The sequence below is a fragment of the Chelon labrosus genome (assembly GCF_963514085.1).
Source record: "Chelon labrosus genome assembly, chromosome: 1".
NCBI classification, from domain to species: domain Eukaryota; kingdom Metazoa; phylum Chordata; class Actinopteri; order Mugiliformes; family Mugilidae; genus Chelon; species Chelon labrosus.
In genome coordinates this window covers 31545294-31617382 of record NC_140337.1, presented here as the reverse complement: position 1 = coordinate 31617382, position 72089 = coordinate 31545294, and the positions used below count along the sequence as shown (strand labels likewise).

The 72089-nt window shown below is 42.8% G+C and overlaps 3 protein-coding genes across 3 annotated transcripts; all 3 read left to right on the top strand.

Moving 5' to 3' along the window:
- Window positions 1-38649: 38649 nt before the first annotated feature.
- Window positions 38650-42478, top strand: LOC311493144 (uncharacterized protein). The gene is made up of 3 exons (XM_084551704.1): window positions 38650-38786; window positions 39617-39997; window positions 40132-42478. The coding sequence occupies exons 1-3, from the start codon at window positions 38669-38671 to the stop codon at window positions 41427-41429; spliced, it is 1797 nt and encodes a 598-aa protein (XP_084407830.1). The 5' UTR covers window positions 38650-38668; the 3' UTR covers window positions 41430-42478.
- A 1541-nt stretch (window positions 42479-44019) lies between these two features.
- On the top strand, window positions 44020-49176 carry fga (fibrinogen alpha chain; the record flags this gene model as incomplete). Its single annotated transcript, XM_084564141.1, has 8 exons — window positions 44020-44073; window positions 44716-44817; window positions 45547-45730; window positions 45842-45987; window positions 46189-46287; window positions 46813-46965; window positions 47377-48025; window positions 48479-49176. 8 exons carry the CDS (start codon window positions 44020-44022, stop codon window positions 49174-49176), a joined length of 2085 nt encoding a protein of 694 aa, XP_084420267.1.
- Window positions 49177-52665: 3489 nt separating this feature from the next.
- Window positions 52666-54493, top strand: LOC311502126 (fibrinogen alpha chain). The gene is made up of 2 exons (XM_084564260.1): window positions 52666-52835; window positions 54122-54493. Exons 1-2 carry the CDS (start codon window positions 52674-52676, stop codon window positions 54440-54442), a joined length of 483 nt encoding a protein of 160 aa, XP_084420386.1. The 5' UTR covers window positions 52666-52673; the 3' UTR covers window positions 54443-54493.
- Window positions 54494-72089: the final 17596 nt, after the last annotated feature.

Sequence of the window (72089 nt, the reverse complement as noted above, 5' to 3'; positions counted from 1 at the left end):
CACAGCATCAGTGACACTGATAGAATTGACACAGCATAAGAGGAGAAGCTGGGGTGGAGATGGGTTTACTAAATGCTTGCTAAGAAAAATTAAAGGTAGGATATGGACTGGCTCATACAAGGATTATGACCACCTTCCTAATATGGTGACTGATCAGATAATGGGCATGGGCTTTCTGAGGGTGTCCTGTGGTGTCTGGCAACAGAATGTTGTTAGTGGGGGGGCTTTGAGGAGAGGGGCCTCTGTGGATCATCCCACAGAAACTTGATCAGTTTGGGATCTAGTGAATTTGGAGGCCAGACGCCAAAAGTTTCCCAGCAGAACATTGAATTGTCACAAGATGGTCTATGTTGTACACTTCTACTGCTCATAATGTTGTGGCTGATCGGTGTAGATAATGTTTGTAGTCCAGCTGAGACTACAAAACCACATTTATTGTATTTATGTTTAACTGAAAAACTTCTGAATATCTAAAGCTGGCACCAGGTAAACCCCAACCATGTGGACGTCTTCGTTCCTGCGTCGGCACCCAGGGCCCCAGCTGCATCATCTTTCAATTGATAACCAGCAGGTAGCGGCAGCCTTTTTAAATTGGTCATGGACACCGTGAAGCCGTGCAATAACAGCCATGACGCTCAGTCATCACGTAGAACACATATAATGGGTTCTTACGCTACGTAATGAGGGAGCCAGAGGTGTGGAAGTCTTTCAAGTCAAGAATAAATCCTGTTTTTCTCACATGTAAGAGGCATTTTTAACAGCAGCTAATTTTGCATTAATTCTATATTTAGATTAAAAGGCCGGCTCTCGAAGTGTCCTTTAAAATGATCCCCCAACACACACTGAATGACTTTGCTGCGTATAAGAATAAATATTAATGAGCAGCGCCTTGTTTCTCATAAAGGTTAATAAATATGGGGGAAAAAAGCTGAAATAAGGGTTGCTCCTCTCCTGATTGTTTTCCACCGCTGGGAATTCCCTGCAGAATAAGCACAGTATATAGAGTGCGTTATATATTCACCATCGGATGTGATTCAGGTAAATTGGAGAAAGGTTTAATCCCATGGGCTTAACCGTGAGCCGAACCTCCCCTCGCGCCTCTTCACGTGGCTCAGCTCGACACGCATCCACAGCCACGTTTTAAAATGCAAAGACACTCATGCATGAAATATGTTTCACAAAAAATTAAAAAGGAGTTTGACTCTGGAGCAGCGTGAGTTTGAGAAGATGTTTTTGATGACTGGAATTATCTGCGTCTTCTTACGGGTCAATACTTTGGACTCCAATTACTAGGTCATTAAAGGAGAAAGCAAACAAAAATGAATGTTCACGTTGTATTATTCTCCAAATAACATCACTGCTCATGTTATATTCACAATGAAAGCTGATTGGTGCGCTCTGCTTCCATTCATCTACGAGCGCTTCAGGTGTTGGTGAGTGCGGCCCAAAGGTCAAAGTCAGGGCTCTGTGGAGGCTAGTTGAGACGTGTCTTTGGCTGGAGTTACCTTCAAAATGTGGGAAAACACATCAACCACAGTGAGACACGCAGCAGTCACTCTAAAATAGCTCCGTCTCCGACAACGGAAAGCGCTCTTCATTACCTCTCATTACCCCTGACTTCTGCTGACAATTATCATCCAGAAGAGAACGAGTGTGATCCTGTCTGAGAGGTAGTGGGAGGTTGATTGCAGGTGTCAACGTTTTCAGCCGATTTAGCAAAGTAGAGAAAATTATGCAGATTAAACGGTCACGTTGATCGGTTAACTGACGAGCTTCTGCCTGTAATTATGCTCCATCCACTCCCTAAGAGGGAAACCAATCGAACACGAGGTGATGACATGCTTTAAAGTTAGGGTCAGCCATTTTGAGAATTTAGTTCTTGGTCTCTACCATCTCCTGAATGAAATATTTTGTCTCTTTAGTGGGTAAACCATCCAATATGTATGGTTAACACGATTGTTTAGGGGTTTTTTTTGTCTTCCTGCTGTAGTTAACAAAAACTTTAAAGCAACCATTTACTGGGCAGATTGTTTTGGTTTTTTTTTTCAAAAAAGGTTCCATGATTGGTAGACAAAAATCAAACTGTAGCTAACATGTGTTGGTGTAGATCAATGAAAAAACAACAACAACAATTACAATAACAATTAAATCATAGAAATATAAAAAAAAAACATCTACAGCATCACCGCTGAGTTGCATTCAGGTGCAGGTGTAGGAATGACGACTGTCGCAAAGAATCAACTCGGCTTGTTGTCGTTCCGAGGAGGAGGTTGAGGCAGATGGACGGGTCATGATGATATGTTAAAAAGGATGATGTCTCATGACCTCGACTGTGTTTTTACTCCAGTAGTATCATTTTAGCTATGACGTAGACGTGATGAACTGCTTTCCAGGAGTGATTTGTTTGTTTTAAAAGAAGCCAACACTTTAGAGAACATGGACCCATGTCAGATGTCCAAGTTGAGGGGCGTTCATCTTTGGAGGTCTATAGGTTTGATGCATCTCGTTGTTTAAGGGGATGTCTGTGCTCTACATGTAGAAGCTGATTAACTGAAAATGTTTGAGAAAATCACAGTCGTTTAAATATACCCTTCACAGAATCCTCAAAGACTCCATCTGGGTAAAGGAATGTGTTGGTGATTGTAAACTGGCTGTAGGTGTGAGTGTGAATGGTTGTCTGTCTCTCTGTGTTAGCCCTGTGATAGACTGGAGACCTGTCCAGGGTGGACCCCGCCTCTCGCCCCAATGACAGCTGGGATAGGCTCCAGAACCCCTGCAACCCTTCAGAGGACAAGCGGTTATAGACAATGAATGAATGAATGTGAAGGTTCTCAGTCATCCAGGTCATGGTATAGCCAAAAAAGGTTCAAAAAAGGCAACTGGACTTGTAGAGTTTTTTGAGAAGACGTTTCACCACTCATCCGAGTAGCTTCTTCAGTTCTAGGGGACTGGTGGGAAGTCTGAGGTTCAAATAGGAACTCCTCCTGAAAAAACTTGCTTGTTATGAAGAAACGTCTTTGTAGACCGTTGAAGATGTTTCAGAATGTTGTCACTATCTCAGATGGCTGTGAGTTGTTTTAATAGATAAAGGGAAGTGAAAAGAGTGAGTGTTGGACTTTAGAAATATTTAAAAACTGCTCAGCTTCTTGGGGTTGTGTCCGATCCATCAATTCTAACATGTTTATGCAACAAAACCAACAAATTAATACGAGAAGTTACTGCAGAACCAAGAGAGTCATTTTTATTAATGGCTCCAGCAGCTGATTAATCAATGAACAGCTGGAAACTAATCGGCGTCTGTCATTAGCACGTCCTCTTGCCCGGAAAGCTGAACATTACTCTGAGTCACCGGGGCCTGACTTGTGCCGTTTCATCAAGGGAAAGCACATTTGACGATGCAGAACGGTCCGTCGTGCTCAGTCACAGCGACGGTACCTGCAGGTGTTTTGTTTTTCACTCTAACAGAAGGCGGCAGCGCCCCGGCGTCGCTGCTCTGAAGCCTTGTCCTTTCTTTGAGCTCCGCCAAGTCCCCCCCGTCCAACGCCTCGGTCCCACGCTGCTCCTCTGATTGCCTAATGAGAGGATTTTTGCTGGCCGTCGCTTCGCTCGGGCCGCTCTCCCCGCGGAGCCCCGGAGATGCTTTGGCACCGGTGCCACTTGGATTTCATTTTAAAAACTCCCTCTCTGCGAGCGCCATCAACACGGGGCTACGCTGCCGTCTCTGAGGCTTAATCCGCCTTTACTCTCCTCTACGGGCCACAGTTTGCTCGTTTTGTGACTTTGTGCAAAACATTTTCCACAAGACAAATCATATTGCTGGTTTTAGTCCATTTAAAGCAAACTGCATCGGCTAGAGTCCACTTCCCAGAAGCATCTTTTATGATTTTTTATATTTCAGGCAGCAGCTGCTGGTCTCACTTCATTTCAGTTGGCAATGAAAAAATACTCCAAGGTAATAATGATAAGAACAAGGTATCTACAGTGGGCTAAAACATGGAGAACTAATCAGTTACAGAGTGATTTGACGGCGTTCCAGCGGGAAGCGGGATGCTGGCGCAGGACGCGGAGTGACGCTTCAGAGGTGGGTGTTTTGGATTAGAGCTGAGAGAAAAAAAATCGCTTTTCATTGTGAAGCAACCCACTGTGAAGGCTTTGTTCATTGAGCGGGCTGCCAAAAGCCGGGTTTTAAAAATAAACCGCAGATGCAAATGCTCTTACACGTGTTGCACATTGTCAAAATAACGTTCGGGCAGCAACTGAGCGACGAGACCCGAGGGAAGGCAACGGTGGCAGACGGTGAGTCGGTCGGTCGCTTTGGTTCAGGCTGAACCGTCCCTGTTCATGTTGGATTAATCGGCACACAGTTTGGCTCATACGCCCGTGTCCCCCTTCAGGATGGGATGCAGCAATTGTGAGGATTCCTCTAGTTCCATTGACTGTTCCAGCGTATCACCAAACAGCTGCAAAATCAATGACTTCTGATGTCACTTGATGCAAAGTTTGACGTCAAACTACAATAGAAAACACTGTCAATACAACATGCTATGAAATGAATAAAAGAAATTCAGAAGCTGACGTTATAGTTCCCAACTTAAAAGACACAATTCTACATCTATACTGAGTCTGAACTGAGCATGTTACTAAAAAGACACGTTTGGAGCTAACAATCTTGGCGACGTAGTTGCGTAGAGCTCCAAATCTAATCTAAAACTGTGGTTTGTTGCTAAAAATCCTCATTCAGAGATACAAACGTTTGTACGATTCGTCTTACAAGTTTCATTTTTAAAGATGAAGCAGGAAGTAGAAACAAAAAGAAGCAAAAAAAGACACAGCGCTGACTAGTGTTTGGGAGGTGTTGTTACAGAGTGAGATTTTACAAGTATTAATGACTGGCACCGGGGTAGGCTACTGGGTCTTTGTTCTGCAGTACCTTAAATGAGCCTTAAAGCTTGTTACGTACTCCGCGAGAAGCAAGAAATTGGTTTTAGCGTCTAGGGCTGCAAGGAACAGGTCAGATCACGCACTAAGCATTGTGGGAGACTTGTATGTCTGGCGGTCGTTTTGACGACCGCGTCCGTCGGATCACGCCGTTCATTCAGCGTGCACCCACACACAGTATGACGATCTCCACCCAGGAGAGAACGGTCTGGGGACGCACGGAGCAGCCGCTAGCATTTCCACATTAACCACATTTCCGCATTTCCAATTTCTGACCAATCATAGAATAATTGCCGGACACCACACAAGAAACAAGTTCTGCCCAGTTGATGTGTCGAGAAGAAGCTGCGAGAACTGCCCAAAGCAGGATTGTGTTCTCGCAGTCTGAGAAGTGACAACAAACTTCTCATGGACTATGTAACAGCCTTTAGCTCACGCAAGACAACTGTGAACGAAGAAAAGACAAGGGTGAGCAAAAAGCAGCAGGAAATAACTCAGAAAAGTGTAAGACAGCTCAGAGGCTCTGTCGAATGATCACCAGACAGAAAGGAACTGGTGAAGCTGGATCCAGAGCTCTGGAGCCTCATGTACTAACAGTTGCGTAGATTTCCTTCTAAATTGTGACGTAAGTTCAGATTTAGAAGCATTTCGAAGCACATTTCCTTTGTACATCCCGATTGAACGTACCCGACTCCTCCCTGTCCACGCCCCTTTTAAATATGCAAATCCCTGTCCACGCCCCTTTTAAATATGGAAATTATATTTAAATTGACTCTGCACCTGAGATTCCCATCTCTGCGCGATCAGAAAACGAAAACATAAGAATGAGTAAGACGGGAAAGAAGAAGAACTTCACAGAAATAGAATTGGAGACGCTACTCACTGGAGGGGGGATGCGTAAAATGTGTTCTTTGGCACGCTGCCACAATGTTTACTTGCATTTGCGCATCACGTATGATCTGCACACTGATCGAATGAAAATGTTTCCTGTTGACATTTACAAATTCATGCGATGGCGCTTTTATATCAATGTGTGTGCAGTCGATAGCTCTGATTACAGTCAGAAAACCGTCTCTTGCTGAAAATTGCTCTTTAATGTTGACCTGTTCAGATGCATTGTATGGGAATCTGATATACCTGGCTGACATGCGGATAATTCCGTCCCACGTGGCTTGCATGGATCTGCTCAGGGTCGACCAGCACAGTCCCGATCGGTTGGAGTAATAGTTTTCACATTGATGACAGTTTCCCGGCATCACCTCTAAGTGTCGCCAAACGATCGATATCTGTAGAATCCTACTTACGCCAGCCACGTCGTTGGCGTAGCCACGTACAAAATTCCCGGACATTTCACTCTTGATACATCTGAACTTTTACGTGAGCGAGTACTTACGTAACGTTTTTGTACTTAAGCAACGTTCGTACATGAGGCCCCTGGTCTTTTATGGAGGAGTAGATGAGGAGATGAGATGCAGGTGAGTTCAATCAGTCAGAGAGAAAACTCAAGGAGGTGGAGCAGAATACTGAACCCTGATATAACGACTAATGGGACCGCATCATTCTCATGGACACTCTTCATATCTGAATAAATTCTCCCAACTACTGTTATTTTTTGAACTGAAATGATATTCGTAGCTGTGTCTGTGTGTTCTGTTTTTTCTACATCCTGAATATTCTCCAAGTGTTCATTTAAAACTAATAAAATAAAAAATAAATTCAGCTCAATTATGAACGTCCACCGCCCTATCTCATAAACTATATATCTTGGAATATATTTTATATATTGAATATGTCACTTTTTTTTTTTGTTAAAAAAAACATTCTTCACATGCTCCTGCTGTATAAACATGTGAGACTCTTTATATATACAGTTAGGCCCAGAAATATTTGGACAGTGACACAATCTTCATGATTTGGGCTCTGCATGCCACCACATTGGGTTTGAAATGAAACAACTACAACGGAAATGAAGTGCAGACTTTAAGGTTTAATTCAAGGCGTTGAACAAAAATATGTGATTAAACATGTAGAAATTGTAGCTATTTTTATACAAACGCTCCTCATTTCAGGGGCTCAAAAGTAATTGGACAAATAAACATAACCCTAAGTAAAATGTTGCTTTTCAATATTTTGCTGAGAATCCTTTGCAGGCAATGATTGCCTAAAGTCTGGAACCCATGGACATCACCAAACGTTGGGTTTCCTCCTTTGTGATGCTTTGCCAGGCCTTTACTGCAGCTGTCTTCAGTTGTTGCTTGTTTGTGGGTCTTTCTGCCTTACGTTTTGTCTTGAGCAAGTGAAATGCATGCTCGATTGGGTTGAGATCTACTGATTGACTCGGCCATTGCAGAATATTCCACTTCTTTGCTTTAAAAAACTCCTGGGTTGCTTTTGTGGTATGTTTTGGATCATTGTCCATCTGTACTGTGAAACGCCGTCCAATCAACTTTGCTGCATTTGGCTGAATCGGAGCAGAAAGTATATCCCTATACACTTCAGAATTCATCCGGCTGCTTCTGTCTTTTGTCACATCATCAATAAACACAAGTGACCCAGTGCCATTGGAAGCCATGCATGCCCATGCCATCACACTGCCTCCACCATGTTTTACGGAAGATGTGGTGTGCTTTGGATCATGAGCTGTTCCAATTCTTCTCCAAACTTTCTTCTTCCCATCATTCTGGTACAGGTTGATCTTAGTCTTATCTGTCCAACGAATGCTGTTCCAGAACTGGGCTGGCTTCTTCAGGTGTTTTTTGTTAAGTCAATTCTGGCCTTTCTATTTTTGAGGCTGATCAATGGTTTGCACCTTGTGGTGAATCCTTTGTATTTACTCTCATGAAGTCTTCTCTTTATTGTAGACTTAGATACTGATACACCTACTCCCTGGAGAGTGTTCTTCACTTGAGTGGATGTTGTGAAGGGGTTTTTCTTCACCATGGAAAGGATTCTGCAATCATCCACCACTGTTGTCTTCCGTGGACGTCCAGGCCTTTTGGAGTTACCAAGCTCACCAGAGCACTCTTTTTTTCTCAGAATGTACCAAACTGTTGATTTGGCTACTCCTAACATTTCTGCTATCTCTCTGATGGATTTCTTCTCTTTTTTTCAGCCTCAGGAATGGTCTGTTTCACCTCCATTGAGAGCTCCTTTGACCACATGTTGTGTGTTCACAGCAACAGCTTCCAAATGCAAACACCACACCTGGAATCAGCTCTAGACCTTTTAACTGCTTAATTGATGACAGATTAAAGAGGGAAGAGCCCATGCAGCCTTGTTATTTTTATTTTGCAGCCTTCTGAGTCAATTGTCCAATTACTTTTGGTCCCTTGAAAAAGAGAAGGCTATGTATTAAAGAGCTGTAATTCCTAAACCCTTGCTCCAATTTGGATGTGAATACTCTCACATTACAGCTGAGAGTCTGCACTTTAAGCCCATATTGATTATATAATTGTATCCTGAATATGTTTTTGTAAACAGCTAAAATAACAAAACTTGTGTCACTGTCCAAATATTTTTGGGCCTAACTGTACATGTATATGTATTTTATATTCTCATTTCCTTATACGCTGTATACGCCCAATTTTTTTTCACCGCTTCTCATGAATGAAAATACGAACTGCATATTCATATATTTTTTATATTTCTACCAATTTATACGTTTTATTTTAACTATAGATTGTCTATCTATCTCTAGGACTGATGAATGAATGTTTAAACCACATTTTAATCTTGTTCTTGGTGGAACTGAAGTTACAGGACTAACATCTAATCACTATTTTCACTATAGGTCGGTCTAATTCATATATTTTTCCTTAATCTATTGGTGTCTGTGATGATGTCCTCAACCTGTTGCGTCGTCTTCACCAAACCGACAGTCCAAAACAGATAAAATGAACAGAGCTCAGCCTCTCGCAGCCTCAGTCACGACTCATAAATCTTTATTCTCCATAAACAGGCCCTCGCAGCGTCCGCTGAGTTTTTGCGACTTTAATAAATGGAAATCAAACTATTCTCTCGAGCTGAACCTTCACACTCACACCTGCTGGAATCCTGCCCCCTTCACATTTAGATGGAGATGGAATGAGCAGATATATATATATATATATATCTGCTCATTCCTTGTGTCCACACGTTCTCATCAGCACAGAGGAGACGCTGATTCCTCTGTTTGCCTTTTCAAGCTGAGACGGAGTTATCTTCGAGTCTCCGTGTCTCCAGGTGGCCCAGAGGAAAAGATGAATCATTCCTCCTCGGCTGTTTTTTTTTTTTTTAATTACCTTTTTTACATTCAGACACACAAACAGCAGCTTTCATAGTTCTGGTGCAAACAGGAAAACCGTTCTCTGAGTGCAGCATGCATCCACAGCTAGGGCTAGGGCTAGGGCTAGAGGGTTAGAGGGTTAGAGTTAGGGCTAGGGTTAGGGCTAGGGCTAGGGCTAGGGCTAGAGGGTTAGAGGGTTAGAGTTAGGGCTAGGGTTAGCGCTAGAGGGTTAGAGGGTTAGGGTTGGAGGTAAAGATGTTAAGGGGTTAGAGTAGTGTTTTAGTCTACCAGAGTGTTTTGCAGCGTCTGTCTTTTTCCACACTTTGCTCAGTCCCTTGTATTGTTCTTAGTCTTTCTTCTTCATGTCGCTCCACTGCCCTGGAAGAACTTCCTCTCATCTCACTATGGACTCCACCATATGACAATAAAACACCTCTTTTCCACTGTCTTCATGTGTTCTGTTCTTCCAGTTGCTTTAAACACAGAGAATTCCTGTTTCCGAAACAGATGGGAGTGGCAGATTTGAGCAGCACGAGATTAATCAAAGATCATCTCCCGGAACATGTTTGTCTGTACGTCTGAAGCCTTCGCCGCTGGACGTAAATGAATCCTAATTTCTTTCCCAAGCTTCAGAGGTTTTGTATCGCGCCACCAGTTTTAGTTGCAGAGCGCCAAATGCCAGAAAATTTCTGGACGCAACTGTTCCTCCTCGAGAAGCGATCCGTGACAGTGTGGTTTCTCCAACGTGAAGAAACATCCAGGGGGATCAGACTGCAGGTGGACTGCCATCTGCCTTGACTGGCTGCAAAGAAAGGAGGAAAACAATAAGAGCCCCGAGAAGCACAAACATAGAGCCAGCCAGCGTTGTTGGCAGCAACATATCAGAATCATAGTTCTGTTGTAAACTCCTGATTGCATCCACTGCTAGTGTCAGCGTTAGGGAGAGGGTATAAAAGTTCAAAATTTTGCTAACTCATTTTCAACAAAAAGGAAAGTTTTCAGTCTAACTATAAAAATACAGAGTCTGTCTTCCTCCTGTTCTACTATTTGCCTCTTGGAACCAGAAGTAACCCTGAACCTTGAGAGCAAAGCAGTCTGTCAGTGTGACATGGTTCTTTAAGGTCTTTGAGATATAACAGAGCCAGGCCTTTAAGGGCCTCGTATGTAAGGAAAAGGATTTTAAATTCTATTCTGGATTGTTACAGGGAGCCAATGAAGTGAAGCTAAACCTGGAGTAATATCTCTCTGGTTAATTCCTGTCACTGCAGCATTTTGGATCAGCTGGAGGCATTTATTTTTTTAGAGTGGTTTAAACAACCTCGTAATAATGGATTACATTAATCCAGCCTTGAAGTAGCAAATGCATGAACTCATTTTTCCGAATCACTTTTGAGACGGGATGTTCCTGAAAGCCTCAGCCGCCCAAACACAGTCGGTAAGGTTTTAAAAAACTTATGAACCAGCCCGTGCCTCCAGTCTGACAATCTGAGTTTGTCCTAAAACGGCCGCGACACGGCAACACTTGAGCAAAACCGCCTCCGGTTTCATCTGTCAACAGTTTTCTGGTGGTTGAGGAGTTTCCCGGCGTCATGCGAGTGAGCCAGCGGTTCACTAATCCCTTTACCAGACATAATAGTCAATCAGTGCTTATGCTTTTAAACAATAAAACCATGCTTTCCCTGGCAATTTGTTGTGTTAATCTTCTTCTGCGCAGTTGTGTCGGTGTCAGTGGGGAGGGCGTCTGTGAAAAGCTCCTCATTAAAAGGCATGTGAGAGTGTTTTCACCAGGAGCTGTGACGGTGCTTTCCTTCTCATTTTAATATAAATTGGACAATTTTACAAAACAGGAGCCCGTGTGTTGAACAGTTGAGAAAATCCTTGTTATATAATACTTTATATATTTACCATGCAAAGCTGTACCGCAAATCATCTTGAATTTAAATGTGATTATTGATACATACAGTATATATATATATATATATATATATATATATATGAAGTTCAAGCTTAGCGGCCCAAATGTTCTGACACATCAAATTCGCCTGCAGACGTTTACAGAGAAGGAAGACAGGGAACCTGAAAGTCTGCAAATGAATTCACCCTGGCATGACGTTACTGTGACATGATAGGGGGAAAAGAGAAAAATGTTATGTTGCACACTTTTAATTGCGTCTCACGTTTTATTAGGCTGCTGAAACTGAAGAGCGACGTGAGGAAAATCTGAAAGCATCTCTCTTCTGTTTCTGAATGCTCAGACGACACTCTACAGGGGGGAAAAAAAAACATCCAGGCAAGTGAAGAACCCTCTAGGGGATGTAGGCATTTCATTAGAGAAGTCGACTGCAGAGAGGACAAAAAGAGGAGGCAAACCATTCATAAGTTTTAAGACCAGAAAGGCTGACTAGACTATGGAGCATCTGTGGTCAGATCAACCTGTCAGGAATTAGAATGACCATCTTCCAAATATTGTGTAAGTCTCCCTTGTGGTGACTCATCAGAGAATGGACATGGGTCTTCTGAGGGTGTCCTGTGGTGTCTGGCAACAGAATATTGTTAGTAGGGGGGCCTTTGAGGGGAGGGGCCTCTGTGGATCATCTCACAGATACTTGATCAGTTTGGGATCTAGTGAATTTGGAGGCCAGGTCAACACCTTGTGCTGTTCTTCATGTTTTTTTTTAGTTGTTCCTAAAGTGTTTTGTGGCTGCATCCTGCTGGGGATGGCTGCTGCCATCAAGGAGTGTCATTGCTATGGGGTGGGGGTGTCTGGTCTGGTCTAGGTGGGTGCTACATGTCTAAGTAACATCCACACCAATGAATGCCAGGTCCAGAAGTTTCCCAGCAGAACATTGAACTGTCACAAGATGGTTGATGTTATTTACTTCTCCTGTCAGTGGTTGACTAAAGACAGGTCCTTTTTTCCTGTGAGACCACTGATCATCTAGATCAAATCTAACTCTGAAGTTAACCAAATTCACAATAGTCTGGACAAAGTCCCCGTAGCACTGGTTCTTCTTGGGAGATGGGAAAAGGTTGTGTTTTATGCTGTGTACTGCTTTCCTCTGGGCCACAGGTGTCAAACTCATTTTAGTTCAGGGACAACTTGACAACTCCAGATTTTTCACTTTGTTTTAGTGCAGAAAAGAACACGATGAGAAAGTTTACATTTAATAAACTATTCCTTTTACAAAACATTTTTTCGAACAACCTCAAATTTCTTAAGAAAACTAAGTACAATTTCAGCTCACTGCTGCCACCTGCTGTTTAGTTCTATTAGCTCTGCAACTCTGACTAAAACAGTGCAACCCCCTAGTGGACAAATCAGGACTAGCAGTTACCTTTAGTTAAACGATTGCAATTAATGCCTTTAATGTCATTTCCTGACTTTGCAAATGAATTTACATGGACCAGATTGGACCCTCTGGCGGGCCGTATATTTGACACCCTTGCCCGAGGCCGTTTCGTTCCACCGTAAGGTTCCAGATTTCAGGGAGACGTTGTGTGCCAAGCATTTTCAGTAACGTGTTAGAAATGAACATTTATTCATGATTATGTTAATTTGACTAATTGCAAAATCCTCCAGTTTGGACGTTAATACCCTCAAAACAAAGCTGAGCGTCCAAACATAACCTGGATGTGTCTGTATCTGTACACGCTGACTTGGATTAAATTAAGCATTTCATTTTAAGCATTAAGCTAATGAAAGCCCAGAGGTTCCCTGGTCGTGTCTGGAGTTTTAACTCTGGAGTTTTTTTAAATTGTCAAAAAGGCCCAGGTCTGGAGGTGAAATGCATTCTGGGAAGTGGGTTGTTAGCCTCGTTGTCGGGACATGTCAAACTCCTGCCACTGCTCTGTTCCCTCTGTGTTGATTCCATCGATCTGGTGCTCGATAAAAAGCTGCGCTGACTTCTGCCTCAGAACTCTGAAAGGTCGTTCCAGTCAGCCCAGGCTTTTCAAAACCAAAATGGATTTTCAATCTGCGAATCAATTTCCTGAACTTAATGGCTTGTTGTCGTCGGTGATCGTTTCCGTGGTGATTGTGAGCGGCCTGTGTTCCCATCTGGCTGCCGATCGAGCAGAGAAACAACTGTTCTGATGTGGAAACAAATGAGATCTGAGTTATTGGTTTTCAGTCCAGAGGAAAGCAGCAGACTGTTCCTTCACGGATGAGTTGACCCGGGACGGCTCGTCAGGAAAATGTTTTGGCATTTTTAGATATTTGATCAGGCCGACTCATGTTTGCCTCAGTCAAATAACAAATGTGAACTAAAATCATTCACTCAGAGCAAAGAAGACTGAAAATAATCCAACGACAGGAGGACAAGAAGCAGGATACATAGACTCAGGCTGCAGAGAGTGAAGTGGACTGATAGAGGGATGAATAGATGCTGGAGGGACTGATGGAGGGATGAATGGATGGATGGTTTGACAGATAATAGGAGGGTAGGATGAAGTGATGGATAGACGGAAGGATAGATCATTAAAGGTGATCTGATGATGGCAAATGGGAGGATTAAATAACGGGTGGATGGATGGATTTATAAAAGAATGAACAAATTCACAGCTTGTTAGATGCTGACTGGATGGACTGATTAAGAGAGATGGATGAATGGATGAATTCATAGAGGAATGGGTTGTCAAAAGTGGACGATGGCAAGTTGTAAGGATGGATGAATGGACAAATACGGTGATCAAGGGATGAAAAGAATTGGATGAATCAATAGTTGGTTGGATTAAATTGTTGACGAAAAGATCGATAAATGGACGGACTGATTGACAGATGTATAGACAGTCAAAGGTGATTTGGTGATGCCTGATTGGAGGATCGAGGATAGATGAATGAATGGATGGATAAATAGACAGTCAAAAATGGATGATGTCGAGCTGTAAGGATGGATGGATTGAATGGATGAATACACTGAGGGGTGGATGATGGATGGATGGATGACTGACAGATTGATGGATTGACAGTTGGAGATGGATGATGGTGGATTGAATGGATGAGGTATTAATGGATGAATTAAAGGATTGGTTTATGAATGAATGGGTGGTCGGCGTGTTGAGAGTGTGAGGGGAACAGATTAAAGGATGAATGAATACATGAACATCTGGATGGACGATGGATGGATGGTTGGATTGGTGAATAAATGGATGACGGATGGATGGATGGATGGATGGATGGATAATAGACAGTAAAGTGGATGATGGTGAGTTGTGGATGAACGGATTGGTTTGTTGGTTGAACGGATGAATACACTGAGGGATGGACGATGGATGGATGGTTGGATTGGTGAATAAATGGAAGATGGATGGATGGGTGGATGGATGGATGGATGGATAACAGACAGTAAAGTGGATGATGGTGAGTTGTGGATGAACGGATTGGTTTGTTGGTTGAACGGATGAATACACTGAGGGATGGACAATGGATGGATGGATTGGTGAATTGATGGACAAACAGTTGAAGATGGATGATGGCGGGTTGAATGGATGGCATATGGATGGATGGATTAAATGACTGACTTATGGATGGGTTATTGGAGTGTTGGAGGAATGAAATAAAAGGATGAATGGATACATGAACATCTCGATGGAGGGGTGAATGAATGGATGACAAGAAGATGAATTCATTCGATGATTGGTGAATCACTGGATGGGTGTGGAGAAGTTGGGACAAATGGAAAGAACTAATAGAAAGATGGACTGACAGATGGAAGGATGAATTGATGGATGGATGGAAATGGACTGACGGAAGTAAAGAAGAACAAACATGAAAGGACAGCAAAGCAGAACATGAAAAGAACGAGATGATGAATGATGAATTAATGAGTGAAGGACACATCAAGTTAGTGTGGATGGATGGATGAATGAACGACAGGACATCAGAAAGCATGCCCCCAGATCACTCATCTTTCCTCATTTACTTTATCATCCATCTCTCTCCACAAGCCTTTTTAAATCATCCCTCTTTTCCGTCCCTCAGCTACGAGTTGAAAAGTTCACCCTCATTTCTTTCACGCCGGGACGAACTCGAGTTTCAAATTAAAATAAACCCAGAGACCCAGAGAGACGGCGCCGGCGGCGCTTTATGATAATCGACATTAACAAATGAACTAATCTTTATTTCACACTCGTTAATCGTCGGCCTGGCTGGTTCCCTTTTGTGTCTTCAGTCGAATTCACCCCGGGAGATTCCAGTGTTATTATTTATTTAAAAGTAAAGTGAATGTCTCGAAAGATTTAAAGAAAGATAAACGTTGATTACTCGAATGCACGTTTAAGAAGCCATGACAGGAAGTCACTTGTTGAATCTGGTTTATCTGAAGTTAAACTGCTGAGAACAGTGAAAAGAGAGGAAGTTAATGGAAAGATTTTAGGAAAGCGAGGACCGCCTGGACACTTAACTCGTCTTTTGTGTAAAATTTCCTACAGATCACAGGCAATCCCATAATAAGACATTAAGTTACACAGTGGATGAATTTTGATATATAAAATCAATTTAGGAACAAACTTGTCAGGAAAGCGGTGCCAATGGAATGTTGGGTTTGTGGGAAGTTGTGAAGTTTCGAAAGTTATGCAAAAATCAGAGGTGGCAAGTAACGAAGTATAAATACTTCGTTACTGTACTTAAGTAGATTTTTCAGGTATCTGTACTTTACTTGAGTATTTCTTTTTCTGACGACTTTTTACTTTTACTCCCTACATTTGTACACAAATATCTATACTTTCTACTCCTTACATTAAAAAAAAAAACAGGCTCGTTACTTTTTTAACCTCCACGGATGACAAGACGTAAAAGACATGACATGATCGGACATGACTAGAGCATCGGACTCGAGAAGGAAAGTTGACGATGCGCTGCCTGTGTTCTTCTTCTACTGTTTTGAACAGGCAGCCTGTTGATTAGTTTGAGCTCTGCTGCCACCTAGTGACTGGAGGCTTGTTTATCGTTCAAGCATCAATAAAGACTTTAATACTGAAAGTCCACCTGACCCCACTATTTGAGAACTACTGGTCTAATGTGAAAAAAAAAACAACAACAACAAAAAAAACCAAATTCAGGTATGGTGTGGTTTCTGTTGCTATCATTAGCTTTTTGAGGTTTTTTTTGGAAGCTAGTTTACAACGTTGGCAATGCTATGGGAACACATCGTTTTGATAGTTTATAGCTAACACTAGCTAGCGGTTTAAAAACAACAACCCAGTAACCCTCAATTTATTATTAAAAATTATCCAGATGCTCATGCAGGACATCTGGTCAATTCAGTCTAGATTATTCTGATAGAACTTTTTCATTTTGCAAAATTATCTACGGATGAATTGTTTCACTAATGGCAAAATCATTTTTACTTTTTACTTAAGAACATTTCAGAGCCTGTACTTTCTTACTTTTACTTGAGTAAAGGAGTTGAATCAGTACTTTTACTTTTACCAGAGTATTTTTTTACACAAGTATCCATACTTTTACTTAAGTACAGAATGTGAATACTTTTGCCACCTCTGGCAAAAATATAAACCTATAGGAAAGTGTGAATGTGTCAGAGTGAAGACATTTGGGGCAAATGTTGGAAACTTGGACTTAGACTTGAACTCGACACCTTCCATCGACCAAAGGCGAATTATCCGAATGAAGCAACCCTGTGACCCTGGATTCTCTCAAAGTAGACGCATCTGTCTCATTCAACACCCTCCCCTCTCTCTTTTTTATTCTATATTGGACATATTTCTGTCACCACCTGTGTAAACAGTAATCATCTTTTCCTTTCCCTGTCAGAGTTGTTCCACCCTCTGATGTGACTCACTGTTTCCCCCGCCCTTAAGTTATTAATACTCTTACTTTCCTTGTCTTTTCACTTGTGTTCTCGAGCAGCAATCTTCACCAACCTCCCCTTGAGTTTGTGTCAGACTTTAAAGCCTCATCTCCAGGTGAAATGAGCATCTTTGAGGGATTTCTCAAACCTGACCAACATGCCTCAGGTGGAAAAGGGTTTGACTGGCGGGGCAGAGGTCACCGAAGCTGTCGAAAGGCTGTGCCCCGGGGGTGGATGAGGGTTGTCCTGAGAGTCTAAAGGATGTGGACTGTCAGCGTTACATGGAAGTAGGGTCTTCAGGCTGGCAGACAGGGTTCAGTGGTTCCCTTACAGGGAATAGCGGTGCTCATGTTCTCTTGCAGAGCTGTCTTACATTGGAAAAGACAAGGCTCACGTTCTTTACCCTGTGACCCTGGATTCTCTCAAGCTTGTCAGGCTTCAAGTCTTGTTTTGTGTCTCATCTACAGAGGTGAGGACTACTGAAGCCACCCTGTTCAGACCTGGTTATCAGTAATCCAATCACACCTAGGACTCGTCTGTTCATTAGTAATGAGAGCCTTTTAAAAGATTCTGGCCTTGGAGCTGAGAACCAAACTAAACTAGAAACAAATCTGAACTAGAATCAACTCAGGAAATGACTGAATCTTCCTTCCTTCCTTCCTTCCTTCTCTAAAATAACTAACGCCAGAAATAAAGAAGAACTTAACGTGTGAGAGACTTTCCAGCTTGTTCCAAAATCTAGATCATCTCCCCAACTCAACAAACAGCTCTTCATGGTTCTGATCCAACGGGAAGCAGAGATCCATTAGAGACAGCACCAACGTAGAACATGCAGAGCATCCAGGAGGGTCAGACATGTCCAAAAAAACTTTAATTAGCAGAAGAGACATCCAGATCAGAAGCCCGAGCTCAGACATCGTGTGAAAGCTCTTAATTTCAGTTGCTGGTACCTGCAGTCTTTCAACCCAAACATCGGGACCGTTGTTCCTAATGTCCTATTGTTTCTTGGTTCTTCAAGTCTTTGGAATACTTTTTTGAGGGGGTTACCAGTTCATAGTCATTGCTCCTTCTCATCATTCTACGTTTAAAGTTCCCTTTTTGTTTCCTCATCCTGTTTTATCCAATCTTTCTCTGCTATACTTCGCTCTTTCATCACAGCTTCTTCTCCATCACAATCCATCTCCGTCTACTTCCAGATGTTACATGGTGCCCAGGGTACTGTCATCCTTGTTGATATCAGAACCTCCTACAAGCAAATCCTGCAACCAGTCCTTCATCTGTGCTGAAACTATACTTGGTTGAACATGCTGATAGGAAGTTCAAATAATAAAAACCAGACTTTAACACAGGCTCCCCCATGAAAAAACAGATAATTACCTACTAGGATTTTGGGAGCCTTCATGGTCATTTGTCCCCTTTAGGTGGTCCTTCATAGCCATTCAAGTTGTAGTAGTGCTGCAATGGGATGTTTACATCTGAAATAACACACTACAGACTGTGATGTATAGAAGAGAAAGTTTAAGGGTCACAGCAGCAGTTAATTCTCAGTAATGTGACATTATGTCACAGCGGGAAGCTCAGTCCTACACCACAGTTAATCTCACACACGGGCGTCATCATCCGTGCCGCTGGTTAATTTCTCATTCAATATAGATGCTGACCTTCTGGTCTCATGGTGGAACTAATTACCTCCCAGAGGCAGAAAACAATCTTGAGGCATTCAGAGGCCCGACGACGACCGGACGCCGCACGCATGTGTTCCCCTCCGCCAATTAGAACCCTCACAGTCGGCCTCCAAACATCACGGCCTCGGTAACGAGCAGGAAACGAACATTTAGGAAGATTCGCTGAGACAACGAGGCGTCACTCCTCTGCTAATTGAGACCCTGAAGACTACACTAGCATTTCAATTTATTTTCTCTTTCACCTCCCTGATCGTTTGCATTTGAAGAGAAAATCAAAGAAAAAACACAAAGACATCATTCATATAGATGCAATACAATAACGCATTCAATTTTGAGGAAAGTGTAAATCTAACTGATGAAACGTCTTCAGCAACCCTGCAATTCCAGTTTCCTTGGTTCAGATTAGTTTGTTTTTTGGTTTCTCTTTTTGGGGATGAATTTTCACTTAAACATCTTTATGGACTCATGCAGGGTTGCTAATGTAGCTGGGATGGATGTACTGCTGAGGGAAATGAAAACGGTATCAGATTTGGTCTTTTCACAATGAATCTGAAATTGCCCCAAGCGCCAATAACAATAACTGCTGCTGGTTGTAAATGTTGTAAATGTTCACTAAGGTATAAAAGAGCTAAATATCAGTGAAGAGCAGTTAACACAAATCAAGAATGGCTTAATGTGAAATGGAAAGATAATAAAACCTTGATTAAATTAAAGTGATTTCTGTGTAAACGGCACACATTTGCTACCATCCAGGGTAAATACTCATGTATTTACACATACTTTTCTAGGTAGAAAAATGCTAAATATAAGTGCAGCGCTTTTTAACACTCGTGCAGAATGGCTTTATGTGAAAGAAAAAGACAATATAAGAAGTGTTTTGTTTATTTGTACAAATGAAAAAACCCAGATTTATAAAACATTTGCTACTGTCCAAGGCCAAAAGTTTCCCATTTACCAGGCTTTGTCCTAAACCAGTGATTCCCAATCTGGGGAACGCGTAACCCCAGGGGTATGCAAAGTGACGTAGGGGGTACGCAAAAGAGTTGATTCTGAACTCAGCCTGATTACATTTTTAAACTGAAAAAAACGGATAACGTTTTCTCATTTTGTGATTCTCCACCTAAATGAAAAATCAAAAGACTGTTTTTCATGCGAGTTGTTGTGACCCCGTGCTACAGGGGATGAGGGGAGTAACAAAAGATAATGTTCCTAGGATTGATCACGTAAAGATAAGACAAAGAGACAGGATTCTGGGCAAACAAAAATAAGGCGTTTATTAGAAAATGGTAAAATCAGGGTGAATCCAAAACCGCTGGCCTGCAAAAGGAACTGCACTGTTAAACAAACTGAAAACGCTGGCCTTCCACAGGAACCAGGACGGTTGAATAAACTGAAAACACTATGCTAACAGCTTAGCAACCAGGATGGGTGAACAAACCAAAAATACAATGCTAACAGTTTAGCACACACCTTTCCAAAGAAGGGTACTCAAAAAAACCAGGCTCAACCTCACCACCGCAGCCATGCCACACTGTGTCCCAACCAACCAGAGTGCTGTTCTCCTCTCCTTTTAAACTCTGGCTGCTGATTAGGGGATTGGAAACTACTGTGAGCCAGGGGAGTGGCATCCACCTAGAGAGAGACAGAACGGCACCGCAGCAACACACACACAAATTAAAGAAATCGGCCCACAGGCCGTAACATGAGTCAATTATGTTAATAGCTAGATTGTAGGACAACTGGCTTTGAAGCTATGTATCCATTTGCTGCTAATGTAGCTAGCACTACGTCACCTAAATAAGAGTCGTTCGGGTGGCATTGTTACAGAGTGAGCCAGACTGACTATAAATGGCTCGCACCGGCATAGGCTACGTATGTAGGTTACAGCGTCTATATCCTGCCGTAATTTAAATGAGCCTTAAGCTAACGATGGCTATTTAATATAACGACATACTATACAAATATAATTAGACTGCGAGAGTGCCAGCACCAGCGATCAAAACAGGTGACGTACGAATGATGAAATCAAACCAGAACACGGTCAGATTGTAGTACGAGAATGATCTCTGTAATTTGCTGCCACACTGAAAGGGTTGGACAGCAGTAGTCCATGGGACGTGACTTGAACATGTCTGTGAAGGTTCTTAGTCATCAAGGTCATGGCATAGCCAAAGAACAAGCTGTTGGTAGACTTTCTTGTAGACGTTTCATCCACGTCTTCAGTTCCTAAAGACAGGTGGGCAGATAGAGCTTAAATAAGAACATCTGTGGGTGTTGTACATTCTAGAAACCCAACAAGTCCGGGTTGTCGTTGCTTTAGCTTGTTTCTTGGATGAGTTGAACATGCTGATGTTCAGAGGGACAAAGACAAAGACGTCTACGTCGGCCCTTTTAATGGAGCTTGTGATCTTCTCTCAGCCGCGGGAGATGATTCACTCTCTCATTCATTAAAACACGTTCTGATATTCATCTTGAGGGGAGATGCTAGATCACTGTGACGTTAATGCTGCGGCTTCTTATTCGAGCCCCATCCCGACGTCGATTTAAACGGACGACTAAATTAATGGAGATATCTATAAAAAGACGGACTGATGCAACTTTGCTTCGATGCGCTTCATTCGTCTCGGCGGACTGTACGTTCATTCAGTCGGCAAATCGGTTTATAGATAAAATTCCTGACAGACGGAGGGTTTGTGAATACTAGATGCGTCTCGGAGCTAAATCGTCAAAGAAATGTATTACGAGCCGCTAACTGGAAGCGACGCTATGAGACTTTTACATTTATTCATCCATCTTTGACTTAATAATTCAGTTTTTTTTTTTGGTTGACAAACATATTTATAAGGTTTCGTCTCTTTGTCGTCATTTGAAAATGTTAACGTTTGTCACCATTACCGCTTGAAGCTGGTCACAGCGTGCGTGTATGATCCCAAAAGCTGCCGACAACAAGAAGTTATGTAAAACCGAAGCATGAGTTAGTGGATGAAGATGGCGTGGGAGCATGTTTTCCAATGCGTCGCTGCAGTTTAAACTCTGTTGCCACTTGTCTTCGGGGAATCCACTTGAAATATATCAGCAATCACGACGCTGATTTGAAGTGTAGTCGGTTTTTCATCAACGACTATTTAATCTGTGAATAAGACGTTGATGAGCTAATATCTGATACAAAATAAAATGTTACATAATCTGTGCTGTTTATTTGTTGCTGTGGTCTAAAATGTTGTTTGTGCCGTTATTTGAATGACTTTCAACATGTGCATCCTGCTACAGTTTGCTGAGGAAGCTACTCGGATGAGTGGTGAAATGTCTTCTCAAAAACTCTACAAGTCCAGTTTTTTGGACTTACCATGACCTGGATGACTGAGAACCCTCACAGACATTGTGGAAGATAAGATTTTCTCAGAGGACCAATACAATCTGACAGCTGTGATGAACAACATCCGTGCTCAAGCTGCTTCCCCCCTACATCGAGCCCAAGAAACGCGACAAATTACCCCACAACTGAAGTAACTTTTACGTATTAGAAATTCAGACTCTCTGCCAGACCGCTTGTTCAAAAGGTCATGTAGAGTCACGCACATGTTTGGCCTTTCCTGATTTCAAAGCATCTGCAAAAAGCTGCAGCGTCAGTAGCCTCAGTCAGACTGAAATAAAACAACACATTTACCGAGTAACCGTGATGAAAAATTCAGCACTTGTCAAACACACTCGGGCAGGAGACGGCAGATACTGTACTCTCCCATCTCAGTATGAATTATTAATCTCACATTTTCACTCTTTCCTCCTCATTTGGCGCATTAGCCACACATGCCGACGCTTGAGAGCGGCTTGGGAGCGTCGTCCTGTTCAGCTGAGATCCCCAGAGCTAATCCAGCCCGGAGGCAGAGGGTTTACCGAGGAGGGTTTGTACCCGCACCCTCGGGCGACGTCCATTAAAGGATGAGGCGACGGCTCATCTGCACTCGTTTTGTTCTCGACAAATCCCACGCACAGGACGCCGGGAATTGTTTCAGTACGTCAATTACGGTTTTTAGCGTGGTTGTGCTGTAAGAAAATAACCAGCGAATCGCTGACCGTGTAGAACGACAGCTGAAACCTCCGTACGGTTCCTGAAGGGCAGTTTTGTCTGACTCCTCCCAACTCAGAGCGCGAGTGGAGCTGACGCTAAAGACAGCTAGCAACCTGTCAAAGTAGTCGCGCCCTTAATTCTGCACAGCTTTAAGGTTTGATATCATTTAAACTGATGAGTTCTACAGAATCTCTTCCCCTACAGTTGTCATGAATGATGAAATTACCTCTAGAGACCAAAAATGTTTTAGTACCAGTCTGGAAAGTTGGATGTTGATTTGACATGGATGGGGGTCAGCTCGTTGTTGGAGCAAGACTCTAGTGATCTAATCTAGATCTTGGCTTCACTGGTCCCAACAAGAGTCAAGTATTTGGTTCGTTATTGTGTTGACTTTTCTCGGAAATGCTAAAATTGGATCTGTCATCCTTTTTATAAGCAAACGGGTAGAAGAAGAAGAAGTGCTTGGTTTTAAGTGTCTTGTCTAGAGGACAAGGACGGGACTGAGGAACAAATACAGATCTCATGAGCACACATCCAGAAGCGAGTGTCCATTTTACTGTCTTTGGACTCTGAGCAGGCTGCTGTTGAGGGGACGGGCTGCGGTTTAGACATGGGCGTCTCTCCCAGACGTCCACGTGGACGGTTATGAACATGGACAGATGACGAAACGCATTTGTCCCTTCAGGATAACGTCCAGCTGCATCAGACGAACTGCAGCTGGCTCGCTGAATGAAAGGCAGACGGCCCAGGAGCCAGATCCCTTCAAGAGTCACACGGTTGACTCAGCCATTGCTTGTTGGGATATTAGCTTGTTAGCCTTCGAATATTACTCCTGACTTCGTTGCCGTGAAGCAAGCTGCAAACACTTCTTAGTGCTTTTTATTTGCAGTTTGATTGAAATGCTGTTATTGTTTCCAGTAATTCTGCAAACGTCTTTTTGGAATATGAGTCTGGTAACTACATCTGGGTTTCATTACGGGGCATGTTTCAACTGAGAGATTGAAGTACACATATACGTCTTTGTCAACTGACTTCATATTGGACTCTAAACAGCTCACTTCTCTGCAAACAGAGCCAACTCGACTACTGCTCTGTCCATCACCACATAAAGCCCTGCCCACAGTGATCTGATTGGCCCGGCAGAAACACTTCCCAGTGGAGAGACTCTGGACCAACTTTGCACAAAAATTTCGCAGGCTAGAAAGTTGCGCTACATTTAACCAACAGCAAACTATTATTGGTTCCTGAATCTTACACATAATCCTTATATATATATATATATATATATATGTAAGGTACTGCAGGACCAGACGCCGTAACCTACGTACGTAGCCCACGCCGGTGCGGATCATTTATACTTGTACGCTAGTCGGCGCTGTGTCTTTTTTTGCCAGTTGGGTAAGTTTTTGCTTCTACTTCTTGCTTCACTTTCAACAATGGCGACTTTCGCCGAAGACGACTCGTACAAATGTTTGTATCTCTGGACCTCCTCAGTTAACCTTTCCTAGATGTGTTCCATCCTAACATTGCGGAGACGGAGAAGCATCCGGAAATACTAAAGCTGAAACACGCTGCTACCGAGCGGACCAATCACAGCTCTTAAGGGTCTGGCACGTAGCTACATTTCTGGGGAGGTGTACGTCAGGCTACGGCGTTAGGGTCTGGGCTCAAATTGACGCAGAAGATTAAACAGGCTGTTAGGGTAAATAGTTTTACTTGTGCTGAATGCCATGCTAGTTTCAATACAACTCAGAATACATTCAGTGTAACACAACTCTGCAGCAATGGAGACGTGAACGTTTAAATTGGCTGACAAATGCACTATGTCACTATTTCAGTCATTTCCAAAAACATCTGGCCTTTTCTTCCAGCGGATTCTTTTGTGCAGAGGATTAATCCACAAGTAGCGTTTGTTTATGAGTCAGATGAAACTGCAGCGTATGTCTTTGTGTGTAGTGTGTGGCTTTTAATAGTTTCTACACAACAATGGGGCTTTTTTGGCACAGAGGAATAAGACATCAGGGTTTGATACGCACGGAACTGTTTGGTCTTTTCATGGGATTTGTTGAGAACAAGGAAAAATGGATCCATCCAAAGCCAAAAAGGATAAGTAGGAGTTTCATTCGCTGAGGTCTGAGAGAGGATTCGGTCTGGGACAGGCTTATAGCGAGACCTGGAGATCACCGATAAAGGCTTGAATGACCTTCTGGAGGGCGCGAGGCGATAAGGAAATCCTAAATGAAAACATTCTTATCAGCTCAAGTAAACAAACAAAATAAATAAATGGTTATATTAAACCAAGTTGCATCACCTTCACATCCCAGTCCCGTCCAGAGCAGACCGGGGCGCCTGAGGAGACGCAGTTTAAAAGTTTTAACAAAAGAATCTTTGACTCCGGAACTAAAACATTTCTAAATCTCGCCTTGGTAAAACCAAGCTGCAATGTCAGTTGATTCTTCAATGCATTGATCTTTAATCAATAAATCTGTGAGTAGTTTATTAATCATTTGGTTCAATTTAAATGAAGAAACCATTTCAAACTTGTTCCTCATGACACTATTCAATAAAAGTACAGATTTATTAAGTGTAATTAGGTAATAGTATGTTCAGCCATTAATTAGTAATGATTAATATTTAACCCCAGTGACATGTACTGACTGTAACGTGAAAGTCAGAAGTATTATTCAATTCGCTAATTCAAATCTACCCAGTTCAGTTTTAGAGGTCTGTATGTGCAGAGACGAACTGCTGGGAAGCAGCGCTGGCTTGCTAGACATTAGCATCACCATTAGCGTCACCATTAGCATCACCATTAGTGTCACCATTAGCATCACAATTAGCGTCACCATTAGCGTCTGCTCTAGAGAGTCTTTGTTGTTTCTGACACACCATGCCGACCCCCAACTGGACAAAACTCACTGTTAAAGTCCAGATACGTTTCATTTTTACAAACCTACACACAAGTCAACCAGTTTGCAACTTTTTGTTGCCTTCTCTGATTTTTGTGATTTCACAAAATTCTCCCCAGCTCACCACCTTCATCTAAGTAGTTTTTAACACGCATAGCCGGGAAACGATTAGCTTAGCTTAGTTTAACATGGCGGGAAAGAGTTAGCTATACTCTGGCTAGGCTAATCAGACAGTGGCTTTAGCACCACACTTAATGCAAAATTGGGTGACCTGTGTTTATGTGTACGAACACGTTCATTTATTCTTTCATTTTCTGTAGCTGTTTGTCTTCTGGAGGGTTGCGGGGGGGCTGGAGCCTATCCTAGCTGTCATCAGGCGAGAGGCGGAATACACCCTGGACAGGTTGCCGGTCTATCGCAGGGCGCCCAGCATTTAGCAGCATGCAAATGTGAGTGACTTGTGTTTATGTGCGTGAACATCCGACTATTTGGGACCAGAAGTGACACTAAAACCTCAGTAATGTCACTTTAAAGGGCCGTAAATCCGTGATCGCTGCTCCGTTTACTTCACACGGTTTTTTAACAGCTTATCACTTGTGCTGATCTTTTATGGGCTGTCATGACTGTCACTTTGACACAGTAAAAATATTGGTTCTAGGCGTATTTGAGAAGAAATCTGAGATGTGGATAATGGATTCAGACGCCTGGAGCCGCTTCGTCTGAAACTGTGTTACGTTCGTCCCTGTCAGAGAGGCTGCATTTTACTGTAGATTCTAATGATCTTTTTGTCCATTTGAGGTTTGGTTCCCTCGGTGAGATCATTAATATTCTCCTCTCATCTTGATTTTATTTCCCTGCAGCTCCCTGTGTGTTTGTCTAAATTACTTTGAGAGGTTGGTAGAGGCAGTCCAACCGCCCACCCCCGTGTGTGTGTGTGTGTGTTTTGATCCCAGATTAGTGAGATCCTTCAGGTGAGTCATTTCCTGTTCCCATATTATCTGGTGTGACTGTCAACAACAGACTGTAAAGAAGATAAAAAGTTTCTTTGGTTTGTTCTCCACTTATGGACTCCAACAAAAAAGAAACAATTAAGATAAAGCATAATTAGCTTTTCAAAGCATCTGACTATAATCAAAGGAAGTCCCGTCTTAGCCCGAGACGACGGAGCCTCAATCTGGATGTGTCGACTAATACAGGAATAAAAAAAATGCATCAACTGCATCAACTGGACAGTCCTACATCCAATCAATCAGAGCTATTTAGTTCTAAACTAATTCAGCTCCATGTGTAAAGCTTGTTACATACTCCGCAAGAAGCGAGAAATTTGTTCTCGTTCTCCAAGTGAACAAGAACAAGAACAAAGTTCGTTCTGGTCAGGTCATTTATACTTCACGAGAAACTCAAGTGCCAAACTCCAGGGAAGTCCTCATAGGCCCCTCCCACTGCAGCATATGTCACACGTGCTAAGCATTGTGGGAGATGGATGAGGAGAGGCGTCAAGTCGGATTACGTTGTTCATTCAGCATGCTGCCACACACAGTATGCCGATCTCTACCCAGGGGAGATCTGTAGTCATACGACGAATATTAGCATCTAGGAGCTCACATAGTGGTCGTTCGCATTTTCCCTTTTCCGCATTAATCATGTCCACTTCCAATTTCTGACCAGTCACAGAATAGTTGCTGGACACCACATGAGAAAAAAGTTCTGCCCGGTTGACGTGTCAAGAACAAGCTGCGAGAACTCCCAAACGAGGACTGCGAGAACAACATATTGAGAATACATATTGAGAAGCCAGAAGTTTGTAACAGCTTTTAGACTACTGTTACTATTCTGTCCATCTCCACACAAAGCCCCGCCCCCAAACTATTTTAATGGCCCGGCAGATCGTTGCAAGAGTATAATCAGCTCCCGACAGAGGGACTTCAGAACAACTTTCCACCTCAACAATAAATTGTTGGGCGTTGGGACGTTATTGGCGAAGGAAATAACCAGAAATAAGAGATTGTTCTTCATGGTTACAAATGTTTCTTTAAAAAGGATGGATTGGACATTCTTCTGGTGTTATTTATAAAGGATGTACATAATAATGTAGCTTTCTATTGTTTTGATCTCATCTGTTGGCCTTTCAGCAACAAGGATTAAAATCTGGATGTTGCTCATTCCAGGATGAATTGATTTGCTAAAAATGTGGTTTAAAATCGGTTACGTCTCACTGCTGTCAGCTTGTCTCGGAGTTAATCTCAACCCCTCGTAAAGACCAACTAGTGCTTTTTGCCTACGTGTTAGAAACGATTCAGCGTACGCAATTGTCTGCAGATTCAGACAAAAGCACATTTCCACGGGGCACAGTCCTCAAACAGAAGCCTGTCAGAGCAGAATACGAGCGGAGGGAAGCAGCAGACGGAGCTGAGGCCATGGCCTTGTAAAACCTCAGGATGCTGGGATAATGTAAAGAGACAGGCTGTGTTTTTCCTGCTGAACTCAGGACCTCTGTTCTCCTTGGGGAAGCTGTTCTACTTATTAAACACACAACATCGGAACAATCGAGCCACGGTGCTCGGAAATTTAAACCAACCCCGCTGAAATGGAAGAAATGCATTTTTCATGTTGTATTCTTGTGTCCTGGGGTGTGTTGTTGAATCAGAAATGTAATTTTCTCTCCTTCTGCGCTGTTCAATCCACCACTTTAATCCAGAATTAAAGACACACCCAGAGGTGGCACCATGCAATGGACATTTGTAGTTTTGGGAGAAATGTTGTGAAATTAGTTTCAGGCGTTCATGTTCCTGTAAAAGCTTTGATGATCCTTTTACTTTTCATGTGGTACCGTCATCAGGTCAGGATTTCAAACATTGTTGTTCATCGTCAAACTACTTTTAAGCAATGACTCACCAATTAGCTGTACTTTGTCTATGCTAATTGCCAAATATCAACATTGCTGCTGTCGACGACTGATCAGCAGTTACCAGAAACATTTAGCTGCAAGGAGGTCACAGCAGATACTGGAAACAAGGCTTCAACTATTTCTGAAACTCACAGATATGAACAAATTATTAATTTTCTGAAATAAATCTGTGAAGGTTCTCAGCCATCCAGGTCATGGTATATCCAACAAAGGTTAAAAAAGGCAACTGGACTTGTAGAGTTTTTTTGAGAAGACGTTTCACCACTCAAGTCCAGTTGCCTTTTTTAACCTTTGTTGGATATTTCTGAAATAAACAAATCCACCAGTATAACATTTCTGTTTCATTCGTTTTATTGGGCTTCTTTTCAGGACTTGCATCAAAATCCACTGACGTTTTGAGTCATCTTTATGCAGAAATGTAGAAATCCTGAAACGTGCAAAGACTTTTAAACAGCACTGTAGATGGAGAACTGTCAAACCTCATACACTATGCTGAATGGTTTTTAGTTTTTTTTCAATATCCTGCTGTGGAAAATGGAAAAAAATGACATGAAAATAGGGATCCGAGCTTCTAAAACAAATGATGGTGACATTTCCTGATGACAGAACAGAATACATCTTTTCGGACGTGTCTGCGCGAAGCTTCTGGGATGTCAGGGTCGTATTTCTGTTGGTGCACACATCCTCCCGTGATGTTTATGTTCATGAACAGTGTCTCTTTCCTTCAGCCCCCTTCATAATTGATGAGCTCCGCAAATTTCAATCTTTATACAGATCCACAATGTCTCCTCAAACGTGCCCGTAGACTGCAGCCATCGAGGACGTCATGGCAACGCGAGAGGGGGCGTTTTTGTTTCTTGACCTCGCAACTGTTTTGCCAGGAAACGAGCTCTTGTGAATGTGGCTCAGTGCATTAAGCTCGGTACAGTGTAAAAGAAAACGCATTGTTCGTTGACTATGCAAGATTAATCCGTGAACTTTGCCAACTTTACTACTCTTACAATTTTGTCCTTGGACCATGTTCAACCTTTTTCTCCTCCTACGGTCCTCCTATGCCTGAACAGTGGTGCTTCTCAGTATAATGAAACCTTTCTGAATACAGTTCACAGCATTTTCTATTTTAGTCAGAAAAGAGTTCTTCACGTATTTCCAACAGATGGAATTTGTCATTTTTCATATATAAAGATAATAGGTCAGATAAAGTGTTAAATACAGGTTGAACTCAAGGGTAATGTCGACCTTGAAACCATTTTGGAAAGTGGTTTTAGAAAGGTTCTCAGTCATGGTTTCTCAGAGGCGTTTCATTTAGTAAGCTTCATCCCCCAACGATCTGATTGGCCCCTGCAGATCTTTGCTGGAGTAGAATCAGCTCCCAACAGAGAGACTCCAGATCAACTTTCCTCCTGGCTTCCAGGATTAAAGCTGAGGTTAGTCCTAGGGGTTGAACAATTTTTTAAAGTCGACTAATATGTGGTGAACGTCGAGTCGACTTTCACATAAACACATGAGCTTGTCAGTACTGTGAGCTGCAGATATGTATAGCCTGTATAAAAACAGGCAGGACCTCAGCACCATCAGTAGCATTTAATAGTACTCCACAGCGTGTTGTTAGATGGGATAGTGTAGCAGCTAAAGGTCTAATAACTTTATCAAATAGTTGATGTGCAGCCTCCTTCTCTCTGTTACCACAGGACGTTTGGTCAAGTTGTTAACTGACTGCTGTCCAGAGGATTTGGACCGTTCCTCTGCTAGCATTAGCGTTAGCATGTCTTTTTTGCAGTAGTACTTTAGTTGTATTTCCGGACTGACATGTCACAGTACTATGGGATTCATCTTGAGTGAAGTATTTCCACACCCATTGGGCTCCTCACCTGTCTCCTTGGAGGCGTCCGTTGTTATTCAACATCAGTGACTCGTCCACATGACGCTTAAAGCGTCCTGGTACAGAGGTGAAGTTGGCTAGTCCACTAGTCGGTTCAACCCCTAGTTAGTCCTGGAGGGAACACTGTGCACAAGTTGTTTTAAAAAGTGAGGATCTCTTAAAAGGTGGGAGTGTGTTTTGAATAGGGTGGATATTTCTAGCGTAGTTTCAAGTTCAGCCTAGGTGGAGGTATCAGTCAACGCCCAGGGAATGTGTTCAAAGCACGAGTACTCTCTTGTACGGGGATGAGTGTGTGAGCCGCCTCGTCTCCGTCCATCGGTTCGTATCGAGTGAAGCCATGTGTTAAGTCAGGAACATGAACGATCGCCTCGGTTATCTCGGGGAAGCCTTTCATCTCATTACGTGCTCACACGCCTATTTAATGCACGGGAATAAAGAAAGGTTAGTCACGCAAAGAGCAGAGTCAAACTGTTTCTGAAAAGCCTGCCGGTTACAAACGTCTGTGAGGAGCCCCGGCTCTTTCCACTCAGGTGTGACCCACATTTTTTTATTTTTTTTTGTGTTGGACACATTTTCCTAAACGTGTGTTATATTGCAAACGATTGCCTGTCACAAATGTTATCTTCTCAAAATGCATTAAACTCTTTCGGCGCTTTTCTCCTTGGTTCGTTTACTGTTATCATTTAATGGAAGTTTTTATATTTGAGGACCCTACAATCACACGTTCACAAGGTTCAGTATTATTTCTGAACGCAGAGAGAGAGCACAGTCTTCCACGGAGAGTGTTGCATTCTGGGTCGCCTCGACAGTGTTTGTCGGCCCGGTTTAACCTGCAGGAGTTTCAGAAGCCTCTTGTCTAATGGTAATGATGATGGCTGCCAGATACTGGAAGCTTCACGAGCCTTTGAGGTTTACCTCTTATCTCTTTATTGCTAGTAAACTTTGACAGCATAGTGAATGTCAGAGGGTTTACTTTCCTCAATAAATAAGTGGTTTGCTCATAAATAATGAATATTCTTTACAGCTTAAACTTGAACTGTGCTGTAAAAAAAACCCAAAAAACTGAGAGCTGTTATGAAGTCATCATTAAATGGCTCACGCTATGTGGTCACCTATACGGTAGCATCTCGATCAGCTCATCCTGCACTCGGTGGGCGCGTACTAGCTGTGCATCCAATGAAAAGCCTCCTCAAGTTTCCATGGCTCGAACGCGTGTGGGCGGAGCCATCTCAGGCCAATGGAGTTGACCAGTCACAGCAGACAGGATGTTTTTGAGAGGGCGTGTCCTCTCAAAAACATCCTGTCTGCTGTGACTGGTCAACTAATATTTGAAAGACGCAGGTTAGCGTGACGATTGAAAAAACAAGACGTTTAAAGTAATATTTGGATGTATTACAACACTTATTAACATAGGAGCTGGATGAGATCAATATCAATCAGGTCTGCGTGCTAGACATAGCTTAGCTTAGCATATATATTGGAAAGAGGGGGAAACAGATAAAGATAAGAGAAAAAATAAAAAAAGGTACAGGCTTAGCAATCCAACACCGAAGAACTACCAGCAACAAAAGCCAACTGTGACGTTGTCTCATGTCTCCTGTGGCTGGAGGCAAAAAGTTGCACTTGAACGCACCACAAAGACTACAGCCAACAACCAGCCGGTATATATGTTCTACACCTGAGAGGAAGTAGCTAACTCTAACCAAGAGCTGCTATTAGCTGGGAGGCTAGGAAGCTAGGAAGAGCTGCAAAGCTTAGTCGTTCTGTTTCCTTTCATCACTTCCTGTTTTTCTTCTGGTTCTCTGAGCTGAACAGCCAATCAGAGTGATCTCGCTCTCTCCGACCATCTTGATCCAGCGTTGATCCAACGTGCCGAATCAGCTGAAAAGTTGTCCGACTAACTACCACGACTGGGACAAAAGGTTCCCACGACTGCCAACCATGTTAGCGACGGTGGAAGCACTTGCAACAAAAAATATTTGAAAATCAATATTTTGTCATAAACAAACCATCTGACAATGTGAAAGTAAATACGTAAGAAGCAATCAAGAATCAAGAATCCAAGGCCAGGTCAGCCCGGCTCCGTGCAGATTTAACAAAACTGAAGGATACCCAGTTCAATAATGTGTAAAAAATGCTTCATGGACACAAGCTGAGGTCAGCTGCCTGTAATTTATCTCCCTCCTCTTTCTTCTCTGCGCACACAGAAGTCAACCATGTGCGAGAAAACTGTTCAAGTTTAATTAAAAGAAAGTTCACGCCGCCTCGTTCATCTTCTGACGCTCCGTTTACAGTCAGCTTCATTAACGTCCTCTGAGGAACTGTTTTCCAGCTTTCATCACGCGTCCACCCTTTGGTAATGAGCTGCAGTTCTTCTCACACGTTCACAGTTACTAGCCGCTTGTGTAATCCATATGCGGTACATCATCTCAGACCTGATACTTGCTTGTAGCTGCAGTGTTGTAACAAGACCAAAGTGCCTTTGGATTTAATCTATTCCTCTCGTGAAGGTGGAATTTAGCACCATCTGCTCTGGTCAGTGGTTTTTATACAGATGGCTCTTTATGTTTTAGCACCAAGCCACAAACACGTCTGTGAAGGTTCTCAGTCATCCAGGTCAAAGTAAAACTCCAAAGCCCAAAACCCTTTTTTCACATTTAAAGCAAAATGTTCTCTTCATGTTCTGACCATTTTAAGGATAATTTGGACTCTGGGGTATGAAAACACACAAACACACACACACACCCAGAATGACCCAGTTTGCCGGCAGCATCACACGAGCGTGGTGAGTTCACATAATGAACTTAGCTTGAGCGAAAAGCTGTTAACCAGAAACTTTGAGCGGCGGCAGAAAGAGAAACTCTCCCGCCGCTCTGCTTCCCGCCACTCGACTCTCCTCGTTTCTCCATTAGGGGCGTCCGCGGGGACTGAGGCAAGAAGAGGAGACGCAAACGCGACACAGGGACGGACGGACTGAATATTAAAAACACATCAGGAGCCGGTTAGCGTCAGAGGGAGGGGGTGGGGGAGGACGTCGAGATGGGAGTGAAATGAAGACTAATAGTGGGGCAAAGAAAGAATGAAAGAGTGGAGGATAAAAAAATGGAAATAGTAAGAAATAAGTTGGTTTAGATGAAGACTTGAGTTTATTTAGTTCTATTCCAGTTTTAGTTCAAGTGATCTATTCAATTCAAGCACTTCATTTACCCCTGAGGGGCAATTTAAAATGCATATGACAGACCAAAAACCCCCAAAAATACAGACAAGCGAGATTAAAGTGCAAAATGACCGTGAGTGGTGTCCACATTAACAACGACCATAACATCTGCCCTTCCAGAGACAAAGCATCAGTTCGAGGTTGAAGCAAGGAGGAGGTCAGAGTTCAGGAGCTGGACTGCTGTGATGACAAAAGTGGTCCTCCTCCTGCAGTATGATGGAAGCCACTCAAACACAGGATGTAATATGTGTGAAGAGGTCTCGTAGGATCCTGCGAGCGGTTCTGATCGGTTCACAAAAAGTGGACAGAGCTCTAACAGGGTGTCCAGTGATTTTACCACAGACTCTTGTGACGCTATGATGCCGTGACCGGTTTTGCAGGCTGACGGAAACAGATAAAAGAGAAAGTGAGCACGCTCTCAATAAAAGAATGATAAGAGGTCATAAGAGTATGTGGGCTCACTTCAAGTAATCTCAGCTTCCTGAGCGGATATAGCCTCTGATGACATTTTCTAAGGATCTCCTCGACGTTGGGGGAGAACCTCAGAGAGCTACCGTCCACAATGTCCACCAGCTGCCCTTGTATGGTGGTGGTGACTGCCTCTGTTTTGTTTGCATGGAGCAGAAGACGGGCGTCCTCACACCAGGTCCTGCAAAACAGTGCTGTGATGTAATGTCGGGGCAGAGAGCAGGGAAAGAAGGACTGTGTAGGCCTACAGTCATCGGTGTAAAGGATATAAAGCAGAGGTGATAAGACCTGAGGAGAGCCGGCGAGGTATAAAGAATATCTGACATGATGATATTCACCAACGCCCTCTGAGACCGGTTGGTTGAAAAGTCCATAATCCACAAGACGAGCTGGTGGTCCAGATGGAAGCGGGTTATTAATTTCTCAGCGAGGACATGTGGCTGCATGGTGTTAAACTCCGAAGAGAAGTCTGCAAACAGGAGCCTTGCGATGGTGTTGGGGGGTCTCGAGATGTTTATGTATGGTGTCCAAGATGAATCCCTCCCCAGCCAGCTCTATATGCTAAAACTGCACTGCTCTGTTCCATGGCTTTACCACCAGCGAGGTCAGAGCAACAGGCCTCAAAACTTCTTCTGGATGGGAATAATTGTGGAATGAAGGAGGAGAAGAAGAAGTGGATAATAATAGATGGAAAAAGATGAAGGAGGAGGAGGAGGAGCATCTGTTTAACTTGTTTCTGGGTTAAAATAAAATGTGGCTCTTCCTCTAAAGGAGAAAAACTTCCAGCTTGAAGAATCGATCTTCTCCCTCCTCCCCCCTGACTTTCTCACACATGAGGTGGGAGGAGGCGTGAAGGAAGTTGAGAGGGATGAAGATGCTCTGTAGTGGCCTCTTCACGGTACACCCCCCCCCCCCCCCGTCTCCTGGGTTTCACCAAAACATACAAAACCCACCTCCAGGCGATATGCACGCAAACGCCGGCTTGTCCACTTTGCCGTGGACGCATGCAGAAGAGTGTACGTCACCCGACGAAGGGAGGCGGGGGAGTGAAGCTCTGAGATCCTGCAGGGCGTCAGGTGGAGTGTTTGCGCGGATTAGCTTGTGTGCGCTAAAAGCTCACTGGAGGGGTGGTGGGGGGTGGGGGGGTGCTAAGGTCAAAAAGGAGCCACTGCTTCACGCTCCCAGTTCCACGGCCTGAATACCGATGAGTGGATTTAAACGTTGCCCACGCCGAGGGACTGAGACGCCTGTGGGCTCGTCGACGGAGAGACGCTGCTCCACGCTGAATATGCATCCGACACTTGATGAGTGGAAGGAGTGAATAAGTCTCTCATCTTCAATCAGAACGGGAGCGTGTCTTGTTTCTATTGGAGGATTTTTTTAAATTTTTTTTACAGCGCATTGATGCATGAACCAAATAAAGTCATTTTGTCAGCTGTGGTTGATCGAGGCAGTTTAAACTAAATGTCATAATGTAATGGCAGCATTTTGGAATCCAAATGTTTAAGAATCAGAGTCTGCTGAAATTTCCACCTCTAAGAAACCCATTTAGTTTACTTCAAACTAGTCTTACGGTGGGAAAGGTTTGCGTTTCACTAGTTTTTTACAGCGCATGATTGTATAAACCAAGCAAAGACATTGGGTGCATCCGAATACCCATACTAACGTACTGTTCAGTAGGCGAGACGCAGTACGTCACAGTAGTAGTACGTCCGAATTCTTAGTAGACATCGACTAGTAGGCGAAAAATCCCCGGATGGCCTACTACCTCCACAGTATACAACGGTAGCTCACTACGCTATCCCACAATTCAGCGGGAGCCCGCTAAGCGTAGAAGAAGACGAGCCGCCGGGAAAATCAAATCAGACAAAATGGCTGAGACCGTTGTGACAGCTACAGCTACGACAACCGAAGTTTATAAATGTAAGTATATTAGGATAAATGTTGAGTTTAAAATGTTGGTTGTTTCGAAAATACTTCTCCGAGGCGGCTTGAAAATTTCGCGGCATCCGTCGGTGTGCGTCATATGTGTCGGCGTCACATGTAAACATCCGGGGTCAAATGACAGGCAAGATGGCTGCCCAGTACGTCCGAATTGTATGCCTACTACTCGCTCGCATACATAAATAACGTACTAAATTGACGGTTGAGTAGTACGTTCTAACCGACGTTAGTATGTACTGACTATTCGGATGCACCCATTGTTTTTACTGTGATTGGTCGAGGCTGTTCAAACTAAATGTCTGTGTTCGTCATACTACAGGAGGACGTGCTGTTTGCTGATAAAACATGGCAGATTTAAGGAAAGAACTCCCTCAGAATTACCGCCATCACTCTACTGTCTACGTTGCTGCGTCTTTGTTCTGTTCCTATGTCTGATTAATTAGTGATAAACTAAAATGTTTTCTAGATTAGATAGTAGAAAACACCCTGATAGCAATGTAGACACAATTCCACCGTTGGCCATTTTATCTGGAGTGGACATCATCACATTCTACCATTGTGCACATTATAGAATCCATAAAAATATCAGTATTTCCTCCATGTGGCTGTTGTACACTCATGTAACGTTTTCGGATTTGATGAAATATTGAAACATAAGAAGAAATTCTGACACGCTGAATTCTCTAGTTTTAAATTCCACCCAGGATGTCAGAACACATTTTTATTATCAGCATCCCCAAACAAACCCCTTATGGTTAAAAGTTGTTCTGGAGTCTCCTCATTAGGAACTGATTCTGCTCCATGAAAGATCTGCCGGGGCCAATCAGATCATTTGGGTTTCACGTGGTGATGAACAGAAGAGAAACAGTAGTCATGCACGTGGAGCTGGATTAGTTTACAACTAAGTGTCTCAGATTATTAATTTGTTTTTATCTGTATGAATTGAATTATGCCCCATGATGAAACCAGATTTAGAGTTATCAGATATAATAGCTGGCAGCATTGTTCTCCTTTAGAGATACACAGGAAATCCATTTATTATTATTATTATATTTTTTCTTTGCAACCTCACAGTCGACACTAAACATTTAATGGACGTCTGTTCACAGCAGACAAATGGTACATGTATATTCCAGTGACTCTGCATCACATATTGATCAATTACACACAAGGAGCGTTTGAAATGACCGGGTCGGTTAATCGAGGCTCACAGAGCAGCAGCAGCGTCAGTAGAAGTCACTTCACAGAGGGACTGGAGCAAATTCTCAAAGGACCCTGGACTCATCGACTTTTTACTCTTATATCAGCTGATCGCATAGATCCATCTGAGTGCAGAACACGTCCACCTGCAAACAGGTTTTAATTTCATCTCAGGAAGATAAACCTTCCAAAACCACGTCCCGCTCCTGACAGCTGTAAACTGATCATGTGTCTCCATCTAGAGGTGTGTTGGAGAAGTCGCAGGTGCTCTGTGGCATGCTTCACTCTGAGTTTATTATATATATATATTTATATATTTATATACTTTTGTCTTTGCATGTAGTTACTATTCTTTTTTTTTTTTAATAATGATAAAAATTAAGCAATATATAATGATTAACTAAATCAACTTTTACAACTTAGACTTTATTCATCTACTGCTTGGTCACTGTAGCTCAGTTGCGCATGAAAGAACACTCTTGAGAACCACAAGTGAAAATATAAAAATGAAATAAAAGTAAAAATCTAGTAAAATAAAATAAAATAAAATGGTAGAAGCAAAACTTTACATTTTTGGTTATACCATTTTATTTTAAAGAGACTGAGACTTGAATTCATACATGCACAATACACTGATTTGCCAAAACATTAGGTACACTGTGAATTCTCAACATTCAGGTCTTGGACAATGGCCAGAATTATTCAAATGTAACTTTTAATAGTGAAAATATTAATTTTAAGAAGGACTAAAATAGGAAAACTATCTATCTATCTATCTATCTGTCTGTCTGTCTGTCTATCTATCTATCTATCTATCTATCTATCTATCTATCTATCTATCTATCTATCTGTCTGTCTGTCTGTCTGTCTATCTATCTATCTATCTATCTATCTATCTATCTATCTATCTATCTATCTATCTGTCTATCTATCTGTTTTCAAATAGGAGAATGTGGTAAAACGCGAATCGTCACAAGTTTGTCCCAAAGGGCGACCCGTCTCCGTTCGGCTTAGCGAAATCCTGATTGGTGGAGAAGTCTCCAATCGCTGCCCCGCCTTCCCCCTTTCCACTTCCTGGGATCCCATTGGCCGAGAGACACGTCAATCAACAGAACCCGGAAAAACAGACCGGAGCGAGAATCGCCTTCAGGGGCGTTTCACGGCTCCGCGGAGAAGGTGAGTTCAGAGCCCGTTAGAGAGGATTTGATGCTTATTCCACCAACTAAACGGGTCATTTAAAGCCGGGCAGGATAAATGAACCACTGACAGGGTTGTTAATGAAAAGATAAACATTACATGGTGGTAAAATAAATAAATAAATAAAATAAAACAAGTCATTTAACATGTTGTGTCTCTCAGGTGCTGAGTGGTGGGGGATGATGGAGTCAAACAGCAGTCCGTCTCTGCTGGGCTTCAAGCAGCTGTCCGTCTGTCTGGTGGACTGCATGAAGACACCGGATGTCCTCGCAGCTGCTGTGAAGCAGGAGCCCAGAGGTGAGGGTGCTACCCCGAAGACACACTCCCCTAAGCATAGACTGTATGTAAAGATGGAACTGCTCCTCTATAGTGAAGCCAAAGCAAGTAGAGCTCCCCCTGGTGGCTGGCTGCGGTATAGGTCATAAGCTCCACCCCCTCCATGTTAGTGGGCGGGACTTGGGCCAAACTAAACACACATCAAACCAAGGATGGTTTCTGTCATTTTAGGTAGTTAATATAATGTTGATGAATGTTCAAGTGTCAGTTTTTTGGACAAGTTTAGTCTTAGTTATTCGACGTTATAGGAACAGGATGGCGACTACCAGTTGCCGTGCCAACTGCTCTATAAAGCGGACCAGCCAAGCCTGATCTTTTAGTAGTTATTTGTTTTAGGTCTGTCTTAAACCAAAACCGCGCCCCTGTACCGTCAAAACGCCGTCTTCTTCTTCTTCTTCTTCTTTTAATGGAAGGTTTGCGAGCGTCAAATTACTACGGGAGGCAATGTACACACGATTCTACCATTGGCCATTTTATTTAGCCTGTACATCATCATATTCTACCATTGTGCACATTAAAGAATCCATAAAAATACCAATATTTCCGCCATGTGGCTGTTGTGCACATAGAATGAGGAAGGAGATGAAGAAGAAGAAGAATGTTTACCAGCTACCCTCTCCACACTACATTAACTTTGATCCAGTCAACTCTAGGAGAAGACAAGGAAGACAAGGGAAGACTTTAGGACAGTGAAGATCAAATGGGGACTCAATATTTAAAGATTGGAGTCGGATCAGGACATCCTCAAATGTTATCCATTGTATTAATGCTGATAATCTCCTTGCGTGCAGATCAGAGCTACGGCAGCAGTAGGGCTGATCAGACAGACGACTGCTACCCGGAGTTTGATCAGCAGTCTGACGTCAGTGGACGGACCCATCGGTATAAAGAAGAAGAGGAAGAAGACGAGTCCGCAGAAACGAAAACCGAAGAGCCAGATGAAGCAGCGCAGCGGAGCCCTGCGGCGGCCGATGGGACTCTGCTGGTGTTTCAGGATGACGGCGTGGCGTGGCTCATAGAGGACCACAAACTGTCCGAGTCCCTGAAAGCAGCCATCCTCAGCGACGGCTCGGACGCACAGTCACAGCGCGTTCAGAGAAATGGTCCTTCGTGCGACTTGGCTACAACCGAGCAAGTTGAAGACAGAGAAACTCCTGAGCTCAGATCTGGAGGTAAGCGCTGCGGTAAAACTGAAACATTACGCCCATTTCTATATCTAGAAAGATACATTGCTTTATAAATTTCTACATTCTAGTCCTCTCGTTTCTTCTGTTGTAATTATCTCCTTTTCCTCTTAACTGAGCAGAGATCCAGCAGGAGTCCGAACTGAGACACCACCGCTGCGAGCGCTGTGGGAAATCCTTCGCCAGGAGGAGCAACGTCACCCGACACCAGCGGCATCACTGCAGCACAACGAGAGCCACTCTGAGCCCGACCGAGTCAGAACAGACGGAGCAGGAGACGTGTCCGTGCGACAAATGCGGCCTGTCGTTTCAGACTAAACGGCAGCTGAAGCTGCACGCAACCGTTCACAAAGACAACGGGGAAAATCGCAAAGGTAAAGGTGCATCTGAGGAGGTTCCCCGAGAGAGGCGCCACACCTGCAAGCAGTGCCAAAAAAGCTTCTACTTGATGCACACCCTCCGGCAGCATCTTCTCATTCACACGGGAGAGAAGTTGTACAGTTGTGAGTTCTGCGGGAAGCAGTTTGGGAGGGAGGGCACTCTGAAGGAGCACCAGCGGGTCCATACGGGGGAGAAACCATTTAAATGTGACCAGTGTGGGAAGACCTGTGCCAGGAGGGGGGACCTGAAAATACACATGATCAGTCACTCTGAGGAGAGACCGCACACCTGCAGCTTCTGTTCGAAAAGTTTCAAATATCCGACAAAACTGAAGCAGCACGAACTGATTCACACGGGCGAGAAACCGTACCAGTGCAAGTTGTGTTCAAAGAGGTTTAGACTGCAGATGTCTCTGGCTTCGCATCAGTACACTCACACCGGAGAGCAGCCCTTCAAGTGCACCCTCTGCCCCAAAGCCTTCAGTGCCAGAAACAACTTAAAGAAGCACCAGAGGATTCACACCGGCGAGAAACCGTACCGCTGCTCACACTGCGGCAAGCACTGCCGCCTTTTGCAGCACTTAGTCCTGCACGAGCGCTGCCACACGGGGGAGAAACCGCATACGTGCGAGAAGTGCGGGAAAGGTTTCCCAAATCTGTGGAATTTGAAAAAACACCAATCCACTCACGAGGAGAAACCACCACGCTGCGCCCTCTGCGGACTGAAATTCACTGAGTCCGAGGAGCTGATGAAACACAAGTGCGACGGGACCGCGGAGAAACCGCACCACTGCCTCCAGTGCGGCAAGTATTTTTCTCAGGCCGCAAACTTGAAGAAACACCAGATGGTCCACTCCGGGGAGAAACCTTACAGCTGCAAAGAGTGCGGGAAACAGTTCAACCACAAGAGTAATCTCACAAAACACATACGCATCCACACTGGCGAGAAGCCGTTTGAATGTGAACACTGTAAGAGGTGCTTCAGACTCCTGCAGCACCTTAAACACCACAGATTAACACACAAACAGAAAGACCCTTAATCTCGTTCTGTGTGGACGGTGCTCTGGAAATGACTCGCCGAGGACAAAATGTCATGAGATGAACCACTTTGTTCTTACGCCTCTGTAGGTTGACCACATTTAAAGGTCTGTTCATGTCAAGAAACACAGTATTTTTGGGAATAAATCAAGTACAGCTAACTCATACCACTACCCAACAGTATCAAGTGTTTATTTCCTTCAGCCAGCTTTGAGTTTACGTCGAGGTCAAGGAATGAACCAATGAGCTAGATTGGAACCAGTCTACTGGTCACTAGGATTCTAGGCTCACTGATACCGTTACCCGGTCTTTCCTCTTTTCCACTTAGATGGCTGTTAGCGTTAGCCCCGTGCTTTGTAGACAGACATGAGAATGGTTTGAATATTTTAACTCTGTACAAGAAAACAAAAGATATCAAAGTGTAAATTTAAGTGCTTTTTTTAAGTTCAGTCCATTGATAGATTGAGTTGACTGTGGTAACAAATACAGAGAATGGTCTTACTGTGTAAAAGCAAATCTCAGACAGCAACTTGGATGAAATGTTTTGATTTTGGTGCCAACGTTCACATTTTTCAAAAACAAAACCTAATCAAATTATTTTGATTTATTGCCCAACCTTTGGTCTGAGCGATTACATTTCAGATCTGTCCTCAATGCGTCTTGGGTGTGTTTGAAGTCACTTCAGTCTGGCTCATCTACCAGAATGAATGTTTTTTGTGTTGTTTTGCTGCAATATTCCCTCATGAAACAAACATTGTAAATTAAATATTCAACAACGCACTGTGAAGTCAATACTTGATAATAAACACGTTTCTTGATGATTTTATTTATATAGCGTCAATAACAATACAAATCGTCTCAAGATGCTTTACCAAACCCGGCCTGAAGCCCCCAGAGAAAGCCTGAAGGCGACGGTGGCAAGGAAAAACTCCCTTTTAACAGGAAGAAACCTTGAGCAGAACCAGAACCAGAACCAGCTCATATGGAGGAACCCATCTGCCTAAGGCCAGCCGGGTATAGACAGAAGAAAGAGAGAAGAGAACAGCAAGATAAACATACATCTGTCAGATACACATAGCTGACTAAAGGGTACATGTGGAATCTTATGATACACACAGCAGTAAACATTCTACATAGTAATAGCACAGAATTGTATGACTAGTAGTAGATAGGAAATTAGAGGACAAGAGCTCTGTGCCAGAGAAAAGAAAGTGGAGGATGAGAGAGAGGAGAGAGAAGAAAGAAGGAGGACATGTGTTTGGTGCATCGTCCCCCAGCAGCCTAGGCCTATAGCAGCATAACTAAGGGATGGTTTAGTCCAGCCCTAACTATAAGCTTGATCAAAAAGGAAAGTCTTAAGCCTGACCTTAAAAATCGAGAGAGTGTCTGCCTCCCGAACCCAAACTGGGAGCTGATTCCACAGGAGAGGAGCCTGATAGCTGAAAGCTCTACCTCCCATTCTACTTTTTGAAATTCTAGGAACCACAAGTAGGCCTGCACTTTCAGACCGAAGTGATCTGTTGGGATGATATGGTACAATGAGGTCTTTAAGACACGATGGAGCTAGGCCTTTAAGGGCCTTGTATGTAAGGAGGAGGATTTTAAATTATATTCTAGATTTTAAAGGGAGCCAATGAAGAGAAACTAAAACTGGAGTAAAATGATCTCTCTTCCTAATTCCTGTCATTGCTCTTGCCGTGGCATTTTGAATCAACTGGAGGCTTTTTAAAGAGCTATTTGGACAGCCAGACAGTAATGAATTACAGTAATCCAGCCTGGACGACACAAATACATGAACTAGTTTTTCAGCATCACTCTGAGACAGGATGTTCCTAATTTTGACGGCAACTGGACGTTTCACCCAAGTAGCTCCTTCAGTTCTGTTTTCATTCTAGTTTATTTCTCCAGTGGATGATTCTCTAATGTCCAAATTAATGTCCAGAGACTCCAGACTCAATGTGTGAAAGGTGGTGAAACTTTTTCGAGGACATACCCAAAAATATAAACAAAAATGACAGAAATAAAGGTTTTGAACGTGAAGCTGGAGACATTGTTAACATTTTCTAATAAACGTCTAATCATGTTTCATTACAAAAAGGCCAAATAAAAAACAATGTGTTTCCTGTCTGTTGATTTCAACATACTTAACCAAAACATTAGGTACACTAGTGAATGCATCTTAATCTAAATCTTATCTTCATGACTCTTCTAATGTTCAGCAAATGTTGAACGAAAGAGCATTAGTCCAATCTGAGATGGAGTTCGTTGTGAACACTAATCACTCGACACCTTGTTGCCTCAGAGTTGTGTTGTAAAGTGTGTGTCACTGTTTCCTCACACTGATTCATGCTCTGTCAGTGTTTGCTTTAGTGAAAGCACACATGAAATGCCGGTAAATGCTGCTTCTGCTGCTGCTGCTCTGGTTTGTGTTTGAGTTCAGAGACTGTACTTTGTCACAGAACAACAAACAGACGGTTAGCGGAAGCTGTTGCTCAACTCTGAGTCACAGGCTTGTGTCGAGCCAGCCCGGGGGGCTTCAAATGATCGGACGGCAGCGTCGGGGAATCATTCGGAAGAAAGACGGGAGCAGAGATGGCTCGACTCTTTACTTTACTCGCATGTCTGATTTGCGTGGCTTCGACGGCGGTGAGTTACTACCGGCAGAAATCAGATGAAAAGATGAAAACTTTATTCACAAAACTGCTATTGGGTCTCATTTTTTAAAATTTCACTTCCTTATTTGTCATAAATTGAGATAATTGTGATAATTATGATGCATTTTAAGCCAATTTTGGCGTTTTTGTTAAAAGATTCCTCTACAAAACAAATGAAATTACTTAATAAAATTAATGAATTTCTACTTTTTGTATCTATTCATAGTCATTGCTTAGTTTTGATACAATGCATCATTTATAATTAGAAAATACGAGAAAATGGTACATGAAATTTAAAAAAAGGTCAATGAAAACTTTAGCTACTGCAGCTAATTCATAGTATAGCTTTACGACAACATATTTAATATAATGTATATATGAACTATATTTATATAAAGTATAAAGCTGCATTTAGTTTCTAGGTAGAAATCTAATGATCGTTTTCTGGAGACGTCTCTCAGACCAGACTGAACATAATTTATCTCCAACATACAAAAGAAAATCAGATGAGTGACGCCATGACCTGGATGACCGAGAACCTTCTCAGACAAACATGTTTCATCGTAATTAACTTTTCAGATTTATAGAACTAATCCATCTTAATCCAACCCTCAAACTGATTTTCATCATCCAGGCTCAGGTGGACCCCAGAGGAGCCCGTCCGGTGGAACACGGCACCAGGGCCGATAAATGCGCCACCCAGAAGGAGTGGCCGTTCTGCACGGATGACCAATGGGTAAACGGCTTCTCTTATTGCATCACCAGCGCCCCAGGTTACCGTTACTGCTAGACAAAGCTTAACACACACAGTTTTTTAAACAATAGTTCTCATGCAAGGACATTTTGTGGAATATCAGAAATTTAACTCTGGATTTTCTACTTTACATAAATACACACTGCATACAGTAATTTTAGTTAAATATAAAGCACATTATATCCAGGCTCTAAGTTTTTATGTAACTTTTACTGAGAGATACCAGGAAATATTTAATCAATCGAATATTACATGAAGGTAAAAGAAGAAACATACTGAGAGCAAAACAGTAGTGTGAGTTATATTGTATTAGACAAACTTTGGTAATTCATATTACTGATGTAGTGACGTGTATTTAAGTTGCAAGCATGTTGCTTAGATGCCAAATTTTACCATATTTTTCCAAAATATTTTACAAAGACTTAGTGTCAAGAAAGATTCTCTTTTAAACTGTCGTCACTTGACATTGTCACATTGGTACCACCAGTAAGCACTTGATGGTGACGATGAAATCAGACATGTGTTCCTGACTAGTTCCTGAAAACATGACCAGTTCATTCAGACGTCACTGACTTGTTGAGTTGAACGGGAGTGCCCTGATGCCGCTAGCTTACTGGCTGCACCGGAGATTTAAAACAATCAGATTATTTCTGATTAAGGCAAGCTCAGGAACTTGGCGTGGTGCGTAATTATTCCGTCTTCCTCCGTCAGGGCTCCAAATGCCCGTCGGGCTGCAGAATCCAGGGTCTGATGAGTAAATACGACCACATGCTGCTGAAGAAGATCGAGAAGATCCGCGGCCTCCTGGATCAGTACAAGGCCAAGCATCGCTCAGCCGACCAGGTCTCCAAACAGACGTACGACTACCTGAGGGAGAAGCTTGTCGTCGACTCTGGTTAGTCGATCGTCTGTAGTTATTCTTGATTTTTTTTGCTCAGTTTTAGTGCTCGACAACGTCCATGTCTCCTTGTGTTCTGATGTTTCCAAACCTGTCTTCTTCCACCAGGCAAGGACAACAACTACTACGACTTGGCGCAGAGTCTGCGTCAGAGGATCACCGACATGAAGATCAAGATCGACAGGCAGCTGAGGATCCTGGGCGCTGTGAAGGATCGGGTCAAGGATCAGGTCATTGAGATGCAGAGGCTCGAGGTATGTCCACAGCAGACCTACTCAGTAATAATGACAAACCCTCTAAGACAAAGAGGGTTTATTATGGCTGTCTGTTGTACCCCAAAACACAATCGCCCCAAGGCTCGTCGTCTATGACCTCTACTGCTGGCTTTTCTTTTTTTGTGTCATTTAAATGTACTTCCAGGCATCACACGTCCAACTTTATGTCTCCTCTGTCAGGTGGATATCGATATTAAGCTGCGTTCCTGTAAAGGATCCTGCGCAACCTACACCGAGTACCAGGTGGATCATGAGAGCTACGTGGCCCTTGACAAACAGGTGAGAACCCAGGAGACAGATTTAAGATTTTGACAAGAAGAAGCAGGGACCAGATGAACTTCCCTAAGTCGAGGCTGCTGGTCCCAGTAATTTGTCTAAGTTTCACTGTTATTGTGGACACGTTTAAGGGATCCTGGAACATTTTGGTCTGAAAGTCTTTTCGATAAAAACTCATGATTTAATGCTTCAAAGTAATTTAAATCTGTCAAATTAAAACTGTGGTAAAATGTGAAGAGATTAAGTCACTTTAACGGCTAAAAACCACAGTAAATAATAATAATAATAATAATAATAATAATTGATTACTTGATTACTTAAATTTGTGGCAAATGGGAGATTTCTATCCAGACCACAAAATTCCCGTGGGATCTGATTCTGCTGCAGCAAAGATCTGGAGGATCAATCAAATTGTTTGGGCAGTGCTTAATGTGGTGATGGACAGAAGAGTAACAATGGTTATACATGTCATCTGAGCACCATGGAGTTGAATTAGTTTTAAATTCCTCTCTCCCCTCTGTTTTCCAGATCAAGCAGCTGGACTCCCAGGCGGCCCAGAATATCGAGTCCGTGGGAACGCTGTACGTGATGAAGAGCCGGCCGCTGCAGGGCGTGACTGTGGATAGTATCTACAAATCCAAGGAAGTGGCAGGGCAGCAGAGGGAAGACCTGTTCCCTGAGGTGAGCTACACGCTACCGTGTTCCCAAAGCTCTTCAAAAACACCTCACAAGTGTGTTTTTATTTTTGTGAATTAAGCACTCTACGTCACCCACAGGGTCACAGACTAGAAAAGGTATTCATGTGAAAATCTAGACCACCGCCAGGAGAAGTAAATACCATCGACCATCTTGTGACACTTCAGTGTCCCCACCCCATAGTAATGACACTCCTTGATGGCAGTAGCTATCCCCAGCAGGATGCAGCCTGACACAGGAACATACACAAAAACACTTTAGGAACAACTAATGTCCATTTTCTGATGGGTCACCACAAGGGAGACCTACACAATATTAGGAAGGTGGTATTAGGAAGGTTGTAGTACTGAACTATACACTCCCATTCTAAAGTCAGTCTTCTTTTCTTTCTTCCAGGTGCAGACTATGCATTTGGTATTGGAAGAGGAAGGCTCTAGCTCATCCCCAGCGACCATCTCCAAGGTTCCAGGTACTTCCTACTCTGTAGCCCCGGCATCGGCCACTCAACCTCCTGGTCACGGCACATCGTCTAAATCCATCACTGAGCTTGGAGGACACGGCGATGGAGATTTGTTTAATTTCGGTGGCTCGCTCGGAACATTCGGCCAGCCTAGTACAAGTCACGTGACAAGCAAAAGCGTCACCTGCACCAAGAGCATCAGGAGGACGGTGGTTCACACAAAGGATGGGCCGGTGGAAAGGACGGAGGAGGTGATGGGAGGAGGACCTGAGTGCCAGACGATGACAGATCATAGCAGGGGAGGGATGGGCTCCTTGTTCCCCAGCCTCAGCCACCACACATCCTCCTCCTCCTCCTCCTCCTCCTCCTCCTCTTCTTCTTTTGGTACATCCGTCCATACTGGTGGTGCTAAGGGAAGCCTCCTGGGAGACTCCAAAACCAGTTTCGGGGATCCATTTGGCGGTCACGTTGGGTTCGACCTCGGCGCGTTCCGGACAGTAGATGGAGAGGACGATGTTCCTGATTTCCACGCCCGGAGTGTAAAGACCACGCGTATCGAGCGTCAGGCTGATTATGTAGGAGAAGGTACCAAAACGACAAGCCTGGAGTAAAATAAGCAAAGCCAAGGAGGGACGGTCAGCTAGATAGCATGACTTAGCATTAGCTAGCTCACTTGCTAGCCCTATATACCAAAAATGAGAAGTGAATGCAGTATGTGTTATTGTTTGTTGCTAGAGCTAAAAGATTTTTACATTCAGGGTTTAGTTTATCTAGGCACAAGAAAATTTATGGAGGCTAAACCCAAGGAAGAAGTTTAAAAAAAGTTTAAACGTTTTACAAAATATATATTTTTGAAGAGTTTCCCTGGATTACCTAAATCTAAACCTCACTGGTAGCTATAGCCCTGTTTGAAGCAACAACAACAAAATACTCCTAATGGGCAAGACTGAACTTTTTTAATCACTGCAGCAAATTTGAACGAGCCAAAGCCAGTCCACGCTAACTAGCGGTCTGCGGTTTGCCCCTCTCTGTTCGCAGATTGTGTCCAAGCCTACCAGAACCACCAGAGAGGGGAAACGAATGGCCTGTTTAAGATCAAACCCGGCGGCACAGGCTCCACGGGTGTAGTGGAGGTTTACTGCCAGCAGGAGGGTATAATGGGTGGGTGGATGTTAGTCCAGCAGAGGGAGAGTGGCGAGCTCAGCTTCAACCGCACCTGGGCCGAATACCGCAATGGGTTTGGCTCGGTGGATGCGCAAGGCAGGGGCGAGTTTTGGCTAGGGAACCAGAACCTCCACCTGCTGACTAATCAGAGTGAGACCATGCTGAAGGTGGAGCTGGAGGATTGGGAAGGGGGCGTGGCCAGTGCTGAGTACACCTTTAGGGTTGGCACAGAGGAGGAGGGGTACCCTCTGCATGTGTCTGGGTACACTGGGGATGCTGGGGACGCTTTGGTGATGCCAACATCCGATAAGGGATCCCAGTTGTCCCACGACGGGATGAAGTTCAGCACTTTCGACAAAGACAATGATAGTTGGGAGAAAAATTGCGCGGAAATGTACGGGGGCGGGTGGTGGTACAACAGGCGTCAGTCAGCGAACTTAAACGGGATTTATTACAAAGGTACATATGACCCGAAAACAGATATCGAGAATGGAATCATATGGGTGACGTACAAACCAGCTAGCTACAGCCTGAAAACTGTTCGGATGTTTATCCGACCGGCTGCTTTTTAATGGGAGGGGAAACTCGTCAGATAGCCAAAACTAAATCCTTGTCGACTGTTTGTGAATCATTCCCTTGGATTTCAAAACAAAGTCAAACTGTCCCGTGTGTTTTTTTTTTTCGTTGATCATTATATTTATGTCAACACTTTGTGTAAACGCCATTGACCTGTTTGCTAGACTCACCAGTGCAATGTTCAAGTCGTGACCTGATGTTTTCCGTGTTTCTCAACTTTGTAAACAGCAACAACTGAACTCTGCTCAATCAATAAAGATCCAGTGTTCACTTCAGCTGCTCTGGTCTGTGGTCTCATTTCAGACTAAACCAATAATATTGTTGCAATTTATTCTACTACATAAAAAAAAAAAAAAAAAAGCAACTGAGTGTGTCATATCACCAGTAGGACAAACACAAAATCATCTTTTAACAAGTTCACAAGCAATTTGAACTGAAAATAAATCAGAAGGAAATAATATATGATTATACAACAGAGTAATACACTTTACTGTGAAAGTTAACGCTTTATCGACTGAAAAGGACTTTCTGTCTCATAAAACAAAATATACAGCAAAAATGTGTGCAGATGTTTTACTGTAAAAACTGACATTTTTTATTTTTGTAATTATGCAAAAATAGCTAGTTTAAATTCACTAACTTGACGCAGTAAGTGCATTCAAAGAACGTGTTGCTTGTGTTATACAGAAGGGCAATCAAAACTCAGCAACTTTGAATGAATTCATTATATCGGTGATAACACATACAGAGCTTTTTCGTTTGATTTAGCTGATGGTTTTTGTATCTGTTAAAACCTGCAGATATTTGCTGACTGTTTTTCCACATTTACCATGAATGCATTCAAACCAAATGTCCTATTTGTTGCGTGCTTGTCAGTTTCTGACTAATATCTTGCTTTCATTACATTTCACTGTTGTTTTGTCACCTTTGGACACATTTATACATTAAAAAAAAAAAAAAAAAAAGCAGTTTCATTTTGCCATTATATAAATATACAGTGTTCGTGTTCCCATTAAATAAACATTAAAGAACAAGTCAAGAGCAAAGCAAAGATGCAACAAAACCCAGTGAGAGTAATGTTGTAATGACTTTTCCTCTTAGCCGGCTTTATTTCACAAAAATCTAAAAATTGTGAAAATTAATCTTTTAATACCTCTGTACAGGCCAAGAGTCAGAATTGTTTAAGATGAACTGAACCCAATTCTTTTTTTGTTGTTTTTCCCGGCAGTGTGTATGAAGCTCAAACAGCTCAATCAAGATGGCGGACGGTCACCCCGTCGGCCCAAGTCGTACAGGAAACAGTCATGTCGAGCAAAGTCGGGCGTCCCCCTGTGTTCAGATGATGACTGGGTAAGATATGTTCAAGGTTTGTGTTTACTTTTTACTTGAGCGTAAATATTTCTTTTGGCCTCAAGTATATATTACACTTTAATGACATATAATACTCATATTCCGATAAGAACTGGCTACGACAGGTTCAAGTTAGTAGTTAACATTGCTATGCTATGTTGCCAAGTCGTCAACTCTCACTTCCTCCAAAGGTTTCCCGGTGCCCTTCTGGCTGCAAACTCCAGGGTCTGATCTCCCATATGGAGAGGGAAGTGGAAAGAAAACTGTGGAAGGTCTGCAAGACGGCGGAGATGCTTGAAGGCGCAGCTGAGAAATCCATGAACGCCACAACAGACATCTACAACGCCAACCGGAGGGTCATCGTCAACAGATACAGTTAAGGCTCGTTGGGAATGTTCCGGACCAAATATTGACAGACTTACTGAGACAGTTCAGACGAATGAATGTCACATTGTTCAACTTAGTAATTAACATTTCCATGGATCCACGCCGCAAGAAGGAACGCTACTGTAGGTCCTTCATCCCGACTGCCATCAGGCTGCACAACACCAGCCTGAGTGGACAATAACCCACACCCTAAACTTGGCTTAATTTTTGGTTTTAACAGCTATTTTTGCACAAATAAATCTGCTTTTTGCACTGCCTTATGTTGCACAAACCACTACCTCACTGTCTTATAGTTTTGTAGTTTTAGCAGTTATTTATTTGTAAAGTTTCCACCACCACACTGTACATACAGAATGTCTTTATATTTCTATTTTTCTCTATGTATTGTATATATATTCTCTATTAGGGATGGCTCGATCCGATACTTGGGATCGGTATCGGTCCGATATTGGTCAAAATTTCAGGATCGAACATCGAAAAAAATAACTATAGCCCGTCCGATCCGATACCTAAGCCCAAATGCTCAACTTAACTTTGCGTGAAACAGAGAGCATCTGCTGCAAGTGTGTGTAAACAGAACGTCGTGACAGTGAATTAGCCTAGCGCTCTTATCATGTCAGCTGTGTGGAGTTACTTTGCACGCAAGGAAGAGAAAAGTAAAACAGCTGAATGCAACTTGTGCAACGCGAGTGTCTCAAGGGGTGGCAGCAGCACTGGACGCAAGTGTTTGTGACAGTTATTTAAAGTTAGCAGTCACTTAAAGCAGCTGTATGTCCTATAGCAGGGGTGCCCATTACGTCAATCGCGATCGACCGGTGCGGGTAGATTGTGTGCCATTGAAAATAAAAAATATATGTTTTAGATGTTAGTCTGGCTTAACAACTATCTGTTGCACCTCCAAAACAAACAGGAAGACAACGTTCATCTTTATTTATTTTTACTTTATATTTGCAACATGCCCTCAGTTCAGTGGCACACATCCACAGCCACACACAACTTCAACCACAACTCAAGACTACCGTCTTTCTTAAAGAGACAGCACTATTTTTCGAAAGGTGCAGTGTACCAGTTTTTCTTGATAAAAATAAAAACAAAGCTGGATAGAGCTTTTAACACTGTAGCAACAATTAATATGACTTAGGATAGGTAGATCACTCTGACTTGGTCATTGTAAAAGCAGCTCGCAAGCCAAAGAAGTGTGGGCACCCCTGTCCTATAGTCTTCAATGGAACATTGGAACTGAGTCCATTCTATATCTAGTTTGATATGGGTGTTTTACATACAATTCAACCCCAGAGGTTACATGTGAAAGAAGAAACATTCAAGTTTGCAGTTTGCACTGATTTGAAGTTAAATAAAGTGCTTATGGCTTGAGGCACATCGTGGGCTGTTTTATTTCTTTCTTCTTAGGGGAGCAGAATATTTGTTGGACAGTTTGACCATAGTGTTTTTAGATGTCCATATTAAGTAAAGTACATCTATACAAACTATATGTATTATTAACAACTTAACAGAGAAGAAAAGAAGGTATCGGATTGATATCGGTATCGGCAGATACTCCAAGTTGCAGTATCGGTATTGGTATCGGACATGAAAAAGTTGTATCGAGCCATCCCTATTCTCTATATAAGTTATTTTTGTATATATATATATATATTTGTTTGTTTTGTTTTGTTTTCAATTTCTCTGCCAAGTTCTGTTCTACTGTGACATGGAAATTTCTCATACGTGGGATAAATAATGTCTTATATCTCTTATGTCTTGTTCTCCAGCGTCAGAGCTGAAATTTGTGGAACGCGCAGAAGAAATGGCCAAGAACTTCACGTCACTGCGAAAGCGATCGTCCAGTCTGTCGCAACAGTTAAAGGAGCTGAGTGGTGATGTCCAGAGACAGATCAAGGACTTGTATCGAATGGAGGTGAGGCAGGAACGAAACACTGTTTACGTCAAATGTGTCTTCTATGAGTCTGTAGAATGTATTTACATTATGGCCTATCCACTGCCTTGTTAGAAAGACTCTCTTTGGAGTTTTAAAACCTGGCCATGGCCTGGAGTGGTGTGTTTCCCGTGGAGCTCTATACTACATCTGTTGTCGTGGTCTCATCAGCCTGCCCAGTCTTCATGGAATCCTGCAGTTATCCACTCCTACCTGAATGAACAATTCTCCAACCTGCCTATGATTCCTCTTACATTTTCAAACTGTCATGTAACATCATCAGTTTGTATCATAAGATTCCACATGTACACTTTAGTCAGATATGTGTATCTATGACAGATGTATGTTTATCTTGCTGTTCTCTTCTCTTCTCTCTTTGCTGTTCTCTTCTCTCTTTCTTCTGTCTGTACCCGGCTGGCCTTAGGCAGATGGGTCCCTCCATATGAGCTGGGTTCTGCTCGAGGTTTCTTCCTGTTAAAAGGGAGTTTTTCCTTGCCACCGTTGCCTTCAGGCTTGCTCTGGGGGTTTCAGGCCGGGTTTTTGTAAAGCGTCTTGAGACGATTTGTATTGTTATTGACGCTATATAAATAAAAATTGAATTGAAAACTCTTATTATCAAGATTAGTGATCGATCTCTTAATTTTTCACATAGTTTTCAAATGCCAGTCAAGTACAATTTTGTGGAACACAAATTTCAATTTTACCTTTTGACACAAACTGCATGTCCACTAACACTAACCCTAAACAAGATCCCAACTGAGGTTTATAGCTTTAAATCAGGACTGTTTTGGTACAAAAGAACCCAGTCTCAAAGTGTCATGATCTCCCACCAAACTCAAAATTTCCATGTTCATGTATACGCTGATGACACTCGATTTTATGCTACAGTGTTTTATTATTTAACAACTTTTTTAATGTTCTCCTCTCTGAAGTAGCATTCCCCTTTCCCGCCAACATCCACAATGAATGTCAATGTTCGTTTTTAAGCTGAAGACACCTAGATGTACACCAAACAGCCACAACATTATGACCAGGAAAAGTTAAAAACATTGCTCATCTTGTGACAATTCAGTGTTCTGCTGGGAAACTTGTAATTGCTTTGTTCACACTAGAACAAAATAACTGTCCCAAGGGATACACAGGATCACAGGACAAGAAAGACATTCTGATTTTGTAGTACTTTGTCCTACCTTTATTCTTTATGTTTTTTGTTGCTCTGTAGCATGTTGCTGTGCTAAACTATTGTTCATCTTACTATATGTCATCAGGTGGACATTGACATGAAGCTTCGGGCCTGCCGCGGGTCCTGCCAATCAGTGCCGCCGTTCGGCATCGATCACCCCAGCTATCAGAGGCTTCAAACTGAAATGGACCACATGGCCAAGACTCTTGAGCAGAGAAGTAAAGCAAACAGTCCTCCTACAGACATCCCACACGTCAAACTGCAGCCTGTGGATGCTGGTCAGGCGCCGTCTGCAGAATATAAGACGATCCCGACAGTCCAGAGAGAGCTGCTGACCCAGTTTGAGGACATCGGACAGAATCAGTTAGCTCTGGAGGAGCTGCTGGAGGAGTCTGCGGATGTGTAGCCACTCAGTTCTGTAAAGCCAGAACTAAAGGGTTTCAAATGTGGGTGAGTGTGTCAGTCTATAAAAGAAATACAGAAGCATATTAGCACATGGTTTAAAAAGGGTCTATTAAAGTATACATACGTAGTGTATTTATTTAGTTTGCAAGGTTATGTTTACAGCAGGGGATCAGCAGCTAGGCTGAACCGTCAGTAGGATCTCCCATATGGTTCAGAAGTGGAAAACAGGTGAGGATAAGATGAAGCCAAGTACAAACAATGAAGCAGGGTGAAAATCTGAATGTTCTTTACCAATATACCTCAGAATTCAGGGTTTCCTTCACATATTTACCTCATATCTATCTGCATGTTAGTAAAATTCACATTACCTCCATTCAATAAGCACATTTAAACATCTGGGCTTTAACAACACACTCCTCTTTCTTCCTGTTGTGCTAGAATCAGGCAAAAGGTCAAAGCAGTCGTTTTTTTTATCAAAAAACACAACTTGTTTGAAAATCCCCAGAGGCTTGAAAAGCGGAAACATATCACAGAAAATACAACATTTCTGCCCGTCTGCACTTTGATCAACATCATGTGGACAAGCCAGGCGACTATTGGGACAATATTTAGTGGACAGATGAGACCAAAGTAATATAGTTTGGTTTAAGCAGAGATGAAACAACACTGCATTCCAGCATCAGAACCCCATCCCTCCATCAAACATGGGGGTGCTAATGTCCTGGTTTGGGCCTGTTCTGCTGCATCTGGACCAGGACGGCTTGTCATCATTGATGGACCAATGAATTCTGACTTAATGTCAACACTTTGTGTAAACGCCATTGACCTGTTTGCTAGCCTCACCAGTGCAATGTTCAAGTCGTGACCTGATGTTCTCCGTGTTTCTCCACTTTGTAAAAAGCAACAACTGAACTCTGCTCAATCAATAAAGATCCAGTGTGCACTTCAGCCGCTCTGGTCTGTGGTCTCATTTCAGACTAAACCAATAATACTGTTGCAATTTATTCTACTACATTAAAAAAAAACACCAGTAGGACAATCATCTTTCAACAAGCAATTTGAACTGAAAAGAAGTCAGAAGGAAATAATACATGATAATACAACAGAGTAATACGCTTTACTGTGAAAGTTAACACTTTATCGACTGATAAAGAAGCATGTTGTCTGGACCTGGACCATCAAGTCTCACCTTTATTTTCACCACCAGCTTGTGTGGTAGGGTATTGATTCTCAACCGGGGGTGCGCGGACCCCTAGTGGTCCGTGGTGTAATTGCAAGGGGTCCGTGAAAATAAAATATCTTTTAAAAATGATCCTATGACATTTATACAAAACGTATTATTTTATTCAAATGTGACTGAGACCTTTATCTACCTAAACTACAGACTGTAACGTGACTTTTTTTCTCTAATTCCATTTGTTTCACAAGTGTAATTCATTGTATTTTAATAAGAGATCTCGCACCCGTTTGCATTGTTAAAGTTACTGCATGACGCTGTTCATACAAACTTAACAGGATCTGCATTCTTTTCAAATTATGAGCCCCCTAGTGTTTCAGTGGGGATACACCATTCATTTCTTAATAATGCTTTTATTGTGAAATATTTGCAGGAAGCTAATGTGGTAAAACTCATCACTTGCAAGGTTCAGGTTAGCGCTTGAAATTATGCTAATGTTACAAACAAATGAAGAAGATGATAAGCAGTTACACAAAGAAGACGACGACGTTTCAACTTGACAACATAGAGAGATGGCTCAAATGAAAAAAAGGCTGCTTGTTTCGGACGAAGCAGACTCTGGGCCACCGAAAAAGAAAACAGAAAGCAAAAAGAGACTTTAAAATGAAGCAGGGACGTGCGGTCAGGGGAGGCAGTGCCTCACCTGGCATCATGAAAAGTAATGACGATAAAATAAATTATACTATTGATAAAATAAATCATACTATTTGTCCATTGGTCTGATATAAGTTGGATATACGCGCTATTTCTGTATGATTCCTGACATTTTGATCATTTTTGTAGTTAAAATCGCTGAATTTACGTATTTCTTGTGTGAATATAGAGAGCGACCACAGGGAGCGAGCGAGTTGAGGCAGCGAGCCAAGTCGAGCCTCGGGTTGCGCAATCTCTCACAAACTGCGTTAGGCTCGTGTCCTTGGCGCGTGCCTGTGGCTAATTCTCTGTATGCCATCAATATATTGGTTGTGCACATTTTTATCGTGTGTCCTAATCTTCCATAGTCTAGTTAATGTATTTCATGTGTGAGTGTAACATATTTAGTCTTGTTGATCTGACATTAAACCGCACTGAAAAACAAGGAGATGAGGCAGCCAGTACTTCTGCCTCATGGAATAGGGGGCTAGTGAGTCACTGGTTCATGCTGTTGCTCTTCTTCTACGCTGAGTCAACTGTACTGTCGGTCCATTAATTGGGATCTTTTCTCTGTGTGAAAGCCAAAAATTGATTTTAAACCTAAACCTTCAATCAAAACAGGAAGTGGTAAATAATGGAAGATATTTTTTTAAACAGTCTGAATTTAAAATGAATCTGATCACCAAAAGATTTAACAACGCAATATTAATATATATAATATATATTTGATTAAGGTGACGATTTGGTTTGAAATTCAAATCCATATTTCCATTTGTGCTAACTTTGCTAACTTTTTCATGCGAAAATTGGCCGAGTTTAGGGGGACGCACAATCATTTCTGGAAACTGCATAACTATGCTGTTGTGTCACATTATGCGAAGAAGCTACTGCATATGTATGATTTTTTGTTCTGGAAGTTACAACTGAAAGCTCATATTTGCCCCAAAGAGTGAATGTGCCATAATGCAATTTAAAATGCAGTTTCTGCTGTTTCTATCAAATTGGTGGAAGCTGAGTGAATGCTCCTGTGTCTTCCAGGCAGCCAGGCCTTTCAGCAGTCCCACATTTCTTCACAGCCTTATTGATATCGTTGTTCTTGAGAAGAAACTCTGACAGATGCTTCAAAATATATTGCTCCCTATACTGAGCACTGACATGGTTCTAAACTACCCAGTGGCTTTAGAGTTCTCCTATTTGGGAATCCAGACACTCTTTATAGACCCTGTATTGTACTCCACTGGGGCTGAGACTGATCTTGATGCCTTAACATCTTCTAGGATCTCTATCCAGCTGCTGCTCTCCTGTTAGATCGCTGTAGGTGTTATGAAGGAAAGTGTTGACTTCATCCAGTGAGCAAAAGAGGTGGCCACTCTGTTTGTCTCTGATCAGCTTCCTGGTAAAGCCAAAGGTATTTAGTGGTGAACAATTCCTGCATCTCTGTTCTTTCCTTTCCTGGTTTTCTTCTTCACTCTTCTCTGTGGACGGCCACAAGCTTCGTCCTCAACATGTCTCACAGCTCAACAAGTGGCCGACGTTCCTTCTCTCCAACCACCTTGTTCTGCTTTTTCAAGGATCTAAGCTGATAACTTTTCACCACCCTGTGATTCTTGACGTAGGGTTTCATAAGGTCAAACACAAATGAAGATGGTATTTTTCTATTAGTGTTTTGTTGCCATGTTTTTTTCTGTGAAATTTTCACATCATATCTCACATAAGAAGTGTTAACTGTTAACTGCTGACAACATCCTCAGTCATGTAGTGCTACAAAAAGAGGAAGTCAGAGGCTTTTAGTGTCTGTCAAACTGCTGCTGGTCTCATTTCAGTCAGCTGCAGAATGGAGGGAACATTTGTCCAGAGGCTGCTGGGTGAGTCTGATCTGCTGGATGTGTGTTGGTGTCTAAACGTTGAGAGATGATCACTGCTGCTTCCCACAGCAGAACAGTCATTAAAGCTCAAAGTGTGCTTTCTCTTTAGTTCTGGGCTCTCTGCTGTGCTGCACAACAAACCAAGGTTAGTCAACTTCCTCTGTTACAGTCTGACCGTCACTGAGTCTGTCCAAGAAACGCCATCAAAACTCTGTGTGTCTTTACTGTGTGAGAGTGAGTCCAGCGACCAGCTGCCTTAAAGGGACACTTCACCACTTTTTATGTGGATATTCAGTCTGTGTTGATGCTAGTTGGAGCCAGTTGAAGCCATAACTTCCTCTGTGCTAGAAAGACAGAGGAAGCTGAGTTTCCTGCTCACACAGTCGTTATTAAACTGTCTACATGTTCAACAATGTGTTGCCTGAGTTGCTGTGTGTCACCAATCTAGACTGTACACTGTAAACCCAGATTTTGTTTCAACTCAAATGGATTGAGTTCATATTACTTAAATGTGTCTAATTTATTGACATTACTTGTTAATTCTGATTAAGCTGAACTATTTCATGTCCTTTCTTATTGTACTTGTGTTTTTAAGTCCAATCAGTAGTTTCTACTCAAACAAACTAAGTTTGTATTACTTAAACATGTGTAATTTCTTTACATTAATTATTAATTCTGAGTAAACTGTACTTTTTAATGGCCTATCTTATTGTAATTATGTGTTTGAGCTCAAATAACTCAAATATCATCAAGTTTTGCACGTTACTAATAGGGGGTGACGCATTGACGTCACCCATGCACCCGCCAAAAATCTAGTTCATACCAGTTTTGACACAGTGGCACTGCTGAGCTCTGACCTTTTCGAGACTGGGCAGACAGGAACATAACGAAAGAATTCAGCTGCGTTGAAATTTTCGGCAAGCAAGTTGTTCGACCCACGTTGAATGAGTTCAGCCACAAAACGGTAAGTTGGAACCTGGCACTGGTTGTATGTAGTAGTTAGTGTAGTAGTAATAGTGTAGTAGTAGTAGCTGCAGTCCCAACTGCTTACTAAGTATCTTAGCTACAGTATATCACGAAAGTGAGTACACCCCTCACATTTTTGCAAATGTTTTATTATGTCTTTTCATGGGACAACGCTATAGAAATTCAACTTCGATCTGTATATCTGTAGTACTGCAGTATATCAGTAAAAAAACAACAAGCTAGCAAGGTATCTAATCAGCTAACTCTGCCCCGCACTTTCTTAGCTAACGTTAGCTGTGTTCACTGGTAACGTGAGCTAGCGCCGGTAACGGAAATTGTGTGTTGCTCCCTGACAGCTAATACAAGTTGAGCTGAGCCGGACATCTGAATAGCTGTCTATCGTTAGCGCAACTACGGACCAGCGAACATCCTGGTAAGTTGGCGCAGATGCTATTGCTAAGACGGATTCTATTGTGTGGCACCGAGTAGAGTGCGCGGTCATAAAACTTGAACTTTCGATGTGTCCAGCGGATGTCCGCTTTAGTGCGCTTCAAGTCCGCACGAACATCCATGGAGTCCACTTCGTGTACAGTCCGCGTACGTTCCGCCCGACTACGTGGGGGCCTTGGGCGGAACATATGGGCTGTACACGGAGCGGACACTGCGGCGGTCTCGAAGTGCATCCAAAGCTGACGGTCGCCGGACACATCGTTTTATGACCGGACGGACTCAATACACTGCTCGGCAGGAAGTCTTAACATCTACGTGATTTTAATGTGACACTGAGGTGACATGTCGCTCGACTCTGAAAGTTCTTTACTCTGTTCCTTACAGACAGCAAAAGTTGAGCTGAGAAGGTGAAGCAGCTAGCCACAGACCAGCAAACACCCTGGTATGTGCATGCTGTCTCACAGTATTAGTTGGATAAGTAGCTTTAATTTCTTGATTTATTTTGATTTTTTTTTTTGTTTTGTTAGTTGGCTATTTGTCCCTCTCTAGCTGTCAAACCTCTTCAAGGTTTTGTTATTTAGCTACTGTTAGCTTGTTAGCACTGTTAGCTGTCATTTTTCCTTAGTTCATGTAATTTTAGCTAGCTGAAGATGGAGTGGAAGTGTAAATATTGTGGCTTTATTAGTGGTAAGAGGGCGCAGCTATTTAAACACTACCGGTTAAAACATGGAAGTTACACAAGGACAGTACCATTTCCTTGTTTGTACCAGGACTGTTTGTGCACATTCAAGACCTTAAACAGCCTTCAAGCACACATATCTCGTGTTCACTCTAAAACTCATGAGGAACAGCCGGGAGAAAATGAAGCTGTCAAAATCTGCTGTCAGTTGTGTGAATTCACTGAGCCCTGCTCTGAAACTGAATTTTTCACCCATCTCCGAAGCAGACACTTAAAAGTTAACCAAAAGGTTCAGTGTCCATATGCAGGCTGTAGATTTGAGAGTAGTGTGTATTCAACTTTCAATGCACATAAAAGTAAAGCACACAGAGAGGACAACTGGAAGATGTTCAAGAAAGAAATAGTTAATATTGACATAAGTGATAATGTTAATGTTAACAAAGACAGTGATGTTGCAGATGAGCAAATGCCACTTGAAGACACAGGGGAGATAGATGATGTCAGTGAAGAAACTTGTGAGATAGACCTTCATGATTTAGAAAAGCAGTTAGAGCACAACTTGGCTGCACTTTTTTTGAAGATGCAGACTATCCTCCACATACCTGAGCGCTCTGTGCAGGAAGTTATCAAACAGCTTTGTGATATACATAATTTGTCAGAGCCACTTCTGCATCATAAGGTAAAGAAGATTCTTGAGGAATATGATTCTGAGATAGATGAGTCCATTGTGAAACAGGTGAGCAGTGCTGTTTCAGAGACCAACTTAATGACAGCATTTTGCGGCAAAAATGGTTCCTTAGCAACTACAAAAAAGAGAGCATCATATGTGTCTAAAGAATTTCCACTGGTAATGCCTGTGGAGTATGTAGTTGACAAAGATAAGAAATCGGTTGTATATGTTCCCATACTGCAAATGCTGCAGAAGTTGCTGAGCAAGACAGATGTGTTAGATAAAGCAATGTCTGAAGAAATGCATGTTCCAAATGAATACAAAACTCATGTAGATGGTGTATACTTCAGAGAAAATGGCCTTCTTAGTAGTGATAAGTTCACAATTGCCATTGGGCTGTACATTGATGACTTTGAAGTCGCCAATCCATTAGGAACATCGAAGAAGAAGCATAAGATGTGTGCTGTGTACTGGATAATTGCCAATATGCCAGCAAAATACAGAGCATCACTCAACTCTATCCAACTTGCTCTAATATGCAACACAACCACTGTAAAAGAATGTGGTTATGCTAAAGTGCTGGACCCACTTACACGTGATCTGATGTCACTTGAAAAAGATGGTGTTTACATAGAGGCCTTAGGTGCAAGTGTGAAAGGAACAGTTTTGTATGTAGCTGCTGACAACCTAGGTGCTCATGCACTGGCAGGATTCTACGAGAGCTTCTCTGTTGATAAGTTCTGTAGATTCTGCATGGCAAGTAGAAGTGACACCCAAGAACAAGAGGTGCGCTCTGGTGCATTTGAGCTAAGAGACAAAGACAGGCACGACAGACAAGTGCAGGAAGTGATGGAAGACCCAGAACTGGGAAGAACATATGGTGTGAAAAAAGAGTGCCCTTTGACTGCAAAACTGGAGCACTTTCATGTTATTAAAGGTTACCCTCCTGACCTCGTGCATGATCTTCTGGAGGGCATAGTCCCCGTAGAGTTGTCTTTGTGTCTTTCAAATCTGATTTCAAAGGGATATTTTAATCTAGAAACACTGAATCAGGCTATCAGGTCCTTTACATACACCTTTACTGACAAAACTGACCAGCCACAACCTATTCCAAAAGCCTTCGCCACAAAAGGCACAATCGGGGGAAATGCGCATGAGAACTGGTGCCTAATTAGGCTTCTTCCATTTCTTGTTGGTCAGTATGTTCCTCAGGGGGAAAAGGCATGGGAAGTTCTCATGCTTGTCAAAGACATTGTGGAGTTAGTAGTTGCCCCCAGGTTTACTGAAGAGACACTCTACTTCCTGGAGTGCAAGTTAGCAGAACACAGAGAACTACTGCAGTCTACATTCCCGGAGTTTAGATTACGACCAAAACACCACTACATTGAACATTACCCTCAACTTATTAAGGCATTTGGTCCACTGTGTGATGTCTGGACTATGCGTTTTGAGGGCAAGCACAAATTTTTCAAAAAGGTTATCCGTGATGCTCAGAACTACAGGAATGTAGCCCTTACACTTGCTGTGAAACACCAGAAAGCAGTCAGCTATCATTTGGACTCAAGTTCATTTTTCAAACCTTCAGTTGAGATGGAGAAGGTCACTACAGTCTCTGTGTCATCTTTCCCTGAGAATATCCAGAGGGTATTCAGTCAGAAAATCCACAAGCCAGCAGCAGTTCTTGTAGCATCATCCGTCTGTCTAGATGGAGTTACATACAAGGCAGATATGGTAGTCTCTGCTGGATCCTGCTCAGGACTCCCTGAGTTTAGGCAGATCACACAGATTGTTGCAGTTCATACAGAAATCATGTTTGTGTGCAGAGTAATGAGTGCATGGTACCATGAGCACCTTAGATCGTATGAAGTTTGCTACTCTGATGTAACCCCGTCCCTGTGTGTGGTTCCACTGTCAGAGCTTAACGATGTTTTTCCCCTTTCAGCATACAGGATAGGTGGGAAACGAATGGTGACTCTCAAACGTTATATTCTGTGCTGAACAATCTCTCTCTTTCTCGCCAGATGGCGGGGCAACAGAGAATGCTTGTGAGAGTTATCTTCACTGATGCAGACATAAGGAAGGTGGAATTGCAGACAAAGCCTGATACAGTTGACCTTTTGATTAGCTCCCTTAAAGATGTTCTTCAAATAAACTATAACTTCAACTTACAGTTCAAAGATCCCAACTTCGACAATGAACTGTGCAATCTAACAGAGATATCAGAGCTGCCTGAGCGACCTACCCTTAAAATCATTCCAGTGCTTTCTCTTGTGGAGGCGCCTGTCCCACAGTCAACATCAAGTGAAGAACTAAGCGACACACCCAGCCAGGCAGACACAGACATCCTCTCCAATTCCTCTCAGGAAAGACAATGCCAGTGGCCAGAGGTATTTGATATGTATATACCGAAATTCTCTGTCGATGTGGAATATAGACTGCGTCAAGCAAACCTGCTCCATCTCAGGGATGGAACACACCTCATTCCGTCAAAGGAGCTCAAACACGACATCCTCGAGAGGCTGGCCGAGACCATATATGCCTTGAAAGCATACCCAACAAATGCAGAATTTGAAGCTGTTGCCTCAGCACTGGTGCGAGCACACCCATGTCTCAAAGAACAAGGATCAGTGTCTGGCTGGAGCGGTTGGAAAAACAGCTTGAAATTCAAGATGGGGAATTATAGAACAAAAATGCGTCAGCGGGGTCACCTCGATGTCACCGTGAATGCCGGTAAACGTGGAAAGCACTCTCCTTGTGGAGACCCGCCTAACAAGAGGATCAAGAAGCCAAAGAGAGGAGAAGTCAATTACTTACCAGATTATCCAGATGGTCAGGATGACTCCAGCCTTGAAGATGCTCGACAGCTCATGGTGGAAGAAATGAAAAAGAAAACCCCAAATGGAGCCCTCATCAAGCAGAAGCTGGATCTGACATTCGCTCTTCGAAGGAATGAAGTTGTGAAGGACAAGCCTGCCATCACCCAGATATGCCAACGTTGGCCGGCTCTGTTTACTGAACACCAGGTAGGCCTATGGATTTGTCTCATATGCTGTATTCTACGGAGCCCCTTTGGCACTCATCAAAATTGTATTAAAGAGTAATATTGCAGTCTGGGTTGTTGCATAAAAAGATCACGTCATTGTGTCAACTCATTTGAACATGAACATGTTTTTACATGTTTCAGGTGTGTCTGGAGTTCAGCAGGGTGGTTGGTAAGAGCCTGAGACAAGAGTTCTACGAGGCCCTTGACCATCACAGTCCCAGGCTCATGGAAATCTTCAAGGCAAAGAGGGGCCTCACAGGGCAGGTCTTGGCTGACTTGATGCGACAAACAAAGGTTAGTTTATTTTCAATTCTATATTTACGTCTTAGAACACACATAACTACTTGAATGCATAATGTCGAGAACACTGTGAGTTAAGAGGTGGGATCTAGTAGGTAAATGGCTGTGCAGTGTATTATTGAGTATGTGTGTGCACAGTGTTCAGGTTAACATATGGACCCTATTTTAAGTGTGTGATGTCCTCTCTGCTCCCTCAATCCACCAGGCTTCGGATGTAAAGGAAGTCAGATGCCTTGTCCTCAGGGGGCTTCCTGTCATTCTTGGTGATAATCCATCCACCTTCTTCAAGGCCTGTTTTGTAAGCAACTTTGATTTTTCTACCTCCTCTCCTCCTACCTCCCTCCCTAGGTCCCCCCGTTTACTACCTCCTCCCTTTCCCTCTCTCCACCTCCCCATTCTCTACCTCCTCTCACTCTTCCGCTCTCCCTAGCATCCCTTGCATGAAAAGTCCTGAAAATTTGCAGATGCCTTTGTTCAATCGAAAAATTTAATGTATAAGGGCCTTGATCACGGGTGTGGCAAAATGGCTCTGTAGCGCCATCTTCGGACCAGCCCCTGAGGCCCGTTGCGCCTAAAAATCTGGAAATATGTCACATATATGTAACATCGCACAAAAAAGTCAATTGGAGCCATATTCTAAACCCAACAGGAAGTCTGTTATTTTGATAAAACAGTGAAAGTTGGATAAAACTTTGGTTGTGTCTTGGTTGCCCTCAGGCTTGCCACATTGCATTGTTACTCCAGTGTATCCCCTGAGAACTGCAGTAACCCCGTCCTTGCCGGTCCCCGACAGGCGCGGGGTGCAAGGGCCTGTTCAATTTACTGTTATTGTTGTTTGAAAAAAAAAAAACTTCTTTGGAGGAGGCATACTCCAAAATTGTGACCTCTGTTCACCCCAGATCATTTGTGGTTGCCTCTTGCACCTGTCCTGTGTGATGTTCTGTAGCGGTTGCTGCACTGGGCAGTGGGTGGACACTGGACAGGGCAGACATGTGGGCTGTGTACCTATAGAGGCTGTTGGTAGCACTATGTTGTCATGTTGACGTGATCATGCCCTGTTCCTTTTTTCAGGACGTTGATGATGAGGAAGCTTCATACAATGATGTGCCAGTGGGGATCCTCTGCCACGAACAGGAAAACATTACTCCACACACGCAGTCCCTTCATCACAATGCATCCTCAGTGGGAATCATCTTGGAGGGAAACATTGTGATGGATGTTGAGAGCCTACCCCAGGCCATGTACATTGTCTTCGGACTTACCTATGCACTGCACCTCAACTACCCAAAGTACATGAAGAACACTTTTGATTTTTTTCAACAGATACTTCTGAACTTAGGTAACACAGATCTGAAACCCAAACTTCAAACACTCAAGAATCAGCTTGCAGTGTAAAATCCAGAATCTCCTCTTTCCAAGCTTTTTTTTAATTTATTTATTTTTTAATTAATTGGCAGTAAAAGTAAAGTAAAATGAAGAGAGAGAGGGTAAGGAGAAAAGGACAGACAAAAACAACAAAAAAACAAAAAATGTTATGTGGGGGATGGAAAAAGCATGGGGGGGTTGCGAGGAGGGGAGGGCTCTCCATGCAGGTATCTGCTCTGTTATTTTGTTCACCCTCCTGTTCTCTCTTCTTTCATTCTCACACACTGTTTTTCCATGGACACATTTGTTATTTATAAACATTAAGATGCCAGTGTTCAGCAGCAGTTCAGCAGTGTTCCTCAACCACATTTGAAGAGTAAATGTTGTGGTGTTAATGTGTGTAAGTGTTGAAGTGTTAATGTTAAGATGACATTTTTCAGCAGGGCTGAGTTTTATTTTTGTTTACTTTGTTGTTGAAAAAAAGGTATGTTAAATAAAAAAAAAATTGGATCAGTGTAATGTTGCAGTTGTATATATTTTGCACGCCTCTATTGACTTTGACATTTTGAGTTTCAGGCACTAAAAAAGTTAAGTTTGGTCAGTTAGAATATACAATTTAGTTGAACTGGTAATGGAGTAATGCTTACTTAACAATCTGAGTTAAATAAATGGGTGGGGAATGAGTTTTTAAACTAAGTATCTTCAGTTACTGTAACTCAGTTATTAGTACATTCAACTTAAATGCTCTATTCCATTCCACTATGGGCTAACATACATTGAACCTAGTCCACTTCACTTAATCAACTAATGCTTCATTACTTAAAAAATTTAAGGCAACGACTTACCTTGATTTTTTTAAGTAAATTCTACTCATCCGGGTTTACAGTGTAGCTGTTACTTTTTTAGTCGAAATTAAAGTTATTATTACTGTTGGAAACGTAGTTAGTTTATGATATGTGGAACTCTAGAGGTTATTTAATGAGGACAGAAATGTAAAGGATCACTGTTGTTTCATCTGAACCCTCCCAGCTCGTCTGACTGTGAGTCCCAGCAGCTCTCAGGTCTTTAAAAGAGACTCTGTGTCTCTGAGCTGTGAGGAGGACGACAGCTCTGCTGGATGGACTCTGAGGAGAAACACCACCACAGGACAGAGGACTCAGTGTGGAGCTGGGTGGGGAAAACCTGCTGGTTCTTCCTGTATCATCAGCTACACCTTGACATCAGACAGTGGAGTTTACTGGTGTGAGTCCAGAGAGGGAGCAACCAGTAACAGCATCAACCTCACTGTCTCTGGTAAGCTCAGACTGTGGAGTTAGTATTGATGAAGCTGTGTGGAAATGGATGAAATGCTGTAGTTTGTCTCTGTGTTGAGGTGGACCAGTGATCCTGCAGAGTCCTGTCCTCCCTGTGATGGAGGGAGATGACGTCACTCTGCTCTGTAAAACAGAGACCACTCCCTCCATCCTCTCAGCTGGTTTCTATAAAGATGGCTCCTTCATCAGGACTGAGTCTACAGGTCACATGACCATCCACCATGTTACCAGGTCTGATGAAGGCCTCTACAAGTGTCACATCATCAGTCATGGAGAGTCTCCATCCAGCTGGATCACTGTCACAGGTGAGGAACTTCACTTTGATTTCAATTCTTATTTCATCCACATGTTCACCTGACCAGGGGCCTCGTGTACAAAGACTTGCGTGGATTTCCTACTAAAACGTTCAAATACAGGAAATGTTCTACGCCCAAACATATCCAGGGGCGTCATGTACAAAAACATTCCGTATGTACTTGTTCACGGAAAAATGTATATGTATCAAGAGTGTAATGTCCATTCCTCACGCCAGTGACATGGCTGGTGTACGCTGGCTTCTACAGACGTTGATCATTTGGCGACACATAAATCACAAATGTGAAAACTATTAGTCCGACTGATTGGCAGCATCGACCCTGAGCAGAGCCATGCCAGCCGTGTGGGGGACTGAATTATCCTCATGTCAGCCAGGTATATCAAATTCCCACAATGCATCTGAACAGGTCAACATTAAAGCACAATTTGCAGCAAGAGCCGATTACATTTTCCGAATGTAATCAGAGCTATGGACTGCACACTCATTGATATAAAAGAACCATCACATGATGAATTTGTAAATGTCAATGTACAGATCATATGTGATGCACAAATGCAATTAACCAACATTGTGGTGCGTGGAAGACATTTTTTTGCACCTCCACTGCACCTCCACTTTCTGTGAAGTTCTTCTTTTGTCCCGTCTTATTCATTCTTATGTTTTCATTTTCTGATCATGCAGAGAGGGGAATCTCAGGTGCAGGGTCAATTTAAATATAGTTTGCATATTTAAAAGGGACGTGGACAGGGAGGGGTCGGGTACAACATGCGCGCTCGATTGGGATGTACAAAGGAAATGTGCTTGTAGATATGAGCGTGCGCCACGTTTCAGTAGAAATCCACGCAAGTCTTTGTACATGAGGCCCCAGATGTATGAATCTGTGCGTACTCCTGAATCCAAGCACATTTCCTTTGTGCATCCTAATCATCGTGGAATTGAGCGCACATGTTGGAGTACCTGACCCCGCCCTGTACAGCCCCCATTTAAATACACAAATCATATTTAACTGTGTTCATACTAGTCATACAGTAGCCTGCTCTCAGCCCTATAAGATAGAGCTTCATGCGTAAATGCTATGTATGGTAAATCCTTTGAATTTAAATTTGAACATGCCAGCATATCAAAGAGGATATCAAAGACTTTAAGTCATGTTTAATCACTCATTTATTGTTATCATTATTTATTATTTTAAAACAGAAAAGGATTCAGAGGATCCCTCCACCATCCCCGGCGTCTCCGGCACCAGTGTACCGCAACCACCGGATGGTGCTGATGCCGTCTGCCCGACCGGCTGTGTCCTCAACCGTGCTGTGGTGGAGTCACAACAGGCGATAGTCAGAGCAATAGGCGACACAAATGATCGTCTAGATCAGTTAATAGGCATCCTCACAAATATCATTCATTCATTCATTCATCTTCTATACCCGTTTAGTCCTGTTAAGGGTCACGGGGGTCTGCTGGAGCCTATCCCAGCTGTCATCGGGCGAGAGGCAGGGGTACACCCTGGACAGGTCGCCAGTCCATCGCAGGGCCAACACAGAGAGACAGACAACCATTCACACTCACATGCACACCTACGGCCAATTTAGAATCACCAATTAACCTAATGAGCATGTCTTTGGATGGTGGGAGGAAGCCGGAGTACCCGGAGAGAACCCACGCAGACACAGGGAGAACATGCAAACTCCACACAGAAAGGCCAGCCGGCCCATGGATTCGAACCGGTGACCTTCTTGCTGTGAGGCATCAGCGCTAACCACCTCGCCCCCCCTCACAAATATCAGTGAGTCATTAAATACATTGGTGAATAAGTGAATTCTGCGTCCTTGCCTCTTTTATATGGTTGAAATCAAATGTTGCCAGGCCCGAATGGCCTCCTGGGTAGGATGGACATTGATGGGTCCAGCTTCTGGTTCGTCTGGTGGGGGGATATGCTGCTCTGGCAGTGGTATGGTGTGCCACATTATGGAGGCTCAGACCTTGTCAGGACTGTACAGCAGCATGGAGTCCCCTCCAGGCAGCGCCACCGTCCTTTCAGCAGACCGACTGACTGAGTGCGGGAATGGAGGTCATTGTACCTCCACTCTTGGTCAGTCTGAGGGTTGGTGAGAGGGGTCATCAGCCAGCTCTTAACCCATTCAGACCGGATCACGCATCTGTGCGTAGTTACCATTAAGGCCGGCAAACGCGTCTGTGTCATTTTGAGCGTTGTCGTCTTTTTCGAGGCACATGGCCAATTATATGCACTGTGATTGGCTGAAATATTCTTGGGTGAGTGACAGAGATGCTTAGGGATTTTTTTTAAACTCATGTGACTAATAAAACGCTTTGTGATTGGTCGAAATAAGCCTACATGTGGAGTATGTTTTGGTCGAAAATTTTAAACACCGTGCTAGCGATCCGTCACGGCTGACTCAAGTGAAGGAAGTGATATTGACGAAGTAATTGAAAAATAAATCTTTACTGATTTTCAGAATTTTAAAAATGTTTGGTGTTTATTGATTTAAAAAAAAAATGCATTTGAAGATTATGCCCTAGCAAGTCAGTCAAGTTGAAAGCCAAAGAATAAGCTGTCAAATGCTTTTTATCTCATGTTTTTATCTGCTACAGAGCCTGAGAAATTAAGGTTTTAGTAAGCGTTGACATATTTTGAAAAACATCAGGTTTTGAGAGGGGGTTTACAGAAGAGTATTTAGGCCTGAATGGGTTAAGTGGGTAGCCACGGTCGCCTGGGGTCAATTGAAAGCAGACAAGTAAACTGGATTTACAGTTTCCATTTGTTAATTGTATACACCACTCACATGGATCACACACTATTGTTGCAAATGAATACGTTTAAACTGCTGGAGATAAAACAAAGAGGTGACGTGGTCAGACAGCAGACAATCACATCTCTGGAGTCAGGTCCGGTTTACACGACGACCAACTGAAACTCAACCACAACTCACCCCCTGCCCTTTCAGACTGTCTAACAGAAATTAAATCCTGGTTCTCTTGCAAATTCTCCCAAATGAACAGCAATGAAAGCAGAAGTCGTCCTCGTTGGTTCTAAGTCCACTCTAGCAAAAGTTAACAGTTTCTCATTAGACATTGATAACTCCACTGTACTTCCCTCCCCTCGGGTTAAGAGTCTCACACTATCTCTGGTAACCCACATCAACAACCTGACTCGGTCCTTTTACTTTCTCCTCCGCAATATAAATCGACTTCGCCCATCCTTAGCCAGGAACACCACCTTCATTCTTGTCCACGTTCTTGTCTCCTCACACATCGACTACTGTAACTCTGTTCTTTTTGGTTAACTGTTCAAATGCCTCCACAACTTCATCACCCAAACTCCCTCCATGGACCACATCACTCCAGTTCTTCAGCAGCTCCACTGGCTTCCAATAAGAGCCCGCATTGAATACGAGATTCTGCTACTTACCTTCAAGGTCCTTCACAACAAGCTCCATCTACCTGAACTTCTCCAACTATAGGTAACTGGACCTCTTCTATCACTCCCCTGTGCTGTGGTGTCCCCCAGGGATCCATCCTGGGCCCTCTATTATTCAACCTTTATATGCTTCCCCTTGGAAAGGTCATACAAAAACACCAGATCTCCTACCATAGCTACGCTGATGACACTCAGCTCTGTCTTGCTCTCTCACCTAATGACATTAGCCCGCTTGAAACATTGCTTAGCTGCATTAGTGATCTTAACAACTGGATGAGTCAGAATTTTCTCCAGTTGAATAAGGAAAAAACTGAAGTGATTGTTTTTGGAAATAAAGACACGAGGCTTAACATCTCCTCTTTTCTCAACACCAAAGGTTTTCAGGTAAAAAACCTAGGTGTCCAAATTGATAGCGACCTCTCCTTCAGCAGTCACATTAAAACAGTTACGAAATCAGCTTTCTATCATTTAAAAAACATATTCAAACTTAGGGACCTAATGACACAAACAGACCTTGAGAAACTCATTCATGCTTTCATACCAAGCAGACTTGATTATTGTAATAGTCTCTTCTCAGGCCTTCCCAAGAAAACTATCAAATAACTACAATTAATCCAGAATGCAGCAGCAAGGATTCTGATGAGAGCGAAAAGAACAGATCACATCACACCACTACTCAAACGCTTACATTGGCTCCCTGTGAATCACAGAATCGATTTTAAAATACTGCTTCTTGTTTTTAAAACTTTGAATGGTAGTAGCCCCATTTATCTAAAAGATTTGCTCCACCACTACGCACCCCCAAGGTCACTCAGGTCACAACAGAGACTACTCCTGGTTCCACCAACTATTAGAACTAAATGTGGTGAAGCCGCCTTCAGCTCATATGCAGTCAAACTCTGGAACCAGCTTCCTGACCACATCAAGACCGCACCCTCAACAGATTGTTTTAAAACTAAATTAAAAACTTACTTCTTCTCTCTTGCTTTTCCATAATTTTATCTTATTTGATTTTCCATTTCCTTATTTCGATCTGTTTATTTATCTGTTTATTTTATTTTATTTTTTTTTATGCCTTCTATGGATATGATATGTATGTATTTTTATTAACTAGAGTTTTACACAATTGATTTTATTTTGATGTATATATGACATCTCTCTTTTATGTAAATCACATTGAACTGCCATGGTATGAAATGTGCTATATAAATAAATTTTGCCTTGCCTTGCCTTTGCCTTGCCTATACGAACCCTCACATACTCTCAGATCCTCCTTGCACCACCTGCCCGACTGTCTACCATGGGTTCTAGAGTATTCACTCACTCAGGTCCACGTCTTTGGAAAATTCTCCTGCCTGACATTCAAAACAAAGAC

Excerpts from the sequence above, each read along its gene's own strand:
- LOC311493144 (XM_084551704.1), top strand. The coding sequence starts at position 38,669 with ATGATGGAGTCAAACAGCAGTCCGTCTCTGCTGGGCTTCAAGCAGCTG. Across the intron at positions 38,787-39,616 it reads TGTGAAGCAGGAGCCCAGAG|ATCAGAGCTACGGCAGCAGT; the intron begins GTGAGGGTGCTA and ends CCTTGCGTGCAG. Across the intron at positions 39,998-40,131 it reads TCCTGAGCTCAGATCTGGAG|AGATCCAGCAGGAGTCCGAA; the intron begins GTAAGCGCTGCG and ends TTAACTGAGCAG.
- LOC311502126 (XM_084564260.1), top strand. The coding sequence starts at position 52,674 with ATGTCTTGTTCTCCAGCGTCAGAGCTGAAATTTGTGGAACGCGCAGAA. Across the intron at positions 52,836-54,121 it reads AGGACTTGTATCGAATGGAG|GTGGACATTGACATGAAGCT; the intron begins GTGAGGCAGGAA and ends ATATGTCATCAG.